This window comes from Chenopodium album, chromosome 2 (genome assembly GCF_948465745.1).
Source record: "Chenopodium album chromosome 2, dcCheAlbu1.1, whole genome shotgun sequence".
Lineage (NCBI taxonomy): Eukaryota > Viridiplantae > Streptophyta > Magnoliopsida > Caryophyllales > Amaranthaceae > Chenopodium > Chenopodium album.
In genome coordinates, this window is record NC_137835.1 from 25759451 (window position 1) to 25831539 (window position 72089).

The following is a 72089-nucleotide window of genomic DNA, read 5'->3' on the forward strand; positions in this document are numbered from 1 at the left end:
TAAAGTATTTAAATGGTTGTAATTATTTTAATTAAAGTATTTTAATTAATATTATTATTAAAGGAAAGTTTATTTAATTATTTTATTTAAAAGTTAGGGTTTTATTTTTGGAAGTTTAATTTTTAACAAGTTTTATTAGGGAAGGAATTAGGAAAAACCTAGAAGAGGGTTAGTAGAGAAGGGGTATAATTATCCCACTTATGAGGCAAATCAAACTTTGCCCAGAGTGGAGAAAACCCAAGGTAAACTTCTCTCTCTCTCTCTTCCTTATTTTTTTCCTTTTTCTTTTTCCCCCTTCCCCTTAAACTTTCGGCTGCCACCCCCCCCCCCCTCACCACCGCTGCCAGCCACCGGCAGGCTGGTGGCCGCCGCCAGCAGGCAGCCGCCGCCGCCAGCAGCCGGCAGCCGGTGGTGGCTGCCGCCTTTCTCCCCTTTCCCCTTTTTTTTCTCGAACCTTATATATATATAAAAAAAAAAAAATTGAAGCTTTCTTGTTTTAATTGAATCTATTCTTGGATCTAAATATAAATTATGAGTTTGGGGGTTTAATTTTGATGTTTGATAATTGTAATTGTATGAATTAATTTTCAGATTTGGTTTTTAATTAAAAAGCCCCAATTTTTTAAACCCTAGGTCCTTGATTTATGAAAATTATGAAAGCATATGAGGAATTAATGTTTAGATCTTCAATTTAAGTGTTTTAAGACTAAATTACAGCAAGTTTTAATTAGAATAAAGTGCTGGAATTTTATGTAGAGCACTAATATTATGTTTTTGAAGGAAATTTAAATTACCCATTAAGTTGGACTTAATTAGAGTGTTTTAAATATAATTTCAGCTTATTCAAATTATTTTAAGAGGGGTTTTAGGATAGTATAGATTGCTGGAAATTTGTTTAGAGTGGGTTTTAATGCTCTATTATAATTTTAATGTGTAGGAGACTTCGAAGTGAGCAATTTTTACTAGTCGTGACGATTTTAAGATCGTATTCAAGGTACGTTCGCGTACTTAGCATATTTTGATGATGTAGAATCATGCTAGGTTTAATTTCAATCAATTACAAGTAGTATCATGCTAAGGTTTATGTATTGAATCGTGAATTATTGGTGTTGGTGATTGAATTGTGAAGCATGAATTATTTGTGATGGTTTATGGATTGGAAAATTATATTTTGGCATGATTATATGGACTACATATTTATTTATGGCATGATAGAAAGCATGTTTAATTAAACTAGTTGTTTAATTATGTATGGAATATTGAAAGGAAATTTTATTATGGTTCATATAATTTTTATTGACGCTTTAAGCATGAGAAAGGAGCTATATAAGTGTCTATGTACACAAGGAATAAATTGTATGTTGGTGTCTTTGTGCACTTAAGGTGTTTTACCACCGAGGTATAGGATTGTTGGCGCTTTATGCGTTTAAGGTGTCTTCGACACTGAGGTAGAATTAAAAAGGTGTCAACATTAAATATTATGTGGTCACTAATTATTCAAGAATTAAATTGGTATATTTGTTTGATTGAACAATTATTGTTGATTGACTTATTATGCCTTGAGAGTCATCACCAAGTCTAATAATATGTAAATAACGTAAAGTGAAAGAGATTACGCACCAAAACTCTTGGAACGTATATACCTTGAGTATGAACATATGGGGGGAGTTATGTGACTTTATATTTGATCATAACTTCTAACGGAGTACAGGACGCTGTATATTACTTTTTTTTATGTGCTGGAATTCCGCCACCTATGTGTGGCACAGGTTTGTTGCTGGCACGGTTAGCTCCCGTGTCAGTTAACCCCAATTTATTGGGATAGGATTAGTTGGAAACCCGTTCGATGCGTAATCAACGCTAAATGAATTATTTAGTGTCTAGTTAAAGTGTCTTGTTGATTGTTGTGTGTGCTTGTAAACAGGTGCAATGAGGTAAGTGTGTGTGATGATAGGAGAATGCATGTTAGTGTGTTTAATTACGCTTATGTACTCATCTTTGCTGATTGTGTGTGTTGTTTGTGTCTGGCCATGTCTTTATCTTGGCCCTACGATGATCCATTTTAATGGAGAGTAGTGGGGGCAAGTAGAGATACACTTTTCAGGTATTGAAGCATGTTCATGACGGGGCATGAGTGAAGAGAGAATCATGCTAGCTTCTATTAGAATATGATGTGTTTTATGCATTGAATATTTTATTATATTACTTTATGGACTAACACAAAAGATTGGTTGTTTCGGTTTTAATAAGGGCCTTAAATGGTTCCAAGTTGTAGTGGATTTTAATTTGCTTTGGTTTTGTTGATTTTCAACTTTATTTTCGTTGGTTTGGTTTTTAAATTGTGTTATTTAAATAGTTTTGGTTTTCAAGTCTTTCGCTGTGTATCTTTGATAGTTGCCTTAGCCGTTTTCACGGTGGCGGTAATGTCTTGGATATTCCTAAAATGTATTTTAAAAAGAGTAAAGTGTGCATTTAAAGGAAAGGAATTTCTAGGGTGTTACACAACAGATAAATTTTAGGTTATTTAAAATCATTAATCATAAATATAATGCACTAATGTACTCTATATACCTTTCTTCTACAATGGTTTTCTATGCCTTTTCTTCACTTTTTTTATTTTCTCCTTCCTCCATGCTTTTGTCATGCCCCTTATAACACTCAAAAATAATATAAGAACATATATAAAGTAAATAAAAGAACATACATTACGTACTCAAATAAATAACATAATTTAATAAATAAAAGAACATAATTAATAAAAAAAAAAGGAACATGAATGTTCTTTCAAGAGTTAAAGAACAACAATACCAAACTAAAGAGCATACTTATTATACATAAAGAACATGCTTATAAATAAAAGAACATGAATGTTCTTTCACAAGTCAAAAGAACATACAATAGTCAAATAAAGAACATAAACATGTTCATTATAATAATATTACACATTAATTATTCAAATAATACATTCCTGAATAAACAAGTTGCATAATTAAAAGTCAGTATTTAAGTCAATTAGTTACCCTATCGTTTGACCACTCATGACTTGATCCATTGCATTGGACTCCAATTTTTGCTCGGTGAAGACTGAATCATATTGAGAAATTTCATCAAAATCCCGGTCACCCAAATTCATTGCACTTGACATGCTTAACCTAAGTGTAAGCCATAGGTCACATAATAATTCAGGTGGTGTGGTGGTTGGAGTAATGACATTGAATACAATTGGTTCAATATTGGGTGATTTCTCTCATCCTGAACTACAGTATCTTCAACACCCATATTGTCACCAAATTCCTTCTCTGTGTGCATAAATTTTATTTTAGGGTGTTCAAGAGTATTGTATGACTAAATGTTTGTGATGAAAGCATGCAATATATGTATTGTTTTATGTGATTCTTCAGATTGTATGATTGACCACTGAACTTTGTATCATTTATTTCATTTTATTTTATTTCTTTAGGGAAGGGAAATCTTTTCTAAACCTTTTCTCTACAGGATGCCAATCTTTCCTAGCAAGTTTACCCAAATGGGATCTCTCGTAAAGAAAAATAATGAACACCCCTATGACTTTGTAGAAAAGATCAGATACTTTTGTTCCTACATGAGCAATGTCCTACGGGAGAAAGTTTATGACACCCCTGATCGTATTTCGGCAATGATTGTCCATTGTCTTCCAGAGGAGCCCCCTTACTTTGCTGTCAAACAAAGATTTTCTGATTTTTATCTCCCAGGAGACATCCCAAATTACCATAAGTACAGAGACTATTATGGCCAGTGGTATCCAGACTATATTTCTTAACCAAATATCTCGTAAGGGTGGAGAAAGTTTATTGTCAGCGCTTAAACCTTCCCTACCCTGACTACTACTTTGATAATCCAGCAGAGAACAATCCTCCTCCAAATCAACAACCAGAAAATTCCGCTTCTTCTTCTTCTTCGTCGGGGGGAAATCCATCAGAGAATGGAGACCAACAAGAGGGTAATAGTTCACTTATGGACATTTCTGATCCAAACCCACCTCCAACTCCAATAATTATAGATATCTCATCGGATGAGGAAGAAGAAGGGGAGTTTATTCCTGTAGAACCTGAACCTGAATCACCTGAACCAATGGAAGAGTCGAATGATTCTAACTTCGATCCTTCAAGCTACAAGCAATCCACCGACAAAAGGGACAATGTTCGAAAGGATTAAATCTTATGACTTTCCTCGCAAAGAGTTCATATTCTTTATTTTAAAATTTTTATTTGTTATTTCAGTTTTAGCAAATAAGTGGCATGACCACATCCGTTTTTGGAACACACTTTTTTTATTTTAATATTTTCAGTCTATTTTAATTAATAAACCTTAATTATTCTTGATAATTTTTTTTATTTATTTATAAATTCTTTTGTTTTACAAATATTCCATTTCACACCACTATTTGAACACGCAAATAATTAGATTTCCGTTCGTTAATATTAATCTCGTTTTAATCCCGATCAGGTTCTAAACTCCTCCGATTTTGATGAAAAAGTAGTGTTTTTCAAGTAGAAACAACTTTTTAAGAAAGACTCACTACCTTTGGTAGTGAGAACTACCCTCTCGTGGCCAAATTCAGCCTCTAAATACGATTTTTGAGCAGTTTTTTATTACAGGCAATTATTGAAATGCTAATCACCATTCCAAGCAACTTATCTCCAAAAACCACTTGTAAACCGCAAGCGTCCAGGGGGATTATTTTTTTATTTTATTGTGATGCCTTATTAATTGATGGTTGGATAGCAACCAATATTAATTGATAGAGCTACATTAAGGGAAATTTTAGCAATCGCTATCCCGAATTGTTAGCTTCACATTTTACTTTAGATGTTTAAAAGATTTGTTAATATATATGAGGGTGTTCGTCTTGAGAGCTAAACCTATCCATTTCTAATAGTCATCCTTGTCCTATATTCAGGAGAAACTAAATGGCAGGGGGACGAAGTTCAGGTAGTGGTGGAAATGATTTGAATGATGTAGTGAGACAATTGGCAGCGGTTGCCCAACAATTGGCAAGGAACTCAACTGGTAACGGGGATGCTCAAGGGGAGCTCTTTAAACAGGTGGCGCAAAGCAAGCCACCAACCTATCAGGGTGAGCCTGATCCTGTGGTGTTGGAAAACTGGTTAAGGGAATTTGAGAAACTGTTTGGAGCTGTGGGGTGCCCTGAAAACTCCAAAGTAGGTTGTGCTACCTACTATCTGAGGGGTGAAGCTGACCTTTGGTGGCAACAAAATGAGGCTACCATTAGAGCGTTACCTGGGTTCAACTGGACCAAATTCCAAGAAAAAGTGAGAGACAAGTTCTATCCTAGCTTTTTGCAGAAGTAGAAGGCTGAGGAATTTTCAAACCTTAGAATGGATAAGATGACAGTTACGGAATATTACACCAAGTTTATTGAGTTGTCCCGTTTTGCTAAAGGATCCGTCTCCACGGAGAAAGCAAAAGCTAGGAAGTTTGAGAGTGGGTTAACTACTGATCTGCAGTTGAAGCTGTGCGGGCAGGTATTTGAGACCCTGGATGAAGTATATGGAAGGGCCGCACACCTTTATGCTCTGGAAGGAAAGAAGAAGAAGGAGCCAGCTGAGATAGAAGGGAGAGAGAAGAGGAAGGAAGTGGGACAAGTTTCTGGAAACCAACAGGGAAACCAGAATGGTTTTAAGAAGCAGAAGTACCACCATAACAATAATTTCCCCAATAATAATAATTTCCAGAATAATAACCGCCAAGGGGGACGTAGCAACAATGGAAGGGCTAGAAACAATAACCAGGGCAATAATAAGAATGGAAGGTCTTACTTCTGCAAGAGGTGTAGGAACAATCACCCTGGGAGGGATTGTGAAGGCAATTTGGTTGCTTGTCGCGCTTGCAACAAACTGGGGCATAGGGAGTACGAGTGTTACTCCAAGAATGCTAATGGGAATAAACAGAACAACTATAACTCGGGAGGAAACCAGAAGAATTTCCAGGGGAACAACAACAATTTTTCTGGGAATAAGGGAGTGCAACAGAATGGGGCGAGAAACAGTAACACCAACAATGGTAACAGCCAACAAAAGGGAGGAACTGCAGGGAAACTGAATGTTTTGAGTAGGCACGAGGCAGAGGCCACGAAAGATGTTATCACTGGTACTTTTTCTATTAACTCTATTCCTGTTAAAGTATTGTTTGATTCTGGTGAAACTTTCTCTTTTGTTTCTAAGGGTATTGTTTCAAAACTTAGGGACTACTTAAAAATAGTAGAGGCAGTAGATTTACCTATAACCATCCCGACAGGTGGGGTAGTGAATTGTACCAAAACTTTTAGAAACGTGCCTTTAGAAATAGAGGGAAAGATATTTTCGTCTGACCTTATCGAGTTTGGGCTAAGCGACTTTGACCTTATCTTGGGGATGGACTGGCTAAGTAAGTATAATGCTGAGATTAGTTGTAGATCACAGAAAGTGAAGATGATCACAAATGGAAATGAATCAGTGACTTACTGGATGGATGGTAAAACAAAGTGTCCAAGGATAATATCAGTGTTAAAATTAGCAAAGTACATGAAGAAGGGACATCCAGTATACTTCTGCAGCGTTAGGGATATGAACCATGAACAGGTGGCAAATCCAGAAAACATAGAAGTGGTCAACGAATTTCTGGATGTGTTTCCGGAAGAGATCCCTGGGATGCCACCTAAAAGGGCAATCGATTTTACCATAGATTTGGTACCCGGAACAGCCCCAATATCCAAGGCACCATATAGAATGGCACCTGCAGAAATGAGTGAACTAAAGGATCAGTTACAAGATTTGTTGGACAAAGGTTACATTAGACCAAGTGCCTCCCCTTGGGGAGCACCAGTTCTATTTGTGAAGAAAAAGGATGGAAGCATGAGACTATGCATTGATTACAGGGAATTAAATAAGGTGACCATAAAGAATAAGTATCCCTTACCAAGGATAGATGATTTGTTTGACCAACTAAAGGGGGCCACAGTGTTTTCGAAAATTGACTTGAGGTCTGGATATCACCAATTGAGAATTGCCGATGAGGACATTCCTAAGACGGCATTTAGGACAAGATATGGACACTACGAATTTACAGTTATGCCTTTCGGATTGACGAATGCTCCAGAAATCTTTATGGATTTGATGAATAGAGTGTTTCATCAATTTATGGATAAGTTTGTAGTGGTGTTCATAGATAACATTTTGGTATACTCAAAGGACAAAGAAGAGCATGCAGAACATCTAAGGACAATTCTGCAAACATTAAGAGAAAACCATCTTTATGCAAAATTCTCTAAGTGTGAGTTTTGGTTGGAGAAGGTAGCATTCTTAGGACACTTTGTGTCCAAGGACGGGGTAGAGGTAGACCCAGCCAAAATAGAAGCTGTTAAGAGCTGGCCGACACCCAAAACAGTATCTGATGGGAGAAGTTTCTTAGGTTTAGCAGGGTATTATAGGCGTTTTGTTAAGGATTTTTCCAAGATTGCTAAACCTATGACTACTCTAATGAAGAAGGACAAGAAGTTTGAATGGGATGAAAAGTGTGAAGAGGCGTTCCAACTCTTAAAACACAAATTAGTTACAGCACCAGTGCTTACACTCCCAGATGATAGTGGACTGTATGATGTATATAGTGATGCATCAAAGAATGGCTTGGGGTGTGTGCTTATGCAAAATGGAAAGGTGATTGCATACGCATCAAGGCAGCTAAAAACACATGAGGTAAACTATCCAACTCATGACTTGGAATTAGCCGCCATCATTTTTGCACTGAAAATTTGGCGCCATTATTTGTATGGAGTGAAATGTAGAATTTACACAGACCATAAGAGCTTAAAGTACATTTTCACCCAAAAGGATTTGAACTCTCGTCAAAGGAGGTGGCTAGAGTATACGACGGATTACGATCTAGACATACAATACCACGAAGGGAAGGCAAATGTGGTTGCGGATGCTCTAAGTCGTAAAACTAGTCATGTATTAAACTCGTTAGTAGTAGCTAATGAGTTATGCAGAGAAATGGCGAAATTGAATTTAGAAGTCGTGGAATGGGGAGTACCAGCAGGTATTCTTGCGAACCTGAGTATCCAACCAACAATATTCGACGTGATTCGACAGAACCTAGAAGGGGATGTAAAGTTGGATAGGATTCGTGAGAAAATTAAGCAAGGAAAAGCTATAGACTTCAAAATTCACGAAGATGGGAGCTTGAGGTACAAAGGTCGATGGTGTGTACCACAGAAATGTGAGGAAGTGAAGAAAAAGTTGATGGAAGAAGGACACAACACACCTTACTCAGTACACCCGGGAGGAGACAAGTTATATAAGGATTTGAAGAAGATGTTTTGGTGGCCTAGGATGAAAAAGGAGGTTGCTGAATTTGTAGCAAAGTGTTTAACATGTCAGAAGGTGAAAATAGAGCACAAGAGGCCTCAAGGGACTGTACAATCATTAGAAATCCCAGGATGGAGGTGGGATTGCATTTCAATGGATTTCGTGACTGGCTTACCTAAGTCAAGGTGTGGAAATGACACCATTTGGGTAGTGGTGGACAGACTTACGAAATCGGCAGTGTTTATACCAATGAAGGAAACTTGGAAAATGGAGAAACTTGCTAAGGCTTACATCAAGCATGTAGTAAGGTTACATGGAGTTCCAAAAGATATTTTTTCTGACAGGGATTCCAGGTTTCTCTCAAAATTCTGGAAAAGTGTTCAGGAAAATTTTGGTACCATACTTAAGATGAGTACAGCATTTCACCCTGCCACAGATGGGAAAACCGAAAGAACCATCCAAACCTTGGAGGACATGTTGAGAGCTTGTGTAATAGACTTCCAGGGAAGTTGGGAAGACAGTTTGGATTTAATTGAGTTTTCCTATAATAATAGTTACCACGCAAGCATAGGAATGGCACCATTCGAGGCTTTATATGGGAGAAAATGTAGAAGTCCAATTTGTTGGAACGACATTAGTGAAACTATGATTCTTGGGCCTCAATTGATTGAGGACACAGTCAAGCAAGTAAGGGAAATCCAATCTAAAATCCAAGCAGCTCAAGATCGCCAAAAGAGCTATGCAGACTTAAAGCGAAGAGAAGAAGAATTTGAAATCGGCGATAAGGTGTTACTAAAAGTTTCACCGATGAAAGGAGTGATGAGATTTGGGAAGAAAGGAAAGCTCAGTCCAAAATACATCGGTCCATATGAAATACTACAAAGAGTAGGCAAAGTAGCTTATAGGTTAGCCTTACCTATGGAGCTTAGTAGAGTACATGACGTATTTCATGTGTCCCAATTGAGAAGGTACATCCCCGATAAATCCCATGTGCTACGACCCGAAACCATCGAGTTAGATCAAAGTTTAACCTATGAAGAAAGACCTGTCAAGATTCTTGACAGTAAAGTGCGTAGTACACGCAACAAGAGCGTTAAGATTGTAAAAGTACTTTGGTCTAACCAAGAATATGAGGAAGCCACTTGGGAGGCAGAGGATGAAATGAAAAAGAAATACCCAGAGTTGTTTCAGGTATGTAAAGTTACGGGGGCGTAACTCGTTTTCTTTAAGGGGGGTAGAATGCGGTACAATTTCGCGCTTTTTCCCTATATTTCAGTTATTTTTGTGCTCTTTGCACGAATTTAAACAAGTATTTCGAGTACTTATGCTCTCAAAGAGACATAAAACAATAAAGGAGTGACAAAAAGTACAGCAATACTATACATATTAAGGAAAGAGGTTTGAATTTCGTTCCCCCAGTTTCGGGACGAAACTTTTTTTTAGGGGGGTAGACTGTAATACCCCGTATTTTTATACGCATTTTATTTAAAGTATGTATTTTATAAAGTATTTAAATGGTTGTAATTATTTTAATTAAAGTATTTTAATTAATATTATTATTAAAGGAAAGTTTATTTAATTATTTTATTTAAAAGTTGGGGTTTTATTTTTGGAAGTTTAATTTTTAACAAGTTTTATTAGGGAAGGAATTAGGAAAAACCTAGAAGAGGGTTAGTAGAGAAGGGGTATAAATATCCCACTTATGAGGCAAATTAAACTTTGCCCATAGTGGAGAAAACCCAAGGTAAACTTCTCTCTCTCTCTCTTCCTTATTTTTTTTCCTTTTTCTTTTTCCCCCTTCCCCTTAAACTTTCGGCTGCCACCCCCCCCCCCCCCCTTCACCACCGCTGCCAGCCACCGGCAGGCTGGTGGCCGCCGCTGCCAGCAGGCGGCAGCCGCCGCCGCCAGCAGCCGGCAGCCGGTGGTGGCTGCCGCCTTTCTCCCCTTTCCCCTTTTTTTTTTCTCGAACCTTATATATAAAAAAAAATTAAAAAAAAAAAATTGAAGCTTTCTTGTTTTAATTGAATCTATTCTTGGATCTAAATATAAATTATGAGTTTGGGGGTTTAATTTTGATGTTTGATAATTGTAATTGTATGAATTAATTTTCAGATTTGGTTTTTAATTAAAAAGCCCCAATTTTTTAAACCCTAGGTCCTTGATTTATGAAAATTATGAAAGCATATGAGGAATTAATGTTTAGATCTTCAATTTAAGTGTTTTAAGACTAAATTACAGCAAGTTTTAATTAGAATAAAGTGCTGGAATTTTATGTAGAGCACTTAATATTATGTTTTTGAAGGAAATTTAAATTACCCATTAAGTTGGACTTAATTAGAGTGTTTTAAATATAATTTCAGCTTATTCAAATTATTTTAAGAGGGGTTTTAGGATAGTATAGATTGCTGGAAATTTGTTTAGAGTGGGTTTTAATGCTCTATTATAATTTTAATGTGTAGGAGACTTCGAAGTGAGCAATTTTTACTAGTCGTAACGATTTTAAGATCGTATTCAAGGTACGTTCGCGTACTTAGCATATTTTGATGATGTAGAATCATGCTAGGTTTAATTTCAATCAATTACAAGTAGTATCATGCTAAGGTTTATGTATTGAATCGTGAATTATTGGTGTTGGTGATTGAATTATGAAGCATGAATTATTTGTGATGGTTTATGGATTGGAAAATTATATTTTGGCATGACTATATGGACTACATATTTATTTATGGCATGATAGAGAGCATGTTTAATTAAACTAGTTGTTTAATTATGTATGGAATATTGAAAGGAAATTTTATTATGGTTCATATAATTTTTATGGACGCTTTAAGCATGAGAAAGGAGCTATATAAGTGTCTATGTACACAAGGAATAAATTGTATGTTGGTGCCTTTGTGCACTTAAGGTGTTTTACCACCGAGGTATAGGATTGTTGGCGCTTTATGCGTTTAAGGTGTCTTCGACACTGAGGTAGAATTAAAAAGGTGTCAACATTAAATATTATGTGGTCACTAATTATTCAAGAATTAAATTGGTATATTTGTTTGATTGAACAATTATTGTTGATTGACTTATTATGCCTTGAGAGTCATCACCAAGTCTAATAATATGTAAATAACGTAAAGTGAAAGAGATTACGCACCAAAACTCTTGGAACGTATATACCTTGAGTATGAACATATGGGGGGAGTTATGTGACTTTATATTTGATCATAACTTCTAACGGAGTACAGGACGCTGTATATTCCTTTTTTTTATGCGCTGGAATTCCGCCACCTATGTGTGGCACAGGTTTGTTGCTGGCACGGTTAGCTCCCGTGTCAGTTAACCCCAATTTATTGGGATAGGATTAGTTAGAAACCCGTTCGATGCGTAATCAACGCTAAATGAATTATTTAGTGTCTAGTTAAAGTGTCTTGTTGATTGTTGTGTGTGCTTGTAAACAGGTGCAATGAGGTAAGTGTGTGTGATGATAGGAGAATGCATGTTAGTGTGTTTAATTACGCTTATGTACTCAGCTTTGCTGATTGTGTGTGTTGTTTGTGTCTGGCCATGTCTTTATCTTGGCCCTACGATGATCCATTTTAATGGAGAGTAGTGGGGGCAAGTAGAGATACACTTTTCAGGTATTGAAGCATGTTCATGACGGGGCATGAGTGAAGAGAGAATCATGCTAGATTCTATTAGAATATGATGTGTTTTATGCATTGAATATTTTATTATATTACTTTATGGACTAACACAAAAGATTGGTTGTTTCGGTTTTAATAAGGGCCTTAAATGGTTCCAAGTTGTAGTGGATTTTAATTGGCTTTGGTTTTGTTGATTTTCAACTTTATTTTCGTTGGTTTGGTTTTTAAGTTGTGTTATTTAAATAGTTTTGGTTTTCAAGTCTTCCGCTGTGTATCTTTGATAGTTGCCTTAGCCGTTTTCACGGTGGCGGTAATGTCTTGGATATTCCTAAAATGTATTTTTAAAAGAGTAAAGTGTGCATTTAAAGGAAAGGAATTTCTAGGGTGTTACACAACAGATAAATTTTAGGTTATTTAAAATCATTAATCATAAATATAATGCACTAATGTACTCTATATACCTTTCTTCTACAATGGTTTTCTATGCCTTTTCTTCACTTTTTTTATTTTCTCCTTCCTCCATGCTTTTGTCATGCCCCTTACAACACTCAAAAATAATATAAGAACATATATAAAGTAAATAAAAGAACATACATTACGTACTCAAATAAATAACATAATTTAATAAATAAAAGAACATAATTAATAAAAAAAGAAAAGGAACATGAATGTTCTTTCAAGAGTCAAAGAACAACAATACCAAACTAAAGAGCATACTTATTATACATAAAGAACATGCTTATAAATAAAAGAACATGAATGTTCTTTCACAAGTCAAAAGAACATACAATAGTCAAATAAAGAACATAAACCTGTTCATTATAATAATATTACACATTAATTATTCAAATAATACATTCCTGAATAAACAAGTTGCATAATTAAAAGTCAGTATTTAAGTCAATTAGTTATTCTATCGTTTGACCACTCATGACTTGGTCCATTGCATTGGACTCCAATTTTTGCTCGGTGAAGACTGAATCATATTGAGAAATTTCATCAAAATCCCGGTCACCCAAATTCATTGCACTTGACATGCTTAACCTAAGTGTAAGCCATAGGTCACATGATAATTCAGGTGGTGTGGTGGTTGGAGTAATGACATTGTATACAATTGGTTCAATATTGGGTGATTTCTCTCATCCTGAACTACAGTATCTTCAACACCCATATTGTCACCAAATTCCTTGGTGTTTCCCTCGAAACCATCCATCTTGACAACATTATCTACCATCTCACCAAACCAGTCAGATGCAAAGAAATCAGTGTCCTAACTAAGAATAGAAGTCCCTTCTACTCGCTATGTAGGTACATGATTCTGAATTTCTTGAGACAATTTTGCCCACATTGTACTAAAATTTAACAATGTGGTGTCTTCATCAAGTGGGTTAACATGGAACCTCTCCCCTAATTTTAAAACATTTGAGAGGTTCACAAACCCTTCAGCAATTCTCTCTATTGCCTGACGAAGCAATAGAGTATATTCCTAAAAGATGAAGAAGTATATCATGCATACATTAGAAGAAGAATATATTGAATAAATTCAACAAAGTATAGAACATGCAATGAAAAAGAAAAGTTTATATTGTACCTGCAAATTTGAAGGTTGATGCTGATGTTGTTGTTGCTCTTGATGCTGATGTTGTTGCTGTTGTTGTTGCTGCTCTTCTTGTGGTTAATGATGTTGTTGTTGTTGTTGTTGTTGTTGTTGTTGTTGTTGTTGTTAATGTTGTTGTTGATGCTGTTGCTATTGTTGTTGTTGTTGTTGTTGCTGCTGCTGTTGTTGCTGCCCTTCATCATCTTCAATGGCTAAGACTTGGCTAATTTCTGGGGCTTCTATTCTATCCAAAACTGAGCCAATCCCAAAGCCATCTGTTACCTCAAGATAAACCCTTTCCTTAATCATATCACTATTCCACTCTTTGACAAGAGGAATTTCTCTTGGAAAGCTCGATGTACCCCGTTTAAGGCGGTCAAAGTAGCAAATCTAAATAATTAAATAATAAAACAAATGATAATCTACAAACACATTCATAATAATTAAAAAGAACATCAAATTATAAAGAACATTCAGAATATATAAAATAAAAAAAAATAAAAAAATAAAAAAAAAACATCCAGAATATATAAAAAGAACATCTATAATGTAAGTTAAAAAGAACATCCAGAATATATAAAAAGAACATTCAGAATATAAGTTAAAAAGATCATCAAACTAAAAAGAACATCAAGAAAATATATAACGAACATCCAGAATTTATAAAATGAACATCTAGTATATAAATAATGAAATAAATGATAAACTACAAACATATTAAATACAAAAAAGTACATATGTAAATTAAGAATATATTACCGTAACAAATGGCAATGGTCCAAGAAAAAATCTTTTTCTATCTCCCTTCCAGTAAATAGTCATCTCCTTCAAGCTCTCTATTGTATAAGAAGACCGGTCAAATTTTGAAATTTTGTTGGTGGCAGCTGCTGTGTACATGAACCTATCATAAAAGAACAACAACTAATAAGATAAAGAACATGACAGTGTATAAAAAGAAAATCAGATTTATAGAAAAAGAGCATGAACTCGTAAAAACAACACAAACTTATAGAAAAAGAACACGAGAAAAGAACACTATATTTTTACTTAAAATAAGGCTGCGTGTTAGACACAGACTTGATGCAGGAATTCACTACAATAAGTAAGAAACTCCTCTTCCAATTATCATCAAGGGGAGTGTCTTGATTACCTAACTTTCCAGCTAACTCTGTTAAGTTTGGAATGCTCCCATCACTATATGCTTTCACTTTTTTCATCACCTCAACTAAAACTTCATCCTTAAGGGCAGCATCTACTATCTCTTCACCTCCTATTGTTAAACTATATACCAGGTGGGCATCAATTGGTTGTATATCGATTTTCTTATTTTCATCACATAAGAAATAGAGACCATCAACTTCCAAATTCTCCACAAGTGTGGCTAAATACTTAGGGGTGCCCTTTGGCATATCAAGATGCAAGAAACCGCCAAACCCCATATCTTCAATGGCTTGCAACTTCTCCTCTTGTTTCGTGCTTTGCAAGGTTCTTACCAGGTTTTGTAAAGGCTTAACTGTGTGCCTTTGCTTCAACTCTACTTCCTTTATTTCTACTACAACCATTTTTTGTTTTCCATCCTGTTCATCTTCCTTATCATCCTCTATTTTCCTCCTCTTGTTTTTTGGTTTGGGCACACTTACTATTGTAGAATCAGCTTTTGGTTGTGAAACACCAGCATCATCTTTCTCCATAACTAGGAACATAGGCTGTCCTAATGGTGCCCTCCTTTTCCTTAACAAATTTTTTTCCTCCAACATCCTCAATTTTTCCTTCTTCTACAACTTTATCAGTAGCTGGTTTCCCAGCTTGCTTAGTCTTCCTGACATTTTTAATACAAAAAAAACAAAACATTTAATATAATTTATAAAGAACATGTACCACAATCAAAATGAACATGCTTATTGAAAAGATTATTTATACTACTAAAAAGAACATCCCACTTAAAAGAACATCCAGAACATATCTCAAGAACATGCACACTGAAAAGAACATTTATAACAATAAAAAATAACATCAACTAAAAAGAACAACCAGAATATATAAAAGAACATGCACACTAAAAAGAACATTCATAATACATAAAAGAACATCTCACTAAAAACAACATCAATAACATATCTCAAGAACATGCACACTGAATAAATCATTCATAATATATAAAAAGAACATCTCACTAAAAAGAACATCCATAACATATCTCAAGAGCATGCACATTGAAAAGAACATTTATAACAATAAAAAAGAACATCAACTAAAAAGAACATCCAGAATATATAAAAGATCATGCACACTAAAATGAACATTCATAATACGTAAAAAGAACATCTAGAACATATCTCAAGAATAGCACACTGAAAAGAACTTTTATATATCAATCAATACCTTTTTTTGGCAGCAATTTGTTTGAAACGATATTCTTTCTTCTTTTTTGCTTTGTCTTTCAATTCTTGGGGTTGTGAAGGATCTTCAGTTTTGACTTCTTTTGATTCTTCTTCTTCATCCCTTCGTTAATTTTTTAAATTTATGTATTAAGTTAAATAATAAAAGAACATATCTACATCTCAAAAAGAACATTATTAACATTATCTTAACTAAAAAGAACATCATAGTATAATTTTAGTGACCCTACCAACAAGATCTACAATTTATAATAAAGTTTAAATGTCATGGAAGTCTTCAATAACCAAAAAAGGAATAGAACAACATGAATATTCTAGATAATGATACTTTAACTTACTTGGGAATATCCTCATCCATAGTTTCTATGGATCTTAGGATGAGGGGTACACAATTGGTTCCATATCATCATGTTTCTTTTTACTCACATTTCCTTTTACTTTAAACATTTCAGAAAGTGGTAAAAGCTCCTCATCCTCATCTAGTTCTTGTAATTTACTGCAAAACAATTACAAAACAACAACATGCAACCAACTGAAAATTCAATAATTTCAAAACCAAGAAAAAAAATTGAAAAATTGACAAGTTAAAAATTAACCTTTCTTGGTTTTCCTCCAGTTGTTGTTCTTCTTCTCCTCCAACTATTTTTTTGGAACAATTTATACTTCTTTGCTTTAATCATTTTTTTTTTAAAAAACCCCCAAAATTAACAAAATTAAACATTTTAAATTCCAAATTATTGACGAGAAATTGTTTTCATGTACAAAATTAATACTTATACTTCACTAGAATCCACCATTTGTTCAAATTTGAAAGTTGAATTGTTGAAATTAGAATAATTTTTTTCTAGGTTTTCACTTTGAAGATGATGGTTTTACTTTGAAAATTTTTGAAAAATAGAAAAAAGATAGAGAGAAAAGATCTACAGAGAGAGAGACTCACACTTTATACCAAAAAAGGTGGGACATGTGTCAGTTATTTTCCGAAAAAAAATTAACCCACATTTCCATTTCACGCATTCTTTTTATCAAAGCCTTTAAGTTCTTTTATAAACCTATGTTCTTTACAATCCTTCTTATTTTTCTTTCCGCCTTTTTTAATTTGTGAGGGGTTTGCGTTTTATGTTTTAGGGTATGTTGTTTTGATCGGGTGCACCATGCACATGGTGCACCCGGGTGTACCAACCACTAATTATCCATCTCCCCATGTGTCTCTCTATGATATTGAAATTTGGGGAAAGGTCATTTAGTCGGGTGGTTCAGGGAGGAAAGGACAAACAATGAGGAGAAGGGCGGAGGGTGGCTATGTGGTTAGAAGGAGGGGCAGGGGCAACCAATTAAGTACCTAGGGGAAAAGATGGTTGGGTGGTTTTGGTGGTGGGGCTAGGGAGGATGGCGGCGATGATGATGAGGGTATGTTAATTTAACCATGGGTAGTCTATGTTTCAATTGATTATGTGAGAATTACTATAATATTACCATATTGGAAAAAACCTTTAATTTCATTGTTATTTTAGAGAATTATGAAAAGAAAAAAAATATATACCACCAATGAAAGTGCGCAACTTATATGGCTACCATCGATAATTTTCCTTTTTTATTCTACGTACATATGTTATTATTTTTTTATATTTTCATATAATCAAATTATTTTTTATTTAATAAAATGTTATTTTTGTCTTTTATCTTCTCCAAAAGCATCTTATCAAAGGACCAACTTAATTAAAAGATTAAGGCTCAGGAATATGTTTTATGTTTTATACTCTATCAAGCCCCCTAACACAAGAGCCTGTTGGACTTGAAGTGTGGATGCAGCAAGAGCCCTCCACTTACCCTATGCAAAATATTCCACTTGAAAGTGAAAGGGGGATGAGATTTGACATGTGACCTGTGACCTTTGTGTAACGTTGGCTCTGGTACCATGTTAAAGGACAATCTCAACCAAAAGCTTAAGCTAATGGTTGAGATCCAATAATATGTTTTATACTATATCACATCTAAACAAAACGAAGGAAGAATCACACTTTCATAAAAATAACATGTCTTATTACAAGAACAACACTTGTAGTTTATAAAATAATATTTAAATTCAAATTGTAACATATATAAATTAATAATATTAGAACTTCTTTATAAAAATAGCTTGTCTTAATATATGAATAACGTAGGGAAATTAAAAAAAAAAAAAAAAACAAAATTAAATAGTATTAATTAAAAGACATGCCTTAATATACACATAATTTCAGTTGTATTAGGAGATTTTCTACAAAAAAAATTTGTTAAATTTTTCTGATAAATTCGTTTTTTTAATTTACTATGACAAAAATTGATTAAATCTAAGATTTGAAGAATCGCTTACTTTTTTGCTTTCAAAGAAAATTTTCGGTTTTGTCGCTATTGATTTTGCAACTTCTCTAATATGAGCCGTTTGTTTTCAATTTTTTTTTTGGCCAAATTTACCATTTTAATGCTTTTCAATGTTTTATAATCATTGTTTATAAGTAATTCCAAAGTAATATGAAGAGAAATTGGATGTATTTGAGATTTAAATACTGATTAACAATGGCGATTTTACAAAGAGAAGAGAGAAATCAGTGAGAGAATTTAGAGAAATTGTTTGGAGTAGGAAATTTACGTTTTTATTGAGTTTTTAAAAAGAAAAATACACTTTAATAATCTCAACTATTGGTTACATACTTCTAATAATCCTAATTAAGTTTATTATCTTATAATCCCAAGTCTCAACTATATGCTATATGTTTGCCTCCAATAAACCTAATGACTGGTAACCTGCTTAAAAGGTAATTTTTTTTTTAAAAAAGCCACATGTCAGCACGTGATTGGTAAGTGTAATATCAATAAAAAAAAAGAAAAAAAAAACGACTCCTAGCTTTAGGCGTCGTTCGAAGTGTGCCTACGTTAAAGCATGTGTGAATATGTCTGGCACTCATAAGAAGTGGGAATTGACATAATACGATTAGGGACAAGGAAAGTAGGGAACCGCCAACAAGTTTTTAAGAAACTTGTAAACCGTTCACGGATCATAAAAGACAACCACGATAAGGGACAACGATAGGCAACAACGATTGACCCGTGAAGGTTACACCCCATTCATAATCCATGAGATTACTAACTCCATATGGTTCGGAACCACGAAAGGAGGATCCGGGATGATGGTACGAAGTGAGTCATAGAGTCACATTCGCCCGTATTGCCCTCTACTCGATTCTTATAGTGAAAAGTGACACCTGCGATCTCAAAGGCATACAAACAAAGATTTAATTTGCTCCAAACTATTATTATGCTAAATTGGTTTAATATTAATGCAATACATAATTCTAAAATATTTGTGATCACTTAAATTAATAACAAGATTAAAAAGAAACCTAAACCGGTCGTCCAAATTATCTTATTAAGCGTGATTTTCAATTACATATTCCCTTTAAACATGCAATATGGTGATCATAAAAAATATAAAAGAATTATCATTAATATTGGAAGCAATTTATCAATAAATCCAACAATATAAAATCGTTAGAAAAATAATAGAAATAAAATTAACATAATTCTTACTTTGATTCTGTTTGCTTGCAACTATAAAATAATAAACGAGTTAGTAACTTCAAGGACATAATAATTAAACGATAATTAAATTAAATTAAATTAATTCTACCTTTCACGCCTTGGCTTAAGGACAGAACCACGAGTAAAGTATAGACTCCTTGGAGTGCTTGAAAAATGAATTTTAAAAGAAGAAGAGTAGGCTAGTGTTTAGGCTAGGGCATAGAGGAGAGAAAAATAGAGAATTAATTCATGCCCCGTCCATCAGAAATGAGGGGGTATTTATAGAAAAAATGTGCTGAGGGAACACACGGAACCCTAAAAAGATAAAAACCCTAAAAAAAATGCACCGTGACATGGCGGAGGGCACTGTGACACGGTGCTTTGCACCGTCAGACGAGACAGGTTCTCGTGACATGATGGATAGCTGTGTGACGCGGGAAATATTTAGGGTACGGGGAATAAAACGCGTGAAGGGTTTACACGGAAAGAACACGGAATTGCCCCGTGTCACAGCAGGGGCACCGTGTCACGAGGAATCCCACCGTCAGACGGGGAAAATTCCCGTGACACGGTGGACAATTGCCGTGATGCGGGAGCCTTTTGTCCGTTTTTCCGTCTAAATTCATTTTTAACCCTAATTTCGTTCAGCATTTTTAAGTGCCGATTGATTATTTCGGGCCATTTCTGATTTATTATTATTAATTGGGCCAAAATAAATAAATAAAATAAATAAAATGTTTAGGCCAAAATAAATAATAAAACAATAAAATAAAAAATTTGGGCTGAAATTAAAAAAAAAAAAAAAAAAAAAAAAGAACTATGCTTTGACTAAACATCAAGACTAATCCATGGACTATTCAAAAATTGAATTTAATTAAATACGATTTTTTAAGCACTCTCGGGATTAAATACTGAACTCGACCAACAATGGCGGTGAAAGGTTGTTCATCATCGGGTTTGGTTTTGGGAAGACATTTTTAGGGGTCTACATTAGCCAACCCCTTCCTTTCCCCATGAAACAATAAGCAAACCCCTGCCCATCGAAAACCGGCTGGCCGGCCACCTCTCACCTCCCTATCCCCCGGAAAATGGCCGATTGTCCTTTCCCACCCCCGAAACTCGCCGTCCTACCTTCTGTTTCCCCGAATTTTCAATCGCGTGTGAAACCCAGCCAAGGGTTTCAATTCCTTTTGAAGCCTCACTCCGGTAAGGGAAGCATGTTGTTGATGTTGGTGATATTGTGCAAGTTGTTGCGAGCTGGTAGTTGTTATGGTGCGGTAGGGGCTGATTTAGTGTTCAGTTGGGGGAACAAGAGAAGTGTGTGAGATAGAGGGGAGTTGGTGGTGTGAAGCGTGGCTGGTATTAATTGTTACGGTGGTGGGAGGTGGTTGACAAGGTGTGTAGGTTGGTTGGTTGCTGTTTGTTGTTGTTGTTGCTGCAGGTTGTTAGTGAATTAGGAGCTGCGCTGGTTGGTGTTGGTTGGTGGATTGTTGCGGCAGGGGAAGCTGATGCTTGTTGTTGTGGTGTACAGGTGCGATGTGGCTGGCTGGGTGGTTTCGGGGATCAGGGGTAAGTTAGATGGATAGCCGGCTAGTTTCGGTGGTTAAGGGGGGTGGCTAGCCGCTTGTCAGCATGTTTATGGGTTGGGTTAGGTTTTGGTAGTGGGAGAAGATGGCTGAATTTTAGGTTTTTTATGCTTATATTTTTTTTTAAAAATTTAGACCAATCATGTGTAGACACGTGTCATGGTAACCTATTATAACAGGTCGTGTTGACCAGTTGTGACTATTGGAGGCAAACATATAACATAGTTGAGATTATTAGGTAATAAACCTTAGTTGGCACTATTAGAAGTAAAATTGTCAATAATTAGAATTATTAAAGTGTATTCTTCCTCCTTAAAATGGGTTTTGGTATTTATACTCTTGTAAAAAGTGGTATAAAATTGATGCTTTTATATTTATGTGTGTGTGTGTGTTTTTTTTTTTTCAACATATGTTATTTTCACATCTGGTTTTTATTTTTTTTTTTTTTCGTCGCATGTTTTGTTCATAATATTCCACGTTTTAGACGGGAGCTACACCTTTACTATATAATAAATGTATGTACAACGTGCCCCTAATTGTTAATCTTAGCTGCAAGTTTAATCTAGAGAGAGTAGAATCACTTTTAGAATCACGGTTCTGTACCAACAAGATCAATGTAGTCACCACTCACCAATTTTTCAAGTTCAGGAAGACCTCTGTTTAGCATTGGTTCCTACACATTAAGGGGAGCCTACAGTAGCTTCTGATCAAAGATGTCTAATAATGACCCTTCCGGTCGTAAACTATAGTACCTTGCATTGCTCACACAGCTACACAATCTCAATGGCAGAAATTGTTCAGAAATCATCATCCTTTTGCTTTGAAAGACTATCCCACTCACAATTTATCAGTATTATCACAATGACTAAAGTCCAGAAATCTCACAGAGAACCTCAAAATACCTCATATTGATAGTCCATGATACATAAGCTCAAAGCAGTAATGCGCAGTTCTCATCGGAGTAAAATCATACAGTAGCATGAATCCAGGAACAACTGGACTTCTAAAAAATGGATGAATACCATCTCATAATTGGAGGAAAAAATTTCCAATATTCCTTTGCAACTTGAATATCCTACAAAAATTACAAGCAACCAGGTCCATTTACAACATCAAGAGGGATTTTGGTTACCACCTGTGGCTAATTCTTCCAACTGCTTCCCATCAAGACTAGAAACAAACTCCATGGAGATAATCTGCTCAGTTAGACTTCCAAGTTCTGTTGTGATAATATCATGTAACAACTGAAGTTGTTTTGCTTCAGAATCTGCAGCCTCGGCTTCTGCAAGAAGCACATTAGCTTCTTCCAGATCACCCAGCTCTAATGCAGCTGATCTTTCACATGAAATAGCAGCAGAAATAAGATGTAGCCTCTGAAATCTGGCCACTGCTGCCTCTTTTTCCTTTGATGATACTAGTTCTTCAATCTCATACAATTTCCTGGTAGTCTCATGAATCCCCTCCTCAATTTTACCGAGTTCTGACACAGACTGCTCCATCTTACTCTGCAAAATTTCCTTTTCAGCCATCAATGACTTGGCTTCAGAGGCAATACGCGCCGCTTCTTTAAAATTTCTGGCAGATGCAGCAACTTTCTTCTCTAATTCAAGCTCAGGTATCCTTTTGTCAATAAAAAACATTCTTTGTTTTATCGAAGCACACTCTTGCTGGATGCTTGATTTATTGGAGGATAATTCCTGTAGAGAGAGAAGTCACATATGTTAGCAAATTACAGCAGTCTGGCCTTACTAGAGGAAAGGGAGCTAGCCACAGTTTTAGTAAATGTTTCACTTAGCATGACCCTTAGATCGAGCACAAACATCTAACAAACTCCATGACCCTCGCCAACCTCTCAACTCTGCCAAACCCCACTTTCCTCCCGTGCCAGCGAAAAAAAAAAAATAGCTGGCTATATTCTAAATCCTATATCCTATATCCCAACTCCATTTAGTCCTAATTTGAAAACATTGAAAATATGGGTGTCATGCTTATACAAGAACCATCTACAACCTATCCTCTCCGGCTCTCAATTTAACTAAAGTACAAAAAATAAAGGCCCAATTTGCATCCAATCTTCCAAAGAAAACCACTAAAGAGTATAATAGGAAAGTAAAATGCCATCTAGCACACCTGGCATGTTTTTAAAAGAAATAAAGACACAAGGTGAGACACATAACTAGCCATTATCTGCTTGTGATATTGTGTATAAGGCACTATAACCTTTCCACCGCCTAAAGGAATTTCAAAAGTTTAATAAATTGATGAAGCACACTTACACAACGTGAGAGTCATAACTGGCCAAGTGGCCAATATCTGCTAGTAATACTGTGTGCTTGACACAGACATTTCCTAACCTAAAGGTACTTCAAAATTAAATTCAATAATAAAGCATATAGTTAAGTACTTAAGTCACTTACACAGGCTTATCCCCCCGACCACCCCCACCAACCACAACTTCCCAAAGAATGTGTCGGAGACACATAGTTACAACAAATAAAAAAAACTACGTAAAAAATAAAAATAATTGCCCAAAAGAAACAGCGACAATTCCTATTTTTAAATAGGAAACCATATAAAATTCTTTCGTCAATGCATAATTTGACCTTTAAAATCTACTGGTATACATTCGTAAATATTTTTTAAAGCTGATATTTTGAAATGTACAATAAGACGTACTACCTCCATTCCTGAAAGTTCTTTACGCCTTTTGTTTTAATCCATTCCTAAAAGTTCTTTACACTTTTACTTTATTCCAATTTCGGCAACATACATTCATACTGTTTCCAACATTTTCTTACACCTACCTTTTTTAACACTCTAACTTTTTCCATCTTTTTCTTACATCCACCCACCTTTTTACACTCTCTCCCTACTTTATCCACCTTTTTCTTACAACTCACCATATCAACACTCTCTCACCAATTACATTAATTTGTGTGCAAACAGTAACCGTAAAAAACTTTTGGGAGCAGAGGTAGTAGTATAACATTCTACATGACTAATTTTGTTTTCATCTAAAGGTAAAAAAAAAACTTCAAAATGGGGTATGTGAATAATAAAACATTTAAAGAGGAACAACTGAAAAATAAAATCAGATACGTGGTAGTATAAACTCAGAGAGGCAGACAGAGACGGGACCAGAGGATGAACTAACTTACAAACTACATTTTGCTATACTGCGCTGACATCCTAAAGAAAATTGTTCATCTTAATTTGGAATAGTATTCTAAATGAATAGAAATTAGGCAATATTATGTTAATATCCATCATCATTCAAGACGCTAACCAAATAGCTTTTTCACCCTCCCAAAAAAAGATACTAGGATGGCAAATCGCATTCAAAAGAATGGCACTCTCCATGGGAGAAAAAAAAAAAAAAGAAAAAAAAAAAAAAACCTTGTAGAAAAAATAGCTGTCTATGTTTGGGTGAGCCAAAATGTGAAGAGCATAAGACTATTGCTCACATGATTCAAACATTACTGAAAGCTGCAGTACATTAATACTCTCTTTTTCACACAGAAATATGCAAATAATGCTAAAGAAACATATACAACAAAAAACAGAATAGAGGCTAGAGAGTAGAATTGACCTGAAGATCAACTCTTGCAGCAGAAATATCCTGTTTGAGCATCTGAGTATCAGCCAAAATTTTCTCCTCTGTTTGGGCAAGCCTTAATTTTTCTTCTCTAACTTTAAGAACTGATATCACCAAAGCTTTCCTGAGTCTAAGATTTTCTTGGTACATGTTGGCTTCATCTTCACAATCCATTGCAAGCTTCCTAAGTTCTTTCTCCCGGTTCTTTCCCTGAGTAATGAGATAATCAATTTTTTCCTTCCTTTCTGATAAAGTTTGACGTTCTGATTCCATTTGATAGAGTACATTCTGCAAATTCTCAAACTTGGAATCGATTCCTGTTTGGAGATCCTTGAAACCAGCAGCTACTTCAGCTATCTTTTTGTCAGCTGCTTCAATTTCAGAATCGTTTTTAGCTATCTCTGCCTCTTTTTCCTGCACCAAACGTAAAAGTTCTTCTAACTCTTGTGTCAAAACTTTTTTTTTCTCACAAAGGAATTTTTTTTCCTTAATATCATTTTCAACTAAATGCTCAATTGAGTCAGCCAATGCTGCACGAGCTTCATTTACTAACTGTGACTCGATTTCTAATTCCAACTTCTTTGTCTCCGCAGCTTCAACAGACATAAACCATTCATCCATTTCCTTTGAAGAATCGACCTCAACATTTTCCAAAATCACATCGGCATTGCTCACTGCATCCTATCAGAAGGAAGTAGCAATAGTTAAATTACAAGCATCATATCCAAATAAACACCTATTGCTCCTAACAGTGATTGATAAATGCTAAAGACATAAGAATTGTCAAACAAGTCAAACCCAAAAAAGAATACTTTACAAACAACATATATACGAGTATTAGCAGACTACCTGATCATTTGCAAGTGAAATCACCTAAGATTTGATGGGCTATTATTCAATATAAGGGCATGTGCTTCATAGTTAATGAGCTAACTATCATTTCCTTGATTACTTTTTGCTCTCAATTAAATTATGAATGAACTATGCAACATATTTCACTCCCCAACCCATTTGGGCAAATTTGTTAAGGAATATAGGTTACAATACTCATGCAAACTGTTTAAGAAAAAAAGGCTCAAACTCAGATGCAATTATTGACTTGATCTAAGAGTCCAGCACACACAAGATACATAAAATTGGTAAAAATGGTTATTACAAGTCCAAATTAAGAAAAGGGAAACTTGTATTGAAATAAACAAAAATATATAATTAATCTAGTGGATAAATTATGGATGTTATGAAATACAGAACTAAATGGATAATTACAAATGTAATTTAACACATCAAACAAAAATTTAAACTGCAAATACATGAAGACAAACAAAGAGAAAAAAGAAGTCTGGCAACTTCAAATGACTATAAAGCTAAGCAAGAGGGTAAATAAATATATGTGAACCCTGCCCCTTAGAGATTTTAACCTTCTCCTCAACCAATTTCACTTTCTTCCCCTCTCCCACTCTCATTATGCATCTCCTCACTCTTTTCCTTAGCAGCAATCAGCCTTCAACTCCTCTTTTTTCTGGGAGCTGGTTCCCATCAGCCACAATAATACCAAGTGTTGTTAGACTTGCTAATGCTGGTAAAAGATCAGAAGCCTTAACTTTTATCTTTTAAGGTACTTCACTGACAAAACCTTCTATTCTAATAGGCAGCCATAGATCTGAAAAAAGAGGTTACTTGTACAACAACTCTGTTCCCATTCCTTTTTGTTTCAGCGAGTGCAATCCACATCTGGGTTGTGTTGTGTTGAAAGAGGAGCATTAAAAAAAAGGAATTTTTTTCAGAATAAGAAAAAAATACTAGATTTGGTTCCTAATGTTTTCATATACTGAGTATGTAGATTATAAATGTTTAAAAAAAAAAAAAAAAAAGAGGTAGCATTAGCAACCAGTATGTACTTTACAGATTAGTAAAGACTGATACTGCCTACATAGAAATCTCAGAACATTGCACATTTTTCTAAATTACTGTAGTATAAAATTAAATGATAAAAAGAAGTATTGACCTGTAAAAAAAAACCTCATAAAGGAAATGGACATATATTTGTATTCAAAACTTAACTCTTCAAAAAAGGAGAGTAAAATGTGTAACACCTTACAAGTATCTCCGTATTATGGCCCACAGCTGAATATTTAACTGAAAAGGAAAAGGTCTGCCATTAAATGAACATGTATCCTCTATTACTCTTCAAGTAGCAGCAAAAACACAATGACTTCACTAGCCTATGTAGACACCAATTCGACTTTGGGAACCAGTAGACAAAAAGAAAAACAGTGAGGAAGGATTAAAAGATGAAAAGAAAGACCTTATTCTGGCACACTCCAATAATCCAGAACTCAAAGTCACATTTTCAAAGTGAGAAAGTGACATGTCACAAGTCTAAGCCTAAATAGAACCATAAGTGGATAACCTCCCACAGAATCTCTTTTGATTCACATAACTATAATTGTAAAGCAGTTTGACAGTTGTAAGAATTCTTGATGCATAATTAATTAATAACTCCTAAAAAAGAATATCTATAAGCACTAAATTACGATCATCCAATTTCTGTTTGTCTTAGATGTTAATGAGAAATTAGGAGGTACACCATAGATTATTTTAATTCGACTCTGAGTTCTGGACGTTCCATATCTGGCTGCAGTCATTAGGCCATTTAGCTAAGCTCAATTCAGAATAAATGTGGAGCTTTTTAATTGGAGCAAGGAGCTAGTAAACGCAAACAGTTAAACTTTGGACTTGCAAAGTATTCATATATTGACTTATTCATTATATTAAACACATGTTCTAATTAGTGCACGCATGATGAAAACATTAAATTCTATATTTACAAATACTTGGATAGTATAGACAATTCACCATTAGTATCCGCTTTGTGAGCTAATTTTAATATGATGTTTTGGAGACTTTAGATAAGAGGAAAATAAACTATGGATTCAAGGTAGGCAGAACATGATGTGAATCAAGAGGCTAATTCTTTTGAAGGGCCTAAGACACTTTTAGAAGGTCCAAATAGCTTCATTATAGGCTGCCCAAAGAAAGAAATAAACAAGGAAAGGTCCAATAGATCGATTGGGAAAGAAGGAAGCTTGATCATCAAGGGAGAAGTTGGAGCGGTTTACTTTCGACAGCGATTGCGAAGGCCACGCGCCGCTCCAAGGGCCACGCGCCACCTTCCCGGAACCGCCTTGAACCCAGCTTCAACAAGAGCCGGCGCGTGAGACAAGGGGAGGCGCGTAAGGAGGTTTTCTGGCGGTTGTGTGAAATGGTGGTTTTTTTAACTTAGTTTTTTTTTTTTTTCCAAGAATTTTGCTTCCAGGTTTTTACCTTTCACTTGAGAGGGTTTTTCTTTGTTTAAGCACTTAGGATAAGCTTTAATTTCTATTATTTAGTTGCTATAAACTTTCTAATTATATTAGGATTAGTTAAGTAGTAATTCTATTCTAGTTAGGATACTCGGGGAACAAGGTTAGGGGTTTGTCCTAATCCTTATTGGAGTAGAATTAGGTAGTTTTAGTCTATAAATAGGGGAATTTTCGTGGCTTTTAGAGTCATAGAAAATCAGATTAATTTCAATACAATTTGTTTAACTTTGTTAGCACTTTTTCTTTCCAGTTTTCAATTCAAAGATTTATTTTGATAATTAGATCTTTCAATTCTTAGTTCAAGGAGTAGTCTAAGTTTTGATCATCAAAATACTTAGTTCTAGGAGTAGTCTAAGACCCCGTTCTTTAGAGCTGCTCTACTTGAGCCCTGCCTGCTTTGCTTAAAAGAAATCTGCTCGGCTCGGCTCTTTTTTAAAATAATAATTAATAATAATAACAATAATAATTAATATTCAATAATAATAATTAATATTGTATTGATGATAATAATTTATTATTTTGAATAATTATAACAATTATTAATATTAAAAATAATTTTAATAATTATTAATATTAATAATAATTATTATTTATTAATCATAATAATAATTAATAATAACAATTATCAATAATAATATTTAATAATTCAAACTATTAAGATTTAAAAAACAAAAAAGAGGTTGTTTTCAAGTATTACTTTGTATATTATTATTATTTTTAGGGTAAAAAATATATGATTAAGACAAATTTATAAGTAAAATCATTATTACTCATTAAATCATTTTATTTTAAAATTTTTGTGAAATAAATATAAGTAAACTGTTGTCTTTTATCTTTCTATTATTTACATATGTTAAATATGGTACACATATATTTATGTTTTCACTAACCTAATAATAATAATAATAATAATAATAATAATAATATAATAATAATAATAATAATAATAATAATAATAATAATAATAATAATAAAAATAATAATAATAATAATAATAATAATAATAATAATAATAATAATAATAATAATAATATTAATAATAATTTCGATGGTGCTTTTAGTCTTTTTAACAGTGGAGACTGACCTTATGAGTAACCCTAGTGAGATCGCTACCAGACTTATGAAAAAATTGGCAGATATATATTTCACGAAGGTTACTGTATCAGCGGATTCCACTTTCTCCTTATCAGCGCGTCAGGTTGCCTTATGGAAGTCCCACCAGGGGATCACTCTTCGTCCTGGTTGTGAACGGTCCCGATATCGGGTTTGGGTCAGAGTATGAATGGTAAGACTTATCGTAGCTTTCTTTGCTAAGGGTTGGGTGTTCCTTTGTTCTCCATTTCAACACCGTGTTCTCCTTGCTCAAGGGTTTTTGATGGGGATATTTATGGTGATCATGCAGTGTCTTGTGATGGGATGGTGGGTATTAAACATCGGCACAACGTTGTTCGTGTCACCCTTGTTGATATTTGTTTTCGGTCTGGGATTTCTTCTCGAAAGGAGGTTAACGTTGGGTTGACTGGAGGGAACGACGGAGCTCTTCGACCGGCAGATGTGTTGTTTTATTCCTAGGATCGAGGCCTTGATGTATGTGTTGATTTGACGGGGTCTTCACCTTTGACACAATCAGGGTTTTCTAACTTCGTTCCTGGTCGTGTTGTGTCTGCGGCGGCTCAGCGGAAGCGGGACAAGTATGGGGCGCGTTGCAGAGCTATTGGCTATGGTTTTCTTCCTTTCTCCTTTTCTTCGTTGGGGGAATTAGAGAAGGATGATGTTGCGTTGCTGAAGCAGGTTCAAGCGTTCGCTAAAACTTAGGATATTGATGCTCGTGCAGCTGCTCACATCTTCAGTAGGATCGGGTTCGCTATAGCTAGAGGGGCAGGTGCCCAGATTGTATCTCAGCTCCCCACCAATTTCTTGTAAATTGATCGACTTTGTAAATATTTTGATATTTTAAAAATAATAATAATAATAATAATAAATATAATAATAATAGTAATAATAATAAAGTAGTAGTAATAATAATAATAATAATAATAATAATAATAATAATAATAATAATAATAATAATAATAATAATAATAGTATTAATAATAATGTTGAAATCTGCTCTGTTTGGCTTGGCTCTGCTATCCTGAAATCTGCTCTGCTATGCTGAAATTTAATCTATTGTGCTCTGCTGACCCTTACTCTGCCCGGAAGCTCAAAAGAACAGGGCCTAAGTAGTTTGAGTAGTCTTGAGTTCGTTCCAGGAGTGGTCGAATTACAAGTCATATCCAGTTCGTTATTCTTTAAATTGTTCCATTTTCTTAAGGAATTCGGAAGGCTTGCGTTACTTGTGTGATTTTAGATTCTTTATTGGGTTAAGGGGTTTTAATCCACATCAGAACATAAATATCAATCCTGCAGAGGGCCAGGGGGGACAATACAGCAGTCCAAATTTAGTCAAAGGTATCGAAGAAGATAGCTACTAGAATAGACGAAAAGAAAACATACCACTGAAAATCGGTGTAGCAAAGAGACACATTCTTCCTCAGCAGCAATCTGATCTTTCAGTGCTTCCTCCATCTTCGAATCAATAGTATCACATTCAGCCTCGGCATCTTTTAGTGCATTTAACATGTATTCTTTTTCCTTTTCAGCAGCCGCAAGGTTCTCACTGAGGCGTTCTGCCTTTTCAAAGTCTTCTGCCTCACAGGCTTCTTCAAGATCCTTTTCAATTTCCTTGAACCTTAAAGATGCTAGTTCAACATTCTCGGCAGCTTTTCGTCTCCTCCTTCTAGAATCCTTCCTTGCTGCAGATATAGATAAAGCCTGGTCTCGAGCTTGTCTCAGCTTCTCAGACACTTGAGCCTTGACATGTTCATATTTCACCTCCACAGAATCAAAATTTGCTTCTTCCTCTTCTTCTTCTTGCTTCTGGATGGTAGGAAGTTCTTTAGCATCCAGAGAAGAAAAGGCAATATTTCCCTCTCCAGTCAAATCGCAAGGCATATCTGTATTAATTTGATATTCTACTTTATCGTCTGAACCAAGAGGAATACATTCAGTTTCATGTTCGACTGGACAAGAATCAACTTCTAGCATTTTGCTAGGATGGGAAGAGACAGAAGGGACTTCTAAATTATCATCAGCTTTGGTATTCAAATTAGTATTGACAGACATGGTGGCAGTTGCCAAAGAGTTTTCATTATCAGGAGATAATTCAGAAGAATTTTGCAAAGGCTCTAGATCATCAGTGTGTTGTAAATCCCTCCCATACCCAATCCTTAAACCAGCTCTTTTCTTCTTTCTAGATATTTGCCGAAACATAGTAGCAGCCGGAGCTGCTTGTGGCTCAGACTTCATTGTGCTTGTTGTCATTACAGAAGGATTAATTGATGGTGTCAATGTCTCAGTCACAATTGCTTCAACATGGGAAGGAGTGATGACAGTTAGATCAGAGAATAGGTTTTCATCAAGGGGTTGAGATGATGGTGAAGGTGCTGAAGATAAAGCTGATGTGTCACCGTTTTTCATAGAAGAATTATCATTATGCTTATCAACTACTTGGGGAGTAAATAAAACCATTCCCTCAAACAGAGAGTCCATATCATCATTAATAGGACTCTCCATTGCACTCACACGGAGTTCAATTTGTCACTGTCCTCACTGAAGTCCTCCAAATCACTGCTACGCTTCAGCAATGTAATTATCAATAATCTACAAAGAAAAAACTGTTTGTTGGACGATGTTGAAAGCAATATAATCTGTAAAAGTAGCCCATAAATCAAAATTAGAAACCAATTTGAAATCACAAAAATATTGAACTGGTAAGCCAGAGAATAGAATCCGATTGTAACTGGATCTTATTATCTGACAGGGCGATAACAATCAATAAAACCAGTAACAAGGCAAGAGAAGCATATACCCTAATTCCATAAATGACAACATAAGAATTTTAACTTGACCGCAAATTCTTCAAATCATACAATAAATCGACCACTTCGACCACGAAGTTAGCAAATTCATACTAGGGGGAAACAGTCATGAATTATAAAAATCAAATTTGCATAACAATAATTCCAATCATTCCTTTGAGAACTTAAATAGCTGATAGACTTCTTATTGTTCAAAAACACCAATTGGCTAATGAATTGCCCTCTATTATTCACATTAGATATCAAAACATTCTCAACCGAAAAACTCGATCGGAGTAGTGATCACTGCATAAATAAAGGGACATTGACATCATATAAAAATAAATAAATAAAATAAAATAAAAAAGCAAAAGCACGGTGAAGTTGCTAGTAGATGATTAGTACCCACTAAGAATTTTTCAGCAGCAATTTCAATAAGTTATCATACTCAAGCAATCATCAAAGCAAAATAACAACTCAAACATTTATTTTAAATAATAATGCCCTCTTTTTCATGACTTCATGTTAATTCATGATAACTTATATGATTCAAAAAAAAAAAAAAAAAAAAAATTAATTCATGATAATATGGATTTCCAAACTTGATAAACAAAATTAACCCAACTTGAAAGATAAAAAATCATCCAACTTTCAATCGAAATTAAGAACAAATTTATCCAGCCCAAGAATTTAATCTTATTTTCCTATTAGATCAAATATTTCCAATTATAATCCACATAAACAAGATCAATGGTAAATTTAGAAAGGAGGAGCATGTACCTGGTGCAATTGCAAGATTTGAATATTGATCTACAAACCCAAATGAATGGAAAAGTGGAACATGAGTACGAATGAGTTGGAGAGTTGGAGCTTAGGATTGAGGGACTACAAGAATTACGGAAACAGAGTATATAGAATCACCGGTGACTAAACTTACAGGTAAGAATGGCAATTAATCGGATTCGGATTTAAGCCTATATACTAGATCAGTAGATCATCTGTATTGAAATGGAAAAAAATTGTTTTAATAATCGGTTTTTTTTTTTTTTTTTTTTGAGGAGAACATTAGTAGGCTATTTATTTCAAATCAAGATCCGCTAAGGCTATTTATTTGTTTTAATAATCGTTTATCTTATAACTAATATAGAATTATATTTGGATAGAATATTAAGATAAAAATTTTAGTTTAGAGTTTTATTATCGATAAAATAACAATATTGAGAGGTACAAATTGAATTATAATTTTATTCAAAAAAAATTATTAAATTATAATTCTACAAAATTATCATATAAATTTATTTTTTATATCATAATATTTTTTGGAGCGGAAGAACTGCTTCAAAGTGTAAAACAACCATTTATAGTATATACTAATCGGTTAAAATTATATACTTCACAATCTAATAAAATTGACACCAGTCAATTAGGGTTGGGTCAAGAATCATCTCACGTTGAGTCACTTCAGGTTACGAGTCAAGAAATGTTCAACCCTTGCTCATCGCACGGGGCAGAAAACAAGTCTAAAATATAGTCGATTTTCTTTTAATAATAAAAAATTTAGATTATTTAATGATATTCTCAAAAAAAAAAATTCCAGATTAATGATATTCTCAATTTAAGTGGTACAAGATAAGAGTTACACGCGGAAATTAATTATTTTAATTTACTCGTAGTTTTATAATTTTGTCTCTTTAAATTATAGTGCCTATGTAAAAAGAAATTAATAATTGTTTTTATGATTAAAATCATTGATAAATAAGTCATACAACAATTACAAAAGAAATTCGTTTTTTTTTTAGGAAAAAAGAAATTCGAATTTAATGAATACATGATCAAATAAATAAATAAATATATACATGATCAAATAAATATATATATAGGACCAGAGGAAGTATGTACCACTACCTGGTATGGGATATGCCCAACCCATACCATAATAAAAAATTAATTTTTGCAATTTTTTTAAAGCTAAAAAGAAAAAAAATAAGTAAAAGTGACAGGAGGGGGTAAAAGGCTGAAACCCGCTAAATTGAATCCAACTCGCGCGAAAGGTATTACGAAGGCCGGAAAACCGCTTAAACTATATCCAAGAAAAACAGAGTAGATCTGGCTCCGCAACCTGTCAACTGTATGAAGAAGAGATCGTCCTTCAAGAGGTGTAGCTCAGCTCTCCCTTAATTGTTGTCTTCTCTATCAGGTGAATTGTTCTTCTCAATTTTAGGGTTTATTTTTGTTAATTGAAACATTATGAGTGAATTGGTTGGGTTATAATTACTCCTTTTGAGTAGTATAAGTGGATTTTCGTATCAGTGGGTTTTGGTAGTGTTGTTTTCAATTTCTTCGTAGTTTTTTTGAAGTATCTATGTAATTTGTGTTGGAGCTATGTTTTAATCTCTAAATTTTTTTTTTTTGCACAATTATTTAATTATTTTGTAAATAATATACTGCAATATGGGGAGTATATGATAGAAGTTGTTGGATCTTAGTAGGCCAATTTTATGAGCTGTTGAACTTTCGGTGAACTTGTTAAGGCCATTATAAATTTCCTTGAATTTGGAGGTGGGCTTAATTTCTGAATTGAATTTAGTATAATTCCTTAGTTCTAAATTGACATTAATACATGATTTGGAGTTGGTATATTTGCTTTATTTGATATGGTCCTTGACTCACAAACTTGTATTGTAGCGACATGGCTTTAGTTGATGGTGATTTCAACCATTCGGAGCATGGTTTGGAGGAAGGCTTTTGTACTCCTCTTCGATGTGTGGTTGAGACTCAAGAAGGACAGATTCACGAGGTATAATTAGTTTTGTGCCTCTATGTTTTTTATGTTCTAACATGTCAAAGTTGTTTTGTGGGCATTGTTAATACATGTACATCATTTTAAATCAAGTGAATTGGAGTACAGAAATTATATATGTGAATTGGAGTACAGAACAGAAATTATATATAGGAAGCAAAAATAATGCATGACACAAAACAGTAAGCTAATGGGTAATCATCCGAAACTACAAAGGTGTAAGGCCAACGGTTTGCCTCAACATTCAACTGCAATAAATTTTTAAAACACATTACTACTTTTCTGACAAAGTTGTTCAGTTCCTAAAAATCAGAAATTTGCTTGATTATAACTTGAATACCTGCTGTTTACCATCATGACTTGAACTTTAGAAATATTGAACTTTGAAAGCTTATATTATTTGTGTTTGTTTCTTTTTTATGTGAAGGAAACTTCATAATAGATTGTTCACATACATTGTTCACATAGCAATCTTTCCTGTTTGGATGTGAGAAACAGAGTTCATACAATAGGACAACAATAAAGAAACCCAATATATCAAAATAGGATGTTTTTTAGAAAGCCATGTAAGTGTGAACTTAAATAGAAGCTTAATACACCACTTGCTCCACAAAGTATTCAATGAAGGTTGAAGACACCTCAGATAATTTTGTCATTTTGTTTCAATTAAATCATCTTCACTTAACTGAAGTTTATCCTACTACAGTATTTATGCTCCTTACACCTACCAAACTTTATACAATAAATCTGCAATTGGTCTTGAAGAGTAGTAAGAGCAATCCAATGAATCATAGCAATTATAAGTAACCTCTGTCAAAGTAACAATGCCACAAAACAATGTAAGAATAGATGATTTCCTAAACACATGAGGTGAAAGATCCTTATAAGGTCTGTGAGCCTGTAGATAATCAGAAATATTGAACTTCCTTATAAGGTCTGTTATACTTGTCAAAGTTTTTTTTTGGGCAGTTTTAATCGTAGACTTCATCATTAGAGCATTTAAAGTTTAATGTAATGTGTTTATTTGGCAGGTGGAGTTGTTATCAACCCCTATTGATTCAGTTGTAGATGACTTCAACCATTTGGAGGAGGGCTTTTGTACTCCTTTACGCTGTGTGGTTGAGAATGAAGAAGGACATGTTGAAGATAAACTTAACGACCCTGAAGTAGGTATGGTTTTCAGTAGTTGGGAGGAGGCTGACAAATTCTGGAGGCAGTACGGGAAGCAGCGAGGTTTTGGTGTGCTACGTGCAGCTGGTAATTACAAAACTGAGAATGGTAGAAGTGATAAAACTAAGCTGAGGAGTTACATATGGAGATGTGAATGTGCTGGGCAGCCTGATATAAGACGAAAAGTTAATGGGAAAAGGGTTTATGGTGGTGGTTTAAGTTTGCAATTAAATCGTAGGAAGACGAAGAAATGTGGTTGTCTTGTGCAAATGAGGGCAGCTTGTAAGCAGGATGGTTCATGGGAAGTTAAGAAGGCAGTTGTAGTGCATGTGAATCACAATCCTACTTCCCGGAAGTCGAGATATATTTCAATGTTTCGGCAAGATGAAATAAATAGTGTGGTTAAGAGGAAGCTCTTTAATGACTGCAGTGCGGGCAGTAAAGTGACACAAGTACATCGTAGTTTGGCAAAAGAGAGGGGCGGAGTTGAGAACATGGCCATAACCGAAAGAGACCTAAGGAATGTTCTAGCTAAGGAGAAGAAGTTTAAGATGAGTGGTGGTGATGCAAATGCAATGCTTGCCTATTTTGATAGGATGAGTGCCGATAATCAGAACTTCTTTCACAAATATAGGGTAGATGATGAGGGTAGGTTGACCGATGTGATGTGGGTTGATGCCCGGAGTAGGGTAGCGTATGAGGAGTTTGGGGATGTTGTGTGCTTTGACTCGACATACATTACTAATGAGTATAAGCTGCCTTTTTCTAATTTTGTTGGTGTCAATCATCATGGCCAGACCATATTATTAGGATGTGCCCTTGTATCTCACGAGGACACCGACACATTTGTGTGGTTGTTTAACAATTGGAAAGAGTGCATGAGTGGCAAAGTCCCTGATGGTTTCTTGACAGATCAGTGTCCGGCAATGAGAAAAGCATTGAGTATTGTAATGCCCGGTGCGAAGCATAGGTGGTGTTTGTGGCATATTCTTAACAAGTTCGGCACCAAATTGGGAAAGTATTCGAAGTATGAAGAATTCCATGACGTTCTGCTTAATGTCATATATGACAGTTTGACTGAAGAAGAATTTGAGGTTAATTGGACCCTAGCAATGGAGTCATATGGTCTTGCAAATGACGACTGGCTTACAGGTAAAACTGAAAATACATCTTATTTTAATGTGCAATAGTTATTGATAGGTATGGACAACATTATAATCTCTTGAAATATTTCTGGATTGCTAGACTGAGAATTTAAAGCATGAATGTGGTTTTTTTTTTTTTTTTGGGTGTTTATTCTATAGGATGAATTGTTACTCTAGATTAAAAGTGCAATCAACTACTCTACATTGTTAGAATTCCTAGATATGACTGTTAAGTTAATCTTCAGCCATCATAAGATGTCTCAGTCAGTCACTAACAATCTAAGAATTAGGACCTACTGCTGCTGCGGAATTCTAACAATCTGTTTTTTTTTTTTTGTTTTTTTTTTTTTTATTTTTTTATAGTGTTGTATGATGAAAGACATATGTGGATACCGGCTTATATGAAGCATTTGTTTTGGGCGGGTATGAAGACTACACAGCGCTCAGAGAGCATAAATAGCTTTTTTGATAAATATGTAAAGAGCGACACTCGTTTGTATGAGTTTGTAGAAAGGTATTGCGATGCTATGGAGAATCGGGTGAATTCGGAGAAAGAAGCTGATGCAAACTCTGCAATGAGGGTCAGACATGTCCTTACGACTTTCCCTTTTGAAAAGGTTTTTCAAAAGTTCTACACAGATGCTAAATTTGAAGAAATACAGGAGCAGTTGGCAAGGCTGTTGTATGTCAGCGTTGTTTCCAAAACAGAATTGTGTGGTAATGTTGTTGAGCACTCTGTGGAAGATAGAGTATGGATCTATCTTAAAGACCAGAGGAAGGAGATTCCTATTGACAAGAAGAGAGTTTGCAGGGTCCATTTCAACATTGAAACCAAAGAGGCGGCTTGTGAGTGTAAGTTATTTGAGTGTCACGGAATTATGTGCAGGCATCTATTCAAGGTGTATGATGTGAATGACACAACTGAAATTCCCAAGAAGTATATATTAAGGCGTTGGCGTAAAGATGTTCAAAGGCGTCACACTCGAGTGAAGGTGGCTTATCATGATCCTTCAAAAACAGAGGAAGTCAAGAGGTTTGATAGCCTGATGGTCCGTTTTGAGAGACTTTGTCTTAAAGCATCAGCGCAACAAAAGTATGTTGAAATGGCTCTTGAAGGACTTTCCAATTTAGAGGAATCCATTGATGCTGCCATCATGGAAGCAACTGATGATGCTAATGTAGCCATGCCATCTGAGGATGCAATGCCATGTGATGATATCATGACCGAGGGTTATAGTAATGTTGTTGGTGTCGAGGATATAGACCTTACACCACATGTTGTACCAGCAACTAAGTCTACTAACTTACCTACTCATGTTGGGGATCCTCTTTCACGCAAGAAAAAGGCCCATAGGCCAAGGACTAAAAGATTCCTAGCCTGTACAGAAAAGAAAGGGAAGAAAGCATCTACTTCGGTGCAGCAACAAACTCAAGCTACTGCATCAGGCATTCCGGTAATATTACTTGCTCTTAACTATTTATATGCTAAATATATGTCTTGTATTTTGGTGGCTTACAAATTTTCTATATTTTTTTTTGTGTCTTTGTATGAAGGTTCAGTGTTATGGCTTGAATGTTGATGAACCTGTGACTCCAATTCCGAAGCCAAGGAAAAAAAGAGCTAGGAAGGCCAAGGCCAACACTGATGTACAATTAGTGCAATCTGTTTTTGGTAATGATGGGCCGGTGTTAAGTCCACAAAATCGGTGGGTTGGAGGTATTGGATATGGTCCGGCCTACGGTGAACTTTGCTACTTCACTAGGTCTTATAATAATTGTCCAAAGTGGGTAGCACGGGATGTCCTTCCATTTGTTTCCGGTGCTGGACTTTATACAATGGCAACAACACCTTCCAATTAGAGGGCCTATATTTCCCAAACCTTAGAGGCCTATTTTTGTATAAAGCTACATTTAACTTATATTCCTATTATAAGCTTCCCCTTCAAAAAAAAAAAAAAAAAAAAAAAAAAGCTTTGGCCTGTTTTGCTAATCTAATCTTATGTAAAATCGAATTATTGCTTTTGATAATATTAGTTTATGTGTTGAAATCACTAATATAAATTTTCTGATAATATTAGTTTATGTTTCTGATAATTTTCTAGTACATTTATTCTAGATATAATACAGTTATTATACACCACAAAATGAATGTTTTAAAAAAAATTGATACATATCGTATAAGTCACTATTTGTTTAATTTTCCTTTCCCCAGAAGGACATACATATATCTTATCTTTACTAATTGAATTTCTTTACTTCTTGTAAATCAATTCCAGTTCTTATGACCGACTCTTTTCTATTTTTTCTTCAAAGGACATAAATCTTATCTTATACTTCGTATATATGAAGAGTTGTTGATATTAATTTACTTTGAGTTAAACCTTTAATTTACTTTGTTACTTTTGCCCAAGTTTTGCTAAGAAATTGATTACCGTTAATATAAATTAGTATACTGTTATATTGTAGATAGACTCTGTTGTTTTTCAGGAAGCTACTGTTATATTTTAAGTACATACTGTTATTGTATTGAAGCGAATATTTTTATCCTTAAAAAGACAAAATCAACATATCTTATACTTCGTATATATGTAGAGTTATTGATATTAGTTTCATTTGAATGTAAACCAAGTGTTTTGCCCTACAGGTATACTTTGAAACTGATTACCGTTAATATATATAAGTGTACTGTACTCCCTCCGTTTTTAAAAAAGTTGTTCCATTTCTCTTGTATATATAAAGAGTTATTGATATTAATTTACTTTGAGTTAAACCTTTAATTTACTTTGTTACTTTTGCCCAAGTTTTGCTTAGAAATTGATTACCGTTAATATAAATTAGTATACTGTTATATTGTAGATAGACTCTGTTGTTTTTCAGGAAGCTACTGTTATATTTTAAGTACATACTGTTATTGTATTGAAACGGATATTTTTATCCTTAAAAGGACAAAATCAACATATCTTATACTTCGTATATATGTAGAGTTATTGATATTAGTTTCATTTGAATGTAAACCAAGTGTTTTGCCCTACAGGTATACTTTGAAATTGAATAGGTGTTCTTTTCAATCGATCTAGGTAAAAGATCTACAATATAAAATTCATTTAAAATAAAAGACAACCCAAATGTTTTAAAAAAAATAAATATATAATGATTGATTGTTAAGGAAATATACCGCAAGAAATATTGTACACCCTCCACAACTTTTGGAAAAACCCATTGGGTAGAACCTCCTGGCAAAGCTTCCTATAGCATGCATAAGCTGGTCGATTACTAAGGAGCACCAGTCATAGGACTTTGCATCCTCAGCTACAAACGCTGCAGGTAAAAACTGGGGGCATAACCTATGGCTTGTTGTAGGACACAGTATATCAACTATAGCAAGGAGCAAAAAGGCAATCTTGAAATCTGAAGGATCCTCCAATGGACCTTCAACTGCTTCAACAAGGCTTTGCCTAGGAATTCCTTCCACCAAACTGGGTGTAGTTCTGCTGTACCAACTACGTATACGGTCCAGCATAGAACTCATTTCTTCGGTGGCTTTCTTGGGTACCGACTTCTTTCCCATCGGAATACCAAGCACCCAATGATATTGAATGGGGCTAAACCCAAACTCTTTGCCATCAATGGTAACAATAGACCTAGAGTTCACATCCACCCGTGTCGCAAGCCAATAACATAATTTCCGTGGGAGCTGCCTGTCAACAAGGGCATACAGTCCAGCAAAACCCATTTCCTTCACTAACTTCCGTTTATCTTCATCAAATTTGCTTATTGTTGCACCGAAACTCTCAACACGGCAATTCACATTTACAGGCTGCACACACAAGTTAACCTGTAACAAAACCTAATAACAGGTATATATTTAAACTTAAGACAAACGAAGTAAAAATAAAATATTTAATGACTCCAAATACCCTTTTCAATTCCTTAGAGCATCTTTCAATTACTTTGCCGAGTTCTTTCATCTTCCCACCCTCGCTAAGAGAATTGTCCTACAAAAACAAAACGATTTATTTTAACTGAACCGGAAAATAGGGCTCTCTAATTTCAATACAATCCACAGAGGGAGATAACAACATATACAACCTACAGCGACTGACAATGAAAAACTCACCCTAAACACATCCGCACTCACTTTACGTTTGCGACACCCGTCACTTGCATCATTACCCACTGATGAATCAATCACATCCTTAATACAACAAATTATAAACAAGTTCAGTCATCTGAATAGAACATAACATAACAACAATGAGAAGATATACACAAAGGAACCACAGAGACATGAGAAGATATACACAAAGAGATAAGAACTTGACAGAGCTAGGCAATGGATAAGAAACCAAAACCTAAAGAGTTAGATAAGCACTTGTCAAAACTACTAGATCAAAGAGTCATAAACTAAAGAGTGCAGCTAACTAAACTGACTATCCGGGTTATCTAAAGCCTCAAAATACTCCCCATCATCAATTGTAAGCATATTGTAAGCATATTGCCTCAAACTATTATATAAGATTCATCTAAGTTATGTAAGCTTTCTAAAATACTGAAACTAATCTTGTACCCCGAATAAACAAAATTTGTGAAATAGGGGAAGTATTAGTAAGATCTAGTACGCAGCCAAAAGCAAAAAAGAAACAAACTTTTATAATTATGAGTAGGAAATAATGTTCACTATAAGTGACAAGATTTATGACCAATGTGATTTAGATGAGAAAAAAGGGAGCAAAGATATTTTCAATTTTCCGTTCATGAAAATAACTAGTGTCTTGTAACACTCTTGTTTTAATGATTCAGCTGTTACTCGTGGAAAACAAAGGCTTACCAAATAGTATGGTGGCAAAGATATTTCCATAACCAACTCAACAAATATGAAAAAGACGTGCCCATGACATAAATAATTATTTAAAGGACATAATCTGGAAAATCTAAAACTTATAGATGCTAATTGTGCCTGCTTTAGTTTAGTGCTTTTTCAATTTTCTAACCATATTCATATTCTTCGGTATGTATAAATGTAACATGGAGTATTTTAGTTGAATGTGAAAAGTACGACACTTAAATTTGCTTTGGAGTTTATTTATGAGTAATCAAAATAATCAACCAAGCTATTATATGTAAGCTATTATATCTAAGATATGTAAGCTTTCTAAAACAAAATAATCAACTAAGCTATTACATAAGTTCTAACTATACCCCAAAATTCCTATAGTTCAAATCAAAGCTTATAATCTCTGATCCAAGACAATTCAAAATTAATTCACACTTGTAATTGCATAAAAAGTACCCACTATCTAAGATGACATTTTGATTGCATAAAAAGTACACTACAAATTAAGGAATCGAAAACCAATACACCCCCACCCCTAACTACAAATTAAAAATACAATATATACATCAAAGAACAAGCCAACATAAAAAATAATTGTGAATATTGCCTGTAGAAGGTTTAAGAGGTTTTCATATGACAAAAGGAATCTCCTAATTCCAACATGTCAACACCAATAGAGCACCAACCTCATTAATTCACCATCAAAGATACCTACCCCAACCTTAAATCTTCCCAACCATTTGCTAAAACAAAGATGAAGAATTCATCCTATAATGAAATAATAGAAAAATCAAAGATCCAAACACCACACAGCTTGAGATATTTGGCACAAGCGAGAAACTTCAAAACACAGCCAGAGGAATGTCCTAACAAGGCCTATTGCAATAGGAGAAGGGAAAAATGCAGTAAAAACTATATTACTCAATGTACAACCTTCCATCACAAGTCAGATTATAAGGGTTTGAAATTCTGAATTATATCACGACCAAATGAAGGAGGACAGAGAGAGATGAAAAAGGAAAGAGGTAAGAGGAAAGAGGAAAGGGGTTTTCCGATTCAACTGAGTGGTTTTTTGGAGAGAGAATAAAGTTTTTACAGCTTGGTAACTTCTTTAGTAAATTCCCGGAAATTACAATTTTGCCCTTGGTATGGGCCCAAGGAGCCCATACCTGGTAGTGGTCTATCACTACTCTATAGGACCAGGTTATAATGAGAACCAATCCTATAATAGGAACTAGGAACTAATCACAACCGTCGAATTAAAAAAGAATGGGCGGATCAGATTATTTTAGAATTTCTTATCACGCTCTCCACACTTACTCCTCTGATTAATCTCTCTCCTCCATTGAAGCTAGTGTTCTCACTTCTCTAAATTCTTCATTAAAGCAACTTGCGAGCTTTCTCTTCTCCATAGAAGCGATTTTCGAGCTTACTCTTCTCCATTGAAGCAGCTTCTGAGGTAAGATCGATGTTTTTTTTTTTTTTTTTTTTTTTTTTTTTTTTTTTTTTCTTAGATTAACGAACTCAATTTCACTATCTATGAGTTAGTCAATTTAGGGTTCTTTATAGTGAAATTCCAAACTTTAATTTATAATTTATGAGGTTATGAATGGTTATATCGATTGATTTTGTCAATTTTGGTACTTTAATTTCACTAATTTGTGCATAAATTTTGATGCACACTAACTGTTTGATTAAATTACCCAATGAATCCTATTATTTTATCAATTTCAAATGTAGATGGAAATTAAGTAGAAGCAAATGGATTATATTTTAAAGTAAATAAAAAAACTAAATTATCATAATGTTAGAGAACAGTACGATTACAGGAAAGCTGCCATCAACTATGGGCTATCTTGTTCTATAATAACCGGATTTCAGACTAACATCTTTGCAACTGTCTAACAATCATCTCATTGGCCCTCTACCTGATCAGCTTGCTAACACAATTTTTTCTTAGCTTAGATAGTATATTATTGGTTGTTAAAGAACATACCAGATTGGTTGTTTTATTATTATTACTTACAAGATCTTAAGTAAGCTGGCAGGGATCAAAGGGGAGTTGCAACAATCAATGTCTTCCTTTAATCAATTTTAAAGTTTGTAATTTTGGTGAGAATTATTCAAATCTCTTGCTTACAAACTGAGTGAATATGAATTGTTAATGCTTCTTGTTATGTTTAAAAGTAATTAGAAAATTAGTAAAAGTAAAACAGTCTCAAAAGTAAATAGAAAATTTGTGCTAATTGGTGCTAAAGGATTTTGGTTTGAAAGTTGAGGATGTGATCAATAGGGCTATGAATTTGGTTGGTGAATATGAAAAAGCTAATGTGGTTGCTGCACCTCAGCTGCTAGTACTTGCAAGACTTGGCACCTCTCTGACTTTGGCTTCTATAAAATCAATACTAATTTTGTTGTCTCAATGATAATAACTTCAAATATTTTTGGCAGCAATGATTGAAATTGATGTTTTGCAACAGTTTGGTAAACGTGATAAAATGGCAATCGGTCAGTTATATTTCAATTCACCAATGATTATTTCAATCAATACTAATGATGTTGTGTTGGAGGTATTGTGCATGACAGTGAGGGTGACATTATGGTTGTTGTTGTTTGATGAAAGGTAGCTTTGAGGTTGAGGTTGCGGAAGTGTTTGTAGCTAGACATGCCTTAACAATGGCTATGGAAGCTGGCCGTAGCAATGTCATCCTTGAAATTAACAACTATACTCTTTTCTTATGGAAGTTTCTGGTTTTGGGTACATTGCCAGGGCTAGTCTTTGTAATCATATCTATTTCTCTTTAGTAAGTAGATATGGTAATGTTATTGGCTTCTTGCTGCCCATAAACTTGCTCATGCTAGTAGAGAGTATGTGGAGATGAGAGTGTGGATTGGGAAGGCTTCTCCTTATGTAATGCATGCTGTTATGATAGATTCTGCTAGCATTCTGTAATAAAATCTGCTGCTGCTTTCTGTCAACCAAAAAAAAAAAACTCATAATGAGAAATACATTTGTTGTCTCTAAAAGTAAATAAAAAAGAATATAAAGTGAATAAAAAGGACTTTAAAGTAAACCTATTGGCTCAAGTGGTAGAGCACTATGCGGATGCATAGAGGTGTAGGTTCAATTCCTACATAGGTTACCTCTAAAAGTAAATACAAAACATTCTAAAGTTATTCAAAACACCTCAAAAGTATATCAAAATAACTAAAAAATTAAATAAAATTAGCTCTAAGATACACATACAATTAATTGGGTTTGGAGGCCTCGACTATCATTACATAGAAAAACTTTAAAAATGTTGTCATATTTTTTCAAGATTGGTTAAGAACTCAACATCAACTCTATTTCTACCTCCAAATATATCTAAAGTAATCAAAAGTAGAGCAAATTATGTCTTAAGTAAACAAAATTTGCTTTAAAAAAATCAAAATTCAAACACAGGATATAGAACCAATATGAATCGACTTTTCCAAAGTACCATTACATAGTATTTTATAGTAAGAAAGAGTAAGAGAAACTTGTTACACATGACCTTTTACATCATACTTTCAAGTCATCCTCTAATATATCTCAAAAGTAGATATAAAATAGTAAAAAGTAAATCGATATATTCTAAAAGTAAATAAAAAATTCTCAAAAGTAGGGTAGATACAAAAAAAATTAAAAAAATGAATAAACCTAAGTGCGATTCGAACCCACATCTTTTGTGCACTTGCACAATGCTCTACCTATTGAGCTAATAGGCTAGTATATATTATACATTGGAAGTAAAAAAATTTGTTATTATTGATCCGGTGTGTGGAGCTGTTGGGGGGGGGGGGGGGGGGGGGTGGGGGTGGGGGTGGGGGTGGAGAGAGTGTTTCTGCTGCTAGCCATGCTGGAGCTGCTACTGTAATCGTTCCAATGCTACCATTGCATCTGACCATGTGGGTGCACTGTTGCTAGGGGTTGGAGTCTGTGTGCTGCTACTCGTGTGGGTGTTGCTGTAAGTAGGGGAAATGAGGCAACTGCTGCTCACTCTTGTGCTATTCACACATCATGGTGGTGCCCTCCTACAAGAAGGTGGATATGGATGCATATGTTTGAGTAGGGCGGGCTATTAAGCTTGAGACAGTGATCATGGATGAGTTGGATAAGGTTGTAGCTGCTGGAAAGTATGCTCATACTACATTTCTCCTGCAATTGCTGAAGCTCTCGCATTAAGATACGACCTCCAACTAGCAAGAAGATTGGGGTATTTAAAAGTAAATAAAAAAGAATCTAAAGTGAATGAAAAAGACTTTAAAGTAAACTGAATGAAATACACACAAATAATTGAAAGAAATAATTTCATCTCATAAATAAACCTACGTGGGATTCGAACCCACATCTTTTGTGCACTTGCACAATGCTCTACCTATTGAGCTAGTAGGCTAGTGTATATTGTCGAAGTAAAAAAAATTACTCAAAAAGTAAATAAGAAAAATAAAACGATCTCAAAAGTAAATAATACGATCTCAAAAGTAATTAAAACAATCTCAAAAGTAAATCTAATTTGAAAGGAGGTATGATCCTTAAACTATATGCTTGCATAGTCCAAATCCCAAAAGACTACGGTGTATTAGATATAGAAGGATCTGACATACTTGCTTTGGGGTATGAAATATTTCAACAAATGAATATATTCCTTCCTTTGTCGTGCTATACAAAAGCCTGGATACTTAGGACACTCAACCAGAAAATAAACTAAGTATCAAAATTATTAGAGATAAAACTGACTAAAATATCATTACATAATGCAGCAATACTGTAGTGGAATGCTCAAAATGCATTCAGATCCCTATAATCCCTTTTTATATACTCTATACATCCAACATGCCTGATATACTAGAGCGATGCGGAGAAGATACATGACAAGCAGAATAAACCACCATCAGCTACTGGCAAGCATAACCTTACCAAGGTTAAATTACCTATAACTCATTTGTAAAGCATAATCCCACATCTCCAAAAGGCATCCCAGAAATACCTTATCAATATGTCAAGGGTCAAAGTGTGGATAGTCTTACTTAAGATATATAAGCAATGTATCATTCATTACGCACATTTCTTAGTATGTTCTATCATTAGTAGATTCCATGGTATAGTAGATTGAAGGTTTGCAGATCCCAAAAGCTACATGCACTAAGCCACTAATAGCCCACTTTAAAAATCCAACACAAGGTAAAACCCCCAATTCCCCAAACCACCTTTATCAATAAACTGAAGCCTTAGTAAAGTGAAATTCTGATAGAAATGCATAACAACAACAATAATCAATGTTAAGAACGTACAAGCTAACACAATAAGCTTTCTCCAAGACATAACTCATAGTCAAGAATGCAAGCTATACTATCATACATTTCATACAAGCAGAGATTAATGTACCAGCGAACTATAAGCCATTTCCACTACATCAATACATTGAATAAGATACTATTGCCTCGCAAATCGCGATTGTGAACTCAAGGCATAAAAGTAAAACAAAAACTCATAAAAGTAAATAAGATTTTATTAAAAGAAATTATCCAAAAGTAAATTATTATCCAACCACCCAAAGCATATCCCTGATGATCCATTTCACCATTGAATTATCCCCTGGAAAACAATTAGAAATGCATTGCACTTTTCAAAAACTCAAAAATTATATGTCATTGCACAAAGAATAGCAACAGATCATAAAATTGCAACCAAAACAGCACGAAATTTTTTATCTGATTAGAAATTAAAGAGAAAATACAAATTAATCACAAATACCCAATTAAAAATTGTGAAAACCCTAGTTTTCGCAATTGAAATCACATAATATTAAAAATTCGAATTAAACCAAATTCAAAAACAATAATCAAAATCAAATTAACTTACTTGTTCATAAAAAACCAACAACAAAGATCGAATCATATATAAACCAAACGAATAAATATGAGGGAGGAACTAAATTAGGGATCAGAAGTACTGAAAAAAAAATTGAATCAAATATATATATATAAAAAAACCATTATTCAGATTAAACAAACTCAAATTGCAAATTAATCAGAAAAAAATATAAAAAAAACCCTAATTCAAAATCGAATAATAAAAACTCAAAATACAAACCCTAATTGAATAAAAAGAACAAAGAAAACAAAATCAAATTACATACTTGTCTTGAAATCACGAGCAAATGAACATTGAAGAACAAATTCAAGAATTGAATTGCAAAGGAAAACTGCAGAAGAGAGAGAAAACGCAGGAAGAGAGAGAAAGTGTAGAGAAGAGAGAGAAAAAAAATGAAGTGGCGCATGAGTTAGAAAGAAAGTCATTCAACGCGTGAAATTACAAAAATGCCCTTAATGAGGCGGGTACAATATGAGCTGTTAGATTGAGCGCGATCAACGATTCAGATGAGTTCCTAGTTCCTATTTTATACCTATATATATATATATATATATATATATATATATATGAACCTATATATATATATGAACCAAGTCTAATAATAGGAACTAGGAACTCATCGTGATCGTTGATTGCTCTCAATCTGACGGCTTGTGTTTCACCCGCCTTTTTCAATTTCATTAAGGGCATTTTGATAATTTTGCCAGTTGAATGACCTTTCTCCTGCTCTTTTCGCAGCTCTTTTGTTTCTCTCTCTCTTTTTTTTGCTCTTTCTCTCTCTACTCTCAAGTCTCTCTGTATTTTCGTTTCTCTTGAATCGAAATAGGGATTTTGTTCTTCGCTGATCAATTTTGTTGCTGTGATTCTTTGATTTTCATCACTGTTTGAGGTAACTCTTTTTTATTTATTATACTTTTTGTGATTTTGTGAATTTTTTTTATCGATTTGCGATCTGTTTTGTTGAAGTTAGGTTTCACCATTTTTGTTTGATTAATTTTTATCTGCGTTTTTTATAATCAGATATTTGATTTGGTATTTTTATAGTTTCATATTATGTCTTTTGGAAATAATAATTAGTTTGAATTTTGTATAATTTGATTTATTTTTCTTATTTGTTCGATTGAGGTTTTCTTCAAATTTGACTAATTTTAAGGGTTTTGTATTTGATGTTCTAAAATTATGGCTTCAATCGATACTTTTGTCCTAGGCTTCTATACTGGAAATTTCATCTGGTCTTAGCCACTGTTTTGAAGTTGCTAATGTTGTCTTTGCTCATTTTGTTATTGTCAATTGCCCAGGTGCAACTTTATCTATAAGATTTCACTAAATACATTGCATATATTGTCTTGTTGCTAATTTTAGTTTTATATTTCTTTTGCAACTGCAATACAGGTTATTGCTTAGTATGGTACTTATCTAGCTGGCTTTTTTAATCCTATGGAGAAACACCGGTTGTTTTGCGACTTCAACACAAAGGTTGTTGCTCAACAAGGCCCTATGAAAATCAGATGAGAAGGTCAACAATGGTTCAAATCTTTCAGCTATGAAATTCCTGCATATCTTCTGAGTTTTATAATTTAGTTTTGTGAAATTCATGGAGGAATTTTATTATTTAGTTTTATTTACTTTTGAGTTAATGGTAGTTACTTTTGAGTTGATGTTAGTGACTGAATTTGGTACATAATTGTGTGCATGGATTATTTAGTAGCAGACTACACTTTTCAATATGGAGCAGGTGACTTCCAACCTACAAAGGCAGCAGACCTTTGCCTAGTGTATGTTGCCTCTTACACTGATAGACACACACACACACACACACACACACACATGACAAACAACCCAAAATCCAAGGTGTTGCTTGCACTGCTATTTTAATCTTGAAACTGATTTGAGTAGATAATTTGGTTCTTCTTGGCTAACACCATCTAAATGCTGACCAGAGCTTACAATATCGTAATGTCACAATGGATTGCACTTGTCAGATGTGTGGGGCTTCGTGTGAATATTTCATTCATGCCTTGCTCCAATGTCGGGATACAAAATTGATTTGGGACTTGAGAGCATAGAAATTATGTGGAGCTATTGAATGATGCTCCTTTAAGCTCCTTTGTTGAGCGACTGTAGTGGCTTCCACATAAGGTGGAGAAAAAAGAACTAAGTTTGATCTTTGTTCTGACTTGGTTTGCATGGTTTTGCAGGGATGAGAGTATTTACCAGGACCTTGTGACTAGTCATGTAAGTCTAGCCTCTGGTAATGATCGAATTTTAAAATTTTGTTCTCATAATATTTTTTGCAGAAATTGAATTTTGATTATTGTTGTTTTCTTTGACTTTTTAATCAAGGTTATGCAATGCATAGATAGTAGCCTAGTTTGGTATTGGATAAGGAAAGTGTTAGCTGAATACTGGTCAAGCTTGTACCATTGATTCTTATCATTAATATCCATTTCCTCGAATTTAGGTTATTTGTGAAAATATCATATTCCATTGCTCATGTTAGTTATGTTTCGTTTTGATTTGTTTAATTTGGTTGTGATCATGTTTGCTGTTACTGTCCATATTATGCACTGTGTATACTTCAGGTTTGACAGATTAAGTTTGTGAGATGAATTTTATGCGTAATTTGTTAATTGAAGGGATGTTTTAACTATGACAGGTAATAATTATCTAAAGATAGATTATTTAAGGGGAATACTTTACAAAATTAAATGATACGTTGAATTCACTCACTGAAAAGACTAGAATTTACACAGAAGAACCAATATGACAGATTATTATCACATGAGTTTGAAACTGAAAGGTCATACCCAAGGAAGGCATGAAAAACACATTCCAATATGTAGCTGAGCACCAATATACCAGTAGAGTCCAATGTCTCAAATGAAAGCAAGGAACAATGTAACTTCTTGAGATGATTTAAGTCCCAATTTGAAGCAACACCTTCAACAGAATCAGATGCCTAACCTAGGTTTGATGATACTGAAGAATCGGAGCTGAGTTTTTCCAGAAATGGTATCAGTCCCATAAAGCACCTAAATAAAGACGGATGGCACTGTAATTTGATCAGAAATGTATTGAGTATTGAGTATAATTACTTTTCTGGGTATAGTTCAAAATGTTCAAATTTGTTCATGGGAAGTATTGGGTTTGCTTTTTCATTGAATTGTATGTAGGAGATTATAGGTACTACGCAGCGGAAAAACATGAATCATATTCAATCAAGTACCAATCCCAAGAATCACATGCATAACACACAAGACACATAATCATACCTTTGACGCGTGAATTCCACGAAGCTATTCGACATGCAAATAAGGGAGAGAATAGAGCCCCAAGCGTTGCTTCTCTACTTAGTCCACGAGATTCGAACAAGCCGTCCACCAATACTAGATTGGTCGAGTGATTGAGGAGAACCACGATCACCACCTTTACAGACAACCGACCACCGCACGAACCACCACCACCACGAGACACCACCGGCGCCAATGGAGGAGGAGAGAGCCGTGTGAGAGAGAGGACTTTGAGAGGGGTTGGGTTTCGTGTTTGCTAATTAGGGTTTGATCACACTGATCAGTTAATTCCTTACTTACTGCAAACCTAGGCACCTAGTCTATTTATAATCTCATTATAATTAGACTAGGGCACGAAGCCCAAAACTCCTTCTAATCCACTACATGGCCGGCCACCTAGAGTGATGAGGCCCATGATGGGCCTCGTCCTCTAATGCTCGATCTAGCCCCTTTGTGTGACCTTATAGGATCCGTCCAATTGGGCTTTGGGCTATTTTACTAGTCCAAAGATCGTTAGTACCTCTAGCTATGGCAAAACGACGACCCAAATGTACGAACTTAATTATCTCCATAATTTGATCCATTTATATATCTAGTAATTGCACACGACGAAGACATAACTCCTTCATTGTATACCTGGAAAAATGATGCAGAGGCCTTGTAGGCGTCGTTTGAGGTGTGCCTATGTTAAGCATGTGGTGAATATGCTTGGGACTCATAGGAAGTGGGAATTGACATATACGATTAGGGACAAGAAAAGTAGGTAGCCGCCAACAATTTTTTAAGAAACTTGTAAACTATTCACGGATCATTTAAGGCAACCACGAATAAGGGACAACAAAGGCAACAACGATTGACCCGTGAAGGTTGCACCCCATTGTAGGGAATATTTCAAGCATTACCCCTAGCTTGAACCCCACTGTGATCATACACTTAAGCATGGTGGCGTCCAAAGGGAAAGAAGCTAGAGCAAAAGAGTTGCCAACAAGTTTTAGGAACTTGTAAACCGTTCACAAGGTGAAGGTTACACCCCTTAAAGATCCAGGAGATTGTCAACTCCAATAGGTCTGGAATCTTGACTGGTAGTTCGGGGATGAAGGTACAAATCCAACCTAAAAAAGATTGAACCTGCACTAATAATAGGCCTTTACTTTATTCTGATCGTATTCATGTGCGCTTTCTGACTAACATGCAATCAATAGGATTACCCTAAACCTGTTTATCTATGTTGGTTGAATATTAATGCACAACTATTATTGGCGATCACTTGAATTATAATCAAATTAACCCTAAACAAGATTATTTATTATTTTATTAAGCGTGATTACAAGTACCAAAGCCCTTTAAACATGCATAAAAGGTGTGATCAAGCAATATAATAAATATAATCAAGCAACATAATAATAATCATAACAATTATAACAATAATCAAAATCATATTAAAGCATAATATTAATGGCAAGATCCTAGGCATGATATTAACAGGATAAATAACAAACCCTAGCATGTCGCTAAACAATAAAAATCAAAGCTTTTAACCCTAACATGATACTAACATGAATATTAGGAAAGAAAATAGGAAGCATCGCAGGAATCACAATTGTCATATTTGATATTAGAAATTATAGTTGTTACCCTTGATGAGTGTCATTTATGGCACTCATAGGGTAGTCTTTTAGGGTTATTTCTTTCCCTTTTTCATGCTTTCTTCTCTTATTTTTGGTCCTTTTTCCTTTAGTTTCTCTTTCTCCTCTATTCCTTATGGTTCTCGTGTTTTCCTTTTATTTGGCTCTTTTTCCCTTTTATTTCCTTTCTTTGTTTGCTTGTGTAGGTACTTGGAGAATCACCTTTGCAAAGGAATCAAGTTGGGTCCTTAATGACCAAGTAAGGAAGAAGAATTTGGCTAGAGAGGGCTTAGAGAGGCCTTGGAGAGGCCTCGGAGAAGTCTCCAAGGTATTTCCAGCAGGCCGCGGGCGCGGGTTAGTGAAGCCGCGGGCGCGGGCTCAAGAAGCACAAATTGCCAGATTTTGGCAGGAGCTTCCCGCGGTTGCCCCGCGGGCTCTCCGCGGGCGCGGGAAATCTAGAGAGGGCGCTCCGTCTCAGAGAGACCGCGACCCCCTGATTAGCCGCGGGCGCGGCATCTTTGGCCGCGGGCGCGGGTTTATCCTGCCGCGGGCGCGGGTGTTGCCCAGATAGCCCGCGGAGGGTTCTGTACCCATTTCTCCGCGGCCGCGGATTCATCGCGAGAGGGCGCGGGATTTGCCGATTTCTTCTTTACTTATAAATAGAATTGTAATTCCTTTTTGAAACCAACTTTTTGATAATATTTCATTAGCTTAGTTTTAGAGAGAGAATTTAGAGAGAAGTTAGAGAGAAGTTCTTGGTTTTGGATTTGTAACTCAACATTTGATCAATCAAGTTTGGATTTCTTCATTTTCAATCATCAATATTAGTGAGAATCTCTTCCTTCTTTCATCTCTTACTTACTTGCTATTTGATTTATGCTTGTTGCTTGTTTTTCTTTGGATTTGAATTTGATATTGTTGAATATTTTGATTTCTCTTAGATTTTGATATAGAATGATGATTAATGCAATTTCTAGTTATTTGTTCTTGAATTTCACCATGATTAGTGAGTAGATTAGTTGCTAGGGAAAGGGGGAAGCATGTTTGATTAATGAAATCTAGTTGATGCTCTTTGATTGATTGATTTGTTGCAATTAAATTGGTTGACATAGGTTTTGCATGTGATTGATTAGACTAGGAGTGATCAACCTATAAGATTAATCTAGATTGCATTGCGACTCTTAATGACATGAACAATTGATTTGAAAGTTGCTCTAATTGATTGGGTTTGCTTGTGATTCTTCTTGATTTGCCTTTCATAGTGACACCTAGATTGGCCTATAGGAGATAGCATTTGAACTCTCTTGATTGCTACTATTGTTTGTCCATTGCAATACTTGAATTAATTGATTGAGCTCTAAACTAGCATTATCATTGAACTTGCATGTGGAACCCATATCCCTAGTGTTTAGACCTTTGATTTACTTGATTAGACTTGTTTTAGTTTATCATAGTGCCAACCATAATCTCAACTCCATCTTAGAGGTAGCTTGACTTAGACTCTAGTTTTCATCATTGCATTCCTTAGGGATCGACCCTTAACTTGCCCTATATTCATATAAGGTTGGTTAGGTATTTACAAATTTAGTTTGACTTGGGGGAAGGGTAGATAACGACATACATTTTCCTCTTGTCAACCCTAAACATAATACTTGGAAGATCAAAACACCCTAACATGTCGTTAGAAAGCTATTGAAGTCTACTTTCCAACCCAATTAGAATCATATTAAAATCTTTTGTAGATAAAAATATATAGCCGAAATAGTGGAAGGGTGTCAGGTTTGGATAGAGTTTCATATCTAATTCATATCTTTTTCGTTATAGCTCGGATTTAATATTATAATATATCATTGAAAAGATAATTTCAAGATCTATCCAACCATATACGATTTGGATAAATATTATGAGGCACGAAAATAAAATTTGACTGTCTTTGAACATATTTAAATTCGAATAGAATTAGGATTTAAGAAAAAGGAAAGTTTAAAAAAAAAGGAAAGTGTTTATTTAACTCAAATTCTTTAATCTTAACTTTTCAAAAAGGATAATTAAGATCTTTTAGAAACTTATAGAAGCTTCTAATTGATCCTAATTAGTTTAGGAATAGGATTAGACCTTTAGACCCTCCACATGATCATTGGGCCGTAGGTAAGATCCGGTTCGAGCCCAGTTTAGTATTTTGGCCATAACTTCCTCATTATTCATCAGAATTGGGCTTATAATATATCGTTGGAAAGGTATTTTCAAGCCCCATCAAACTACACCATTATTGTACCCATATCATGGACCAAACTAAACTAGAATGCACGTTTTTCATAAATAAGGTAAGAAAAGAATTTTTTTTCAAAAAACAGAAAGAAGAGATAAACATCCTCATCACTAGAATTTTCACACTTTTGCTTTGCTCGATAATCAAATGAAATGAAAGGTATTCATCACTGGGTTTGGTTTTGGGAAGACACATTTGGGTGTCTACAGAAGCCCCCACTTTGACTGAGTTTGGAGAAATGCAAGTTTCGAAAACAAAAGTCAAAGTAGCGATAGGGACGGAGAATGATTCAGAACGTTCTGCGATGCTAAATCATTCTTGTAACGCCAATACCTGCAAACTAGCATTAGTTAAACAGATAAAAGAGTTGAGAAACGCGTATCTTGCACCGTCGAGCACACGTCTCTAGAGGTAACCGATTTGTTGTGACGATCTTCCGCAAGCTAAAGAATACCGCCTGAATACTGCTACGCCTGTAACTGCCTCCAATTTCCGTTGTTATAGTCTTCGAAAAGATCACTACTTGTTGATCCTTAATGCTCCTATGCCAGTACGTCGACGCTTTTCTGCTTGTGAACCAGTATATCGGTGCTTTAATTTTGCTGTGATGACAATCGTCTTTTCTTTGGGAATAGTTGCCAACACAACTCTTGTATGATGTATGACAATCTGATTTAGGGAAAGTTGTCAATGCTTTGTAACAATCCATCCTTGGAAATGTTGCCACGATGAAGCGACAATCCGTATCTCGGAAAATTTGCCAAAATCCAATTTTGGAAAAGTTGCCAATGCTTCGTAACAATCTGTCATAAGAACTTTTCTACAATCGACAATCCACATCTTGGAATACAACTCTTGAAAGCAATCCACCGTGGAAATTTTCCAACGCTATGCGACAATCCTCTTAGGAAAATATTGCCACAATTGACAATCCGCGTCTTGGAACATTTGCAAAAAAGAGTCGACCGACAATCCACTTCGGGAAAATTTGCCACTTACTGAAATGAATGACAATCCACGTTGAGGAACCTTTGCCGAAATTTATGACGAATAGAGTCCTACAACAATCCTTTGGGAAATTTTGTCATAGGGAACTGGGTGTATGACAATCCAATCTCGGAAAACTTGCCAGCGATGACAATCCGAACTTGAAAAAAATTGCCAACAAAGAAGGAGCACGACAATCCACGCTTAGAAACTTTGCCAGAGATGACAATCCAATCATGGAAAAATTGTCGTTGAAGAAGATGCACGACAATACATTTTTGTAAATATTGTCACTTGGGGATGACAATCCAATTTTTGGAAAAATTGTCGTTTAAGAAGAATGCGCGACAATACGTATTTGGAAATATTGTCGTTTAAGTGCTTGTTTTTAAACCGATACGTTGGTGCTTGTAATGAGCGTGAGACGATTTTCTGTCAGGTTAATCACTTACTACGATTGTAATCGAGCCGACCTACTAATCATGTCATAGAGCTACACTTGTAAATGAAAAATACAAAAAGATTTTGTTTCTTTAGGCTACACTTGTAGCCGTGCTACTAATATTTTCTTTGAGTTTTGCATGCATAGAGCTCGTGATCGATCCATTGTGCCTTTTGACCCGGAAATCGAAAGGACTCTCTCAAGGAGAAGAATAGCTAATCGATCCTTGGGGTATAGTTCTTCAAGTGAAGAAGAGCAAGGCATGGGAGAAAATCCGAGAGTGGCCTTGAAGGAGCTAGGAATACCCGGTGCTTATAGGTTTGAGAGCGGTATAGCTCCGCCTACAACACCGGCAAATGATTTCGAAATTCGGTCGGCCATGATCACCTTAATTGAGAGGAGGCAATATAGTTGGGCTAAGAATGAGAGCCCGTTGAACCATCTTAAAGAATTTGAGAAATATTACAACACCATCAAAGTCAACAGAGTTTCTCAAGAGTTCATCCACCTCAAGTTGTTCCCCTACTCTCTCATAGGAAGATCTTTAGAGTGGCTAGATGAAGAGGTGAAGCCCAATTCCTTGAGAACATGGGATGATGTTACAAAGGCCTTCTTGTCCCGCTTCTACCCTCAAAAGAAGACGGCGGAGGCAAGAGCCTTGATTCAAGGGTTCAAGCAAAGGCCAAATGAAAGCCTTTACGAAGCATGGGAGAGATACAAAGAGTATCAAAGGGAGTGCCCTCACCACGGAATCCCAACATACCAAGTGGTCCAAATCTTCTATGGTGGTTTAAGTCCCCAAGGCAAGTCATGCCTTGATGGGGGGGCCGGGGGTCCTATCATGAACAAAACCGAAGAAGAAGTGGTGGACATTATTGAGGACGTGGTGACGTACTATAGAGATTGGCAAGATGGGGAGAGGGACTCTTCAAGAAAGCAATCTTCATTGTACTCGGTGGACCATCTAAATGCGATCAACAACCTTTCCTCCCAAATGACAAACTTGGGAAAGGAGGTGACCGCAATCAAAGCCAAGTTGGAGAGCGCTTCTTCTTCTTCTCAAACTTCGAATCTTCCCTCCCAATTTAAGGGGAGAGGTACTCTTTCTAACTCTCAACCCCCTCCCTCTTCACATAATATGCCTATGGGTTGTTTGTTTTGTGATGCATGTGGATCGTATGATCATGACTCTAGTAATTGTCCTAATGAATGTGTTGATGAGTTTGATAACAATGAGAGTGAGCATGTGAATTATGTGTCAAATAATAATGCTCAAAGGTTTGATAATCAAAGAGGTCAATGGAATAGGAATTACCAAAACCAAGGCAATTTTGACAACTATAACCAAGGTGGTGGTTATAGAAACCAAGGGAACCAAGGTTCTCGTGGTAGCTATAATAACCAAGGTTATAGTGGCCAAAATCAAAGCCAAAATTATGGTAATCAAAGCCAAAATTATGGTAATCAAAACCAAGGTTATGGAAATCATAACCAAGGTAGTGGTAATCATAATCAAGGTGGTGGTAACCATAATCAAGGTTATGGTCAAAATCAAAATAGGGGTACTTGGAACAATCAAGGGAGGGGCAATTTTCAAAATAATGCTCAAAGAGGTCCCCCACCCGGATTTGTTCCAAGGACTCAAGGTGAAAATTCCTATTCACAACCTTCTTCACCTAGGACCAATTTGGAAGAAATAATTGAGAATCAAACCAAGTTGTTGAACACATACATGGCCGTTAGTGATAAAAAGTTCAATGAAATGATGAACCACAATAAAATGCTTGAAAACCAAATTTCTCAACTTGCTAATACTTTGAAAGATCATGCAAGCCCTTCTTCTTTACCTTACCAAGGTCTTGATCCCAAGAAACACGTGAATGCTATTGTTACAAGGAGTGGTAAGGTTCTTGAGGAGAGATTGCCTAGGGAGAGTGAATATAAGGAGATTCCTAAGGAAGCCTTGGTTGAGAATGAGGGGGATAGGGCATCATTGGATGAGGTTGTGGTTGGGACACCTAGAGAGGTGAGAGTAGAGAAAGAAATTGTGAAACCCAAGCTCCCTTACCCACAAAAATTCATGAGACACAAATTGGATGAACAATTTGGGAGATTCATTGATATGCTAAAACAACTTCATCTTTCTCTACCTTTTACCGATGTGATCAACCAAATGCCAAATTATGCCAAATTCCTCAAGGAAATTTTGAGTGGGAAAATAACTTGTGAGGTTGTGGAGACTATCAATTTGACCGAAAATTGCCCTTCTTTATGCATGCATCGTATTCATCTTGAAGATGATCATTACACTTCCATTGAACCTCAAAGAAGGTTGAACCCCAACCTTCAAGATGTTGTGAAGAAAGAAATTTTGAAACTACGTGAGGCGGGCATCATCTATGCTATCTCTGATAGCAAATGGGTTAGCCCGGTTCATGTAGTTCCAAAGAAAGGTGGAATGACCATAATCAAGGATGAAAAGGGAGAGGAAATCTCCACCCGGATGGTGACCGGGTGGAGAATGTGCATTGATTATAGGAGATTGAACAAAAACACCAAGAAAGATCATTTTCCTCTTTCTTTCATGGACCAAATGCTTGAAAGGCTTTCTAACCATGCTTTCTTTTGTTTCTTGGATGGGTATTCCGGATTTTTCCAAATCCCTATCCATCCAAGTGATCAAGAGAAAACTACTTTCACATGTCCATATGGGACATTTGCATACCGAAGAATGCCATTCGGATTATGCAATGCTCCCTATACTTTTCAAAGATGCATGACTTCCATTTTCTCAAAGAAGTTTTCATGGATGATTTTAGTGTTGGTGGCTCGTCTTTTGACACTTGTCTTTTAAACCTTGAAAAAGTTTTGAAAAGGTGTCAAGAGACGAGTTTGGTTTTAAATTGGGAAAAGTGCCATTTTATGGTCGAGGAGGGCATTGTCCTCGGCCATAAGGTTTCAAAAAATGGCATTGAGGTTGATCCGGGCAAGGTTTTGGTGATTGAAAAGTTGCCCCCTCCAACTTTCATCACGGGGGTACGGGCTTTTCTTGGGCATGCCGGTTTTTACCGGAGGTTTATCAAAGATTTTTCTTCAATCGCCAAACCTTTGATCGAATTACTCAAAAAAGAGGTTGTTTTTAGCTTCAATGAGGCTTGCCTTGAGGCTTTTCGTAATCTCAAGGAAGCTCTCATTTCTTCTCCCATTGTGCAAGCTCCGGATTGGAGCTTGCCTTTTGAGCTAATGTGTGATGCTAGTGACTTTGCAGTAGGTGCCATTCTTGGTCAAAAGAAACAAGGAAAATCATGTGTCATCTACTATGAAAGTAGGACTCTAGATGAGGCTCAAAAGAATTACACAACAACGGAGAAAGAGATGTTAGCGGTAGTGTTTGCATTCGATAAGTTTCGGTCCTATCTTATATGCTCAAAAGTTATTGTGTACACGGATCACATCGCGATGCGGTATCTCATGACCAAGAAAGAAGCAAAGCCTCGCTTGATCCGTTGGGTTCTCTCTCTCCAAGACTTTCACATGGAAATGAGGGACAAAAAGGGAGCAGAGAACTATGTAGCAGATCATTTTTCTAGGCTACCTTTTGAGAACAAGGAGGATGTATCGATTAATGATGAGATAGGATTTGAGGCTCTCATGGCTTTGTTGTCAACTTCTACCCCTTGGTACGCGGATATAGCCAACTATATTGCGTGTGGAGTCGTTCCCCCGGAGTATTCTTCTCAACAAAAGAAGAAGTTTTTCAAGGAAGTGAGAAGGTACTTTTGGAATGACCCTTACCTATTCAAGCAATGTGGAGATGGCCTTTATCGGAAGTGTATTCCAGATCATGAAATTCAAGGAGTTCTTGAGCATTGCCACTCACTACCATGTGGAGGACATGGTGGTGTTGACAAAACAGTGGCAAAAATCTCTCAATCTCTATTGTGGTGGCCGACAATGCATAGAGACGCCCACTGTAGACACCTAAAAATGTCTCCCCAAAACCAAACCCGATGATGAACAACCTTTCACCGCCACTATTGGTCGGGTTTAGTATTTAATCCCGAGAGTGCTTAAAGACAATGCATAGAGACGCCCACTGTAGACACCTAAAAATGTCTCCCCAAAACCAAACCCGATGATGAACAACCTTTCACCGCCACTATTGGTCGGGTTTAGTATTTAATCCCGAGAGTGCTTAAAAAATCGTATTTTATTAAATTCATGTTTTTTGAACAGTTCATGGATTAGCCTTGATGTTTGGTAAAAGAATAGTTTTAATTTCAGCCCAAACTTATTATTTAATTTTAGCCCAAACCTTTTTTATTTTATTGTTTCATTATTTATTTTTGGCCCAAACCCTTTATTTATTTTTATTTAATTATTTTCTTATTTTAGCCCGAATAATAAAAAGTCAGAAAAGGCCCGAAATTGTCAATCGGAACTTAAAATGCCGAAGGAAATTAGGGTTAAAAATGTATTTAGACGGAAAAACAAGCAGGAATTTCCCGCGCCACGGCAGGTACCTACCGTGTCAAGGGAATCCTTCCCGTCTGACGGTGGGATTTCCCGTGACACGGGAGGTCTGCCGTGACACGGGACATTCCGTGTCTTTTCCGCGTAAACCCTTGACGCGTTTTCTATCCCGTTTTCTGAAAATTTCCCGCTCACGCCAAAAGTGTACCGTGTCACGGGAAAGTGTACCGTCTGACGGTGGAGCTTCCCGTGTCACGGTACAGTTTGACCGTGTCACGGGATACTTTTTTTAGGGTTTTTATCATTTTAGGGTTCCGTGTGCTCCCTCAGCACATTTTCCCTATAAATACCCCCTCATTTCTGATGAATGGGGCACGGAGTAATTCTCTAATTTTATTCTCCTCTCTTCTATGCTTCAGCCTAAACACTAGCCTACCCCTTTTTATTTCAAAATTCCTTCTTCAAGTACTCAAAGGAGTCCATACTTTACTCGTGGTTCTATCCTTAAGCCAAGGCGTGAAAGGTAGAATTGTCTGAGGGTTTGGCCCCAAAATCAACTTTACTTTATTTAATTTAATTTAATCGTCGTTTTATTATTTCCTTGAAGTTACTAACTCGTTTATTATTTTGTAGTTGCAAACAAACAGAATCAAAGTAAGAGTCATGCTCCTTTTGTTTTTATTACTTTTCTAACGATTTTATGTTGTTGGAATTGTGATTAATTTGGTTTTAATATTAATGTTATTCTATTATTGATCACCGTATTGCATGTTTAAAGGGAATATGTAATTGAAAATCACGCCTGATAAGATAATTTGGACAATCGGTTTAGGATCCTTTTAATCTCATTATTAATTGAAGTGATCACCAATATTTTAGAATTATGTGTGCATTAATATTAAACCAATTTAGTTAAATACTAGTTTGGAGCAAATTGAATTATTGTTTGTATGCCTTTGAGATCACGGGAATTCTTTTCACTATAAGAATCGAGTAGAGGCCAATACGGGCGAATGTGACTCCATGACTCACTTCGTACCATCATCCCCGATCCTCCTTTCGTGGTTTCGAACCATATGGAGTTAGTAATATCATGGATTATGAACGGGGTGTAACCTTCACGGGTCAATCGTTGTTGCCTATCGTTGTCCCTTATTCGTGGTTGCCTTTTATGATCCGTGAACGGTTTACAAGTTCCTTAAAAACTTGTTGGCGGCTCCCTACTTTCCTTGTCCCTAATCGTATTATGTCAATTCCTACTTTCTATGAGTGCCAAGCATATTCACCACATGGTTTAACGTAGGCGCACTTTGAAGGACGCCTACAATTTGGCGACTCCACTGGGGAGGATTCTTAATTATTTATCAATTTGAGTGATCGGTATTTAATTAAGATGAGTGGATGAGACTTGAAAGATTCTTGAAAAAATATTCCTGTGATTAATTTGTCATTTTTGTATCTGCATAGACGTTTTAACGTCGCATTCAGGTCTGTCCCGTAAGAAAAATAGGATAACTTGGTTGCGCGCGAAGGAAAACAGGGCACCAATCAGATCTTCTGACTGTCGTGCCACGGCAGAATCTTCCGTGTCACGGTGCACAGTACCGTGACACGGGAATTTTTGCCGTGTCACGGCAGTCCTAAAATCAGTCCGGTGGCTTATTTTCTTTCCTCACAGTCGACTTCCTTCGATTTTTCTGAAAAAACGTATGTGTTCTACATGCGTCTTAGCCCCGGGGGATTTAAGCTCTATCGACCCAAAAACGCTCATGGCAATAAGGGTTCATCCGAGTTATTAAATCCACCCAAACCATGGAGTCGAGTTTGATTTCATCACGAACTCGCGGAGCCGCCCGTTGGCATACACCCTCAAGGGAGGCTGCCTTGCTAACGCGTCCAAACTCTTAACCATGGTACCCTTTTGACACCCAAAGCTTGACCAATAGTTGAACATAAATCTTGACTCTAGGTTGCGAACTTTTTTACATCATCGTGCCTAAATGCTTTGTGGTTGTTTGGTGCTAACCTTCATGTGTTTGCTCTTTTGTTTAACCCATGACCGAGGGTTTTTATTCTCACATAGTAATTAGTACGGATCTAAAATCGGTTAAAATCTGGAAAAATCACAAAACTGACCTGGAACTGCGCACCGTGTCACGGCATGTTCTGCCGCGCCACGGTGAACAGTGCCGTGACACGGGGCTGTCTACCGTCTAATGGCAGACTGCACCGTGTCACGACAGTCTGTACCGTGACACACGGTGCCCAGAAAAGTGTCATGTCAGTCCTTTTTTCGATTTTTGTGCGAATGCTGTGTCCAGTTTTGTATCGTGTCTAGTTGTACGGTCAAAACACGCGTCCATAACCTCGATTAATCACTCACATGTCGTGTTCACACACTTTTTTGCTTTAAGTCGTGCACCACTTTTTTGACCGTATTTTAGGAAGTCTTGTTTTTGTGTCGTTTTTTTTTTTTTCCGGAGTTATCCTCGCTTTAAAAATAAACAAGTAGAATTTAAAAATTATAGATTTTTTTAAAAAAAAAAAAAAAAAAATTCTCGTGCCACATCAGCATCCATCGTGGCACGGGAATGGTTACCGCGACACGGGACTGTCCACCGTGGCACGGTGGACCTGTAAAAAAAAAAAAATTCCCGTGCCACGTCAGCATCCACCGTGGCACGGGAATGGTTGCCGCGACACGGGACTGTCCACTGTGTCACGGTGGACCTGCAAAAAAAAAAAAAAAAAAAATTCTCGTGCCACGTCAGCATCCACTGTAGCACGGGAATGGTTGCCGCTACACGGGACTGTCCACCGTGGCGCGGTGGACCTGCAAAAGAAAAAAAAAAAAAAGGGGGCTATCGCGCCACGGGAAACTCTGCCGTGTCACAGCAAATTTCCACCGTGACACGGTGAAATTTCCAAAAAAAAAAAAGAAAAGAAAAAGAAAGCGTCAGTCAAGTCTTCCGTGTTAATTTGGTCCTCGCGTCAGTCATTTTGGCTATTGTTCACATGTCTAGCCATACGATCATACCACGAGTCTTATAACATCACTTAGTCACTCACGACTCAAGTATAGTCCACACACTTTCTTTATGTTCCGACTCGAGTCGTGCACCAGGTCGTTTATGATCGTATATTAGGTTCATGCACCCTTTTTTCGTGATAATAAAAAATGAGTGGAGTTTTCTCACCTGTTTTCAAATGTCTATTTTTTTCCTTCCTTTCCTATCTTGAGCAATGAGTCAAACAATTAAGTGAATTATTTTATTTCACAATACTTGGTCAAGGAACAGGGATAGATCAATACGGTTCGAGCCATTACCGCAACAATCTCTCAGATCTAATAGGCGTTCAAAGAGAACTTTGCCATCTCCGTTACTCATCACCTTTCAATGGCCACTAAAGAAGACATTGAGAACATCTAGAGATCCATTGAGGCACTGTCTTCCATGATGCAAACCCTTACCACTAGGGTCACTACCATGGAACAAAACAAGGTCACTGTTTCCACCCTTGACAAACTGAAGGAACAAATGAGTAAGATCTCTGAGGATTTCACTTATGTGGAACGGCCTCCCACTCCTTTGGATGTGAAGGATAGACTCCCTGAAAAGTTCTCCACTGCTGATATTCAAAAGTTCAAGCCTACTGACAATCCAATATTCCATTTGAAGGCGTTCTCTGCAACCATGGATCTTAAGGGATTGGACGTAACACTCTTCCCTACGGTGTTCCCTCTCTCCTTAGAACATGCTTGCCAACAATGGTTTTATTCCTTAGATGTCAAGCATACTGCGACTTGGCAAGATGTCACCGACAGTTTCATGAATCGTTACAAATGTAACATTCAAACTAAAACTTCTGAACGTGAACTCTCCATTCTCAAACAGAAAGAGAATGAAGGCTTCACCGCTTACCTGAAAAGGTGGAGGGAAACAGCTTCACTCTTGGTAGATCCCCCTAAAGAAAGAGAGATGGTTCGCCTCTTTATTCAAAATCTGACTCATAAATATAGGGAACATCTCAAATTTCTTCCACTGAACACTTTCGAAGCTGTATACGACATCGGCATCAATATCGAGGATGAGCTAATAAAGACTGTTGTAGTAACAATAATAACACTTGGAAGAACAAGAAGAATGACCATCCTTCTTCTTCATCTTCTAAGCACGAAAATACTACCAACAATATAAGCCAAGTTGATCTCAATGAAGTGTTAGCTCTTGATACTCCATTGCCCAAGAAGAAAAGAACTTACACTCCTTTAGGAATGACTTATGATGCGGCCTTTGATCGCCTTTACAGTCAAGGCTTGATCACACCTATTGGGCCATTTCCAGAGCCAAAACCTGAAGAAAGGAGCACCAAATGGAATCCCAATGCCTATTGCAAGTACCATCAAGGAAGGGGCCACACTACGGAGCAATGTTGGAATTTGAAGGACGTCATTCAAGACTTGATGGATGCAAACAAACTTCCTGTCCCTCCAGGCGGCAAGAAGTAATGAATACAAGGCACACAGATCTTTCGTGCAAGATTTCATGATTTCTTTATTTATCATTCTTCTCCACTCCCCCATTCATGTCTAGCATAGGTTTTCCACTTTGAATTTTTTTTATATGTTTCATGTGTTTCGTTCACCTTTTCCACTAATAAAATGAGCAATTTTCCTTTACATCTCGATCATAGAATTTTTCATTCATTCTCAAAAAACAAAAAAAAAAAAAAAAAAAAAAAACCATTACCGAACTAAACCCAAGGTACACCAATGACTTGAGGCACCTTTGCAACCATGTCATTCCCTGTTAACCGTTCAATCACATTCCATTTCTTCATCAACCATTTTGAGCCTCGTCTAACGTTTCGCCTTCATTTCTTCAACCCACATTCACTTAACCCTGGGATTGGAAGATGTGTGATTGTATAACATTCAAAAGGCAAGTAAAAAAAAAAGCAGCAAAGCAACAATAAAACAATGGCTAAAGGCAAGTGTTCCAATGTCTTTGATATGAACACGTCTCAAATTGCGTCTCTCATCGAATGCTTGGTACCGTGCCTGAGAAACATGAATGCTAAGTGAGTGATGGACCGCATGATCTGAGGTTGTCTACATTGATTCAAAAGAATAAAAAAAAAGAGAGAAAAAAAGAAATTCAAAACCAAAAAAAAAAACAAAAAGTTGAAAATAAACTTGCAAAATTCAAAATTTTCAAATTCAAAATTACACATCTTGGGGATTCTCTCGGGTCTTGAGCCTTTTATCCCTTTCTTCCTTAAACCATCAACTTAACCACATTACAACCCTTGAAAGACCTCTTTGAGGTGTACATACACTTGTGCAAAGTTCGGTTAGAGCTACGTTCGGCCTGATTCCTAACGGATACGTAGGAAACCTCACATCGAGGTGCGGCCACAATCATATTCATATCCATGCATGATCGAGTCAAAGAATATCCAATGCTTATCCCTACCCATTTAGAGCTAGACTTGGGGGCTTGAACCCAAATCACATTAGCTTACCCAGCCTGAAGAGTCATCATCTTTAACTGTTCTCACATCTCTTTCCATCGCTATAACCCTTGCAGCCAGCCTTAGTATCACATTAACACACTTCACTCACACATCCATATCCATATCAATCATCCTTCCCTTTAAGAGCCCTTTATCATGAAATCTTGTTTCAATACTGTGCATGCTTCATCATATTTAAAGACAACATTCAGTAGAAGAAACATTGTATACTTGCTTAGCTTCCTGAGCAATGTTCATTGTTTCGCATAATGTGCTAAGAAACATTTATATATCAATGATTTTTAATGATACAAAGCATATCGTGCTTAGATCCTTAACCTAAGCAACGTTCATTATGCAATAATCACTATACGTGCTTAGCTTCCAGACCTAAGTGACGTTCAAAATCGCTTCTTTACACCATATATGATGCTTAGCTCCATGACTTAAGTTCATTCATCTATTGTGTCACATGATGTAATTGTCTTTAGCCTCCTGGCCTAAGAACATGCATCATGCATACATTATTTTCAGGACAAGCAATTCAATCCATATGATTCATTTCGTCTTGCTCAAGGAGGAAGTTCAAAACTTCTTTCCTTTTTCAATATTTTATTTTGGGGAAGTTCAAAAACTTTTTCCAAGTTTTCATCAAAGGAAGTTCGAAAATAAAAGTTCAGTTTTCACATCTTTCTTTTTCAGGAGAAAGTCGGTACCCTCCACTCATGACAAAAATTGACGGAAAATTTTGTCTGCACACACACACATATACACACACACACACACTCACAAGTCATACACATGTCATGTCACATCAAGTCAAACTTGGTCAAGTTAGTGGTCAAGTCAATCACAGTATATACGAGTCCATTGGCAAATTTATTTTTGCAGGTCTTATCTACAGCCCACGTCCGGGGACAAGCGGACCATCTACAGCCCACGTCCGGGGACAAGCGGACCACCATCATTTCACGGCGCAAGGTTCTCGATACACAGAGACTTGCAATCTCATCATCTTTCGACTTTCCTCAAGCATGGAAAGTATTATCCGGTGGATTTTTCTTCAAGTATAGAAAACCGCCAAATCGGCTTTCTTCAAGCATGGAAGGCACTATCGGTGGAATTCTTCAAGCATAGAATGACACCATATTCATCAGTCGGCTTTCCTCAGGCTTGGAAAGCGTTATCGGTGGATTTTTCTTCAAGCATAGAAAACCGCCAAATCGGCTTTCCTCAAGCATGGAAGGCACTATCGGTGGAATTCTTCAAGCATAGAATGACACCATATTCATCAGTCGGCTTTCCTCAGGCTTGGAAAGCGTTATCGGTGGATTTTTCTTCAAGTATAGAAAACTGCCAAGTCGGCTTTCGTCAAGCTTGGAAAGCGTTATCGGTGGATTTTTCTTCAAGTATAGAAAACCGCCAAGTCGGCTTTCCTCAAGCATGGAAAGAATCATCGGTGGATTTCTTCAAGCATAGAATGACACCAAATTCATACGTCGACTTTCCTCAAGCATGGAAAGTATTATCCGGTAGGTTTCTTCAGGCTTAGAAAACTACCAAACTCCTCAGTCGGCTTTCCTCATGCATGGAAAGCGTTTCAACAGACGTCATCCGGTGGATTCCTTCAAGCATAGGAAGCTACCAAGCTCATTTGCCACCAATACACTGGTGTTAGATAAGCATTCTATCCCTTTACTCTTTTATCTGTTGAACTAACATTTTTCTGCAGGTATCGGCGTATACAGAATGATTTAGGATCGCAGAACGTCTTAAATCATTCTCCGTCCCTATCGGCTACTTTGACTATCGTTTTCGAAACTGACGTTTCTACAAACTCAGTCAAAGTGGGGGCTTCTGTAGACACCTAAAAATGTCTCCCCAAAACCAAACCCGATGATGAACAACCTTTCACCGCCACTATTGGTCGGGTTTAGTATGTAATCCCGAGAGTGCTTAAAAAATCCTATTTTATTAAATTCATGTTTTTTGAACAGTTCATGGATTAGCCTTGATGTTTGGTAAAAGCATAGTTTTAATTTCAGCCCAAACTTATTATTTAATTTTAGCCCAAACCTTTTTTATTTTATTGTTTCATTATTTATTTTTGGCCCAAACCCTTTATTTATTTTATTTAATTATTTTCTTATTTTAGCCCGAATAATAAAAAGTCAGAAAGGACCCGAAGTTGTCAATCGGCACTTAAAATGGCGAAGGAAATTAGGGTTACAAATGTATTTAGACGGAAAAACAGGCAGGAATTTCCCGCGCCACGGCAGGTACCTACCGTGTCACGGGAATCCTTCCCGTCTGACGGTGGGATTTCCCGTGACACGGGAGGTCTGCCGTGACATGGGACATTCCGTGTCTTTTCCGCGTAAACCCTTGACGCGTTTTCTATCCCGTTTTCTGAAAATTTCCCGCGTCACGCCAAAAGTGTACCGTGTCACGGGAAAGTGTACCGTCTGACGGTGGAGCTTCCCGTGTCACGATACAGTTTGACCGTGTCACGGGATAATTTTTTAGGGTTTTTATCATTTTAGGGTTCCGTGTGCTCCCTCAGCACATTTTCCCTATAAATACCCCCTCATTTCTGATGAACGGGGCACGGTGTAATTCTCTAATTTTAATCTCCTCTCTTCTGTGCTTTAGCCTAAACACTAGCCTACCCCTTTTTATTTCAAAATTCCTTCTTCAAGTACTCAAAGGAGTCCATACTTTACTCGTGGTTCTATCCTTAAGCCAAGGCGTGAAAGGTAGAATTGTCTAAGGGTTTGGCCCCAAAATCAACTTTACTTTATTTAATTTAATTTAATCGTCGTTTTATTATTTCCTTGAAGTTACTAACTCGTTTATTATTTTGTAGTTGCAAACAAACAGAATCAAAGTAAGAGTCATGCTCCTTTTGTTTTTATTATTTTTATAACGATTTTATGTTGTTGGAATTGTGATTAATTTGGTTTTAATATTAATGTTATTCTATTATTGATCACCGTATTGCATGTTTAAAGAGAATATGTAATTGAAAATCACGCCTAATAAGATAATTTGGACAATCGGTTTAGGATCCTTTTAATCTCATTATTAATTGAAGTGATCACCAATATTTTAGAATTATGTGTGCATTAATATTAAACCAATTTAGTTAAATACTAGAGTGGAGCGAATTGAATTATTGTTTGTATGCCTTTGAGATCACAGGAATTCTTTTCACTATAAGAATCGAGTAGAGGCCAATACGGGCGAATGTGACTCCATGACTCACTTCGTACCATCATCCCCGATCCTCCTTTCGTGGTTTCGAACCATATGGAGTTAGTAATATCATGGATTATGAATGGGTGTAACCTTCACGGGTCAATCGTTGTTTCCTATCGTTGTCCGTTATTCGTGGTTGCCTTTTATGATCCGTGAACGGTTTACAAGTTCCTTAAAAACTTGTTGGCGGCTCCCTACTTTCCTTGTCCCTAATCGTATTATGTCAATTCCTACTTCCTATGAGTGACAAGCATATTCACCACATGCTTTAACGTAGGCGCACTTCAAACGACGCCTACACCCACCAATTTATTGCGCAATGTGATAGATGTCAAAGGAGAGGAGGCATTACCAAGAGGGACGAAATGCCCCAACAAAGTGTTTTAGAAGTTGAACCCTTCGATGTTTGGGGGGTGGATGTTTTGGGGCCATTCGTTTCTTCTTGTGGGAATCTATATATCTTGGTAGCGATCGATTATGTGACAAAATGGATTGAAGCCATACCCTCACCTACCAATGATCACAAGGTTGTGCTTAAGCTCCTAAAGAAGATCATTTTTCCTAGGTTTGGAGTTCTGAGGGTGCTAATTAGTGATGGAGGCTCCCATTTCGCCAAAAAGAAATTTGAAGCTCTTCTCAAGAGGTATGGCGTTCATCATAAGGTTGGATTACCTTACCACCCTCAAACTCAAGGACAAGTGGAGGTCTCGAATCGTGAAATAAAAAATCTTCTTGAAAGGATGGTGAACAAATCAAGGAAAGATTGGTCTCTCAAACTTGATGACACACTATGGGCTCTTAGGACGGCATACAAGACTCCAATCGGCACGACCCTCTATAGGTTGGTCTATGGAAAGTCTTGTCACTTGCCGGTTGAGTTAGAATACAAGGCTTGTGGGCCATCAAAGAGCTCAATATGGATTTATCGTTGGCCGGTGAGAAGAGATTGCTTAAGCTCAATGAACTTGAAGAGCTTAGAGATGATGCTTATGAGAGCTCAAGGTTATATAAGGAGAAGACCAAAAAGTGGCATGACCAACATATTCGAAACAAGAACTTTAAGGTTGGAGACGAGGTTTTGCTTTTCAACTCAAGGCTTCGTTTGTTTCCGGGTAAACTCAAATCAAAGTGGTCAGGTCCTTTTGTGATATCAAAGACTACTCCTTATGGCTCCTTTGAGTTAGATACGGATGGTAACAAGTTTATGGTTAATGGTCATCGTTTAAAGCATTACTTTTTCAAGGAAGAAGTTGGTATCATTGAATGTATAATGCTTGATCCTTTGGATCCCAAGCCTCCCACTTGAAGAATTTTTCTCATGGTCAAGCTAGTGACCTCATAAAGAAGCGCTTCTCGGGAGGCAACCCGAGTTTCTAAATCCTTTCTATATTTTTTGTAAAATATTCCGATTTCACTTTCTTTTTTTTGAATTTGAATTTGAATTTGATTTTTCCCCCTTTTGGTTGATAGGTGTTTGGATTATGAAGGAACAAGGATTTTCTATTTCGATGATGTGAGGAGAAATAAATTGAATTTTACTCTGTGCGACCCTGCGCGCGACATCTGTGCGGGCGCGCAGTGTGAAGTGTGCGGGCGCACAAGCACTGTCAGAACCCGCACAGATTTATTCACAAATTGGAGCTCGAGGCAAAAGGTTTGCGCGACCTAGTGCGCGACCTCTGTGCGGGCGCGTAGGGGAAGGTGTGCGGGCGCGCACTCACTGTCAGAACCCGCACAGCTTAATTCAAAACTGGAGATTCGAGACTGAGAGTCTGCGCGACCTAGTGCGCGACTTCTGTGCGGGCGCACAATATCCCTGTGCGGGCGCGCAGAGCTGGGAAAATAGGGTTTTAACCCTTTCTTCCTCATTTCGTCCTCATAATTTCAAAACCCATATTTCACGCTCTCTTCTCTCTCCTCACAAACTCAAACCCTAACCTTCAAATTTCACCCATTTCTCACAAGTTCCATTGATTTTCCTTCAAATCCATAAAAAAATTTTCACTCTACTCACAAATTCACCCACTTTCTCTCTCCAAAATACCCAAAAATCCTCCATTTTCATGGTTTGCAAGCTTAATTGAAGGTGGTGTTCTTGGAGGTTCTTTGTGGTATTCAAGCTTCTACAAAGTGGTATAACTCTATACTTTGCTATTTTATTACTTAATTTCACATGTTTATGCAAAATTTTTAGTTATTAAGCATGAATTTGCTTGAGTGAATTTCTTGTGATTTTGATTTTCTTTGTTAAGGATTTGTTGGTTATTAGTGTGAAATTTAGTGATTTTGGGACATTGTTGTTAACATCATTGTTTTGGAAGCCATTTTCATGAAATTAAGTTGAGAAATTTGGTGTTTGTATTGATGATAATGCAACTACTTTCATGAGAGTTGCTTACTTTCA

At 36.1% G+C, this 72089-nt stretch overlaps 3 protein-coding genes and 1 pseudogene across 6 annotated transcripts; 1 reads left to right on the forward strand and 3 right to left on the reverse strand.

Moving 5' to 3' along the window:
* Window positions 1-22008: 22008 nt before the first annotated feature.
* On the reverse strand, window positions 22009-33038 carry LOC145597531 (uncharacterized). 2 transcript variants are annotated; one of them, XM_081653729.1, is made up of 4 exons: window positions 32757-33038; window positions 30574-31779; window positions 24710-25396; window positions 22009-22817 (listed from the first exon to the last, which is right to left on the reverse strand). In XM_081653729.1, exons 2-4 carry the CDS (start codon window positions 31690-31692, stop codon window positions 22233-22235), a joined length of 2391 nt encoding a protein of 796 aa, XP_081509855.1. In that variant the 5' UTR covers window positions 31693-31779; window positions 32757-33038; the 3' UTR covers window positions 22009-22232. The 2 variants fall into 2 exon arrangements, with proteins under 2 accessions (XP_081509855.1, XP_081509847.1); XM_081653721.1 differs by having other exon boundaries at window positions 30574-31826.
* Window positions 33039-33875: 837 nt separating this feature from the next.
* On the forward strand, window positions 33876-39063 carry LOC145584669 (protein FAR1-RELATED SEQUENCE 5-like). Of its 3 annotated transcripts, none has more exons than XM_081641485.1 (5): window positions 33876-34173; window positions 34662-34773; window positions 35808-37098; window positions 37455-38545; window positions 38646-39063. In XM_081641485.1, exons 2-5 carry the CDS (start codon window positions 34666-34668, stop codon window positions 38949-38951), a joined length of 2796 nt encoding a protein of 931 aa, XP_081497611.1. In that variant the 5' UTR covers window positions 33876-34173; window positions 34662-34665; the 3' UTR covers window positions 38952-39063. The 3 variants fall into 3 exon arrangements, with proteins under 3 accessions (XP_081497611.1, XP_081497616.1, XP_081497619.1); XM_081641490.1 differs by having other exon boundaries at window positions 38652-39063; XM_081641493.1 differs by having other exon boundaries at window positions 34676-34773.
* A 1080-nt stretch (window positions 39064-40143) lies between these two features.
* On the reverse strand, window positions 40144-41475 carry LOC145584692 (uncharacterized). The gene is made up of 3 exons (XM_081641503.1): window positions 41209-41475; window positions 41009-41086; window positions 40144-40908 (listed from the first exon to the last, which is right to left on the reverse strand). The coding sequence occupies exons 2-3, from the start codon at window positions 41057-41059 to the stop codon at window positions 40222-40224; spliced, it is 738 nt and encodes a 245-aa protein (XP_081497629.1). The 5' UTR covers window positions 41060-41086; window positions 41209-41475; the 3' UTR covers window positions 40144-40221.
* Window positions 41476-57091: 15616 nt separating this feature from the next.
* Window positions 57092-57190, reverse strand: LOC145608394 (small nucleolar RNA R71; annotated as a pseudogene).
* Window positions 57191-72089: the final 14899 nt, after the last annotated feature.

Bases quoted from the DNA above. Each gene is read 5' to 3' on its own strand.
- LOC145597531 (XM_081653729.1), bottom strand. From the start codon at position 31,692: ATGGAGAGTCCTATTAATGATGATATGGACTCTCTGTTTGAGGGAATG. The intron at 25,397-30,573 runs GTATGTTTTCTT...TCCTTCTGATAG, and splicing joins TGCTACACCGATTTTCAGTG to GATGCAGTGAGCAATGCCGA. The intron at 22,818-24,709 runs GTCAATTCTACT...CTCTCTCTACAG, and splicing joins CTGCAAGAGTTGATCTTCAG to GAATTATCCTCCAATAAATC.
- LOC145584669 (XM_081641485.1), top strand. From the start codon at position 34,666: ATGGCTTTAGTTGATGGTGATTTCAACCATTCGGAGCATGGTTTGGAG. The intron at 34,774-35,807 runs GTATAATTAGTT...TTTATTTGGCAG, and splicing joins AAGAAGGACAGATTCACGAG to GTGGAGTTGTTATCAACCCC. The intron at 38,546-38,645 runs GTAATATTACTT...CTTTGTATGAAG, and splicing joins CTACTGCATCAGGCATTCCG to GTTCAGTGTTATGGCTTGAA.
- LOC145584692 (XM_081641503.1), bottom strand. From the start codon at position 41,059: ATGAAAGAACTCGGCAAAGTAATTGAAAGATGCTCTAAGGAATTGAAA. The intron at 40,909-41,008 runs GTATTTGGAGTC...TTGTGTGTGCAG, and splicing joins GCTCTAAGGAATTGAAAAGG to CCTGTAAATGTGAATTGCCG.